The sequence below is a fragment of the Populus trichocarpa genome, chromosome 8, assembly GCF_000002775.5.
Source record: "Populus trichocarpa isolate Nisqually-1 chromosome 8, P.trichocarpa_v4.1, whole genome shotgun sequence".
NCBI lineage: Eukaryota > Viridiplantae > Streptophyta > Magnoliopsida > Malpighiales > Salicaceae > Populus > Populus trichocarpa.
The window spans coordinates 4,126,469-4,178,934 of NC_037292.2; the positions used below are offsets into that span (position 1 = coordinate 4,126,469).

General features: G+C 35.6%; 8 protein-coding genes and 2 long non-coding RNA genes across 17 annotated transcripts; 7 read left to right on the forward strand and 3 right to left on the reverse strand.

Moving 5' to 3' along the window:
* Positions 1–5,199: 5,199 nt before the first annotated feature.
* On the forward strand, positions 5,200–5,851 carry LOC7494492 (protein EARLY FLOWERING 4). Its single transcript, XM_002311185.4, has one exon. The coding sequence runs from the start codon at positions 5,317–5,319 to the stop codon at positions 5,683–5,685; it is 369 nt and encodes a 122-aa protein (XP_002311221.1). The 5' UTR covers positions 5,200–5,316; the 3' UTR covers positions 5,686–5,851.
* A 3,517-nt stretch (positions 5,852–9,368) lies between these two features.
* LOC7494493 (phosphoinositide phospholipase C 6) lies at positions 9,369–14,301 on the forward strand. Of its 2 annotated transcripts, XM_002311186.4 has the most exons (9): positions 9,372–10,100; positions 10,785–10,981; positions 11,537–11,672; positions 11,760–12,005; positions 12,086–12,306; positions 12,415–12,532; positions 12,777–12,929; positions 13,010–13,096; positions 13,558–14,301. In XM_002311186.4, the coding sequence occupies exons 1-9, from the start codon at positions 9,708–9,710 to the stop codon at positions 13,849–13,851; spliced, it is 1,845 nt and encodes a 614-aa protein (XP_002311222.2). In that variant the 5' UTR covers positions 9,372–9,707; the 3' UTR covers positions 13,852–14,301. The 2 variants fall into 2 exon arrangements, with proteins under 2 accessions (XP_024462519.1, XP_002311222.2); XM_024606751.2 differs by lacking the exons at positions 12,777–12,929; positions 13,010–13,096 and having other exon boundaries at positions 9,369–10,100.
* Positions 14,302–15,649: 1,348 nt separating this feature from the next.
* On the forward strand, positions 15,650–20,317 carry LOC7494494 (phosphoinositide phospholipase C 2). The gene is made up of 9 exons (XM_002311187.4): positions 15,650–16,204; positions 16,814–17,010; positions 17,382–17,517; positions 17,594–17,839; positions 17,916–18,148; positions 18,537–18,654; positions 18,984–19,136; positions 19,271–19,357; positions 19,731–20,317. Exons 1-9 carry the CDS (start codon positions 15,896–15,898, stop codon positions 20,022–20,024), a joined length of 1,773 nt encoding a protein of 590 aa, XP_002311223.1. The 5' UTR covers positions 15,650–15,895; the 3' UTR covers positions 20,025–20,317.
* A 41-nt stretch (positions 20,318–20,358) lies between these two features.
* On the forward strand, positions 20,359–21,330 carry LOC112328385 (NF-X1-type zinc finger protein NFXL2). The gene has a single exon (XM_024606640.2). The coding sequence runs from the start codon at positions 20,503–20,505 to the stop codon at positions 21,328–21,330; it is 828 nt and encodes a 275-aa protein (XP_024462408.1). The 5' UTR covers positions 20,359–20,502.
* A 111-nt stretch (positions 21,331–21,441) lies between these two features.
* LOC7494495 (NF-X1-type zinc finger protein NFXL2) lies at positions 21,442–26,665 on the forward strand. 6 transcript variants are annotated; one of them, XR_008059822.1, is made up of 9 exons: positions 21,442–21,591; positions 21,825–21,922; positions 22,006–22,061; positions 22,372–22,438; positions 23,838–23,917; positions 24,042–24,249; positions 24,996–25,084; positions 25,158–25,598; positions 25,711–25,859. XR_008059822.1 is itself a non-coding variant. In XM_024606641.2 (8 exons), exons 2-8 carry the CDS (start codon positions 21,864–21,866, stop codon positions 25,938–25,940), a joined length of 789 nt encoding a protein of 262 aa, XP_024462409.1. In that variant the 5' UTR covers positions 21,442–21,591; positions 21,825–21,863; the 3' UTR covers positions 25,941–26,665. The 6 variants fall into 6 exon arrangements, 5 of the variants coding, with proteins under 5 accessions (XP_024462409.1, XP_024462411.1, XP_024462412.1 ...); XM_024606641.2 differs by lacking the exon at positions 25,158–25,598 and having other exon boundaries at positions 25,711–26,665; XM_024606643.2 differs by lacking the exon at positions 25,158–25,598 and having other exon boundaries at positions 25,002–25,084; positions 25,711–26,665.
* A 3,534-nt stretch (positions 26,666–30,199) lies between these two features.
* Positions 30,200–33,049, reverse strand: LOC7494497 (putative serine/threonine-protein kinase-like protein CCR3). The gene has a single exon (XM_024606500.2). The coding sequence runs from the start codon at positions 32,858–32,860 to the stop codon at positions 30,422–30,424; it is 2,439 nt and encodes an 812-aa protein (XP_024462268.1). The 5' UTR covers positions 32,861–33,049; the 3' UTR covers positions 30,200–30,421.
* Positions 33,050–38,962: 5,913 nt separating this feature from the next.
* LOC7488022 (uncharacterized) lies at positions 38,963–43,016 on the reverse strand. The gene is made up of 6 exons (XM_024607837.2): positions 42,442–43,016; positions 41,315–41,443; positions 41,118–41,238; positions 40,917–40,998; positions 39,543–39,696; positions 38,963–39,445 (listed from the first exon to the last, which is right to left on the reverse strand). The coding sequence occupies exons 1-6, from the start codon at positions 42,709–42,711 to the stop codon at positions 39,314–39,316; spliced, it is 888 nt and encodes a 295-aa protein (XP_024463605.2). The 5' UTR covers positions 42,712–43,016; the 3' UTR covers positions 38,963–39,313.
* A 599-nt stretch (positions 43,017–43,615) lies between these two features.
* Positions 43,616–44,738, forward strand: LOC18101416 (uncharacterized). The gene is made up of 3 exons (XR_002983264.2): positions 43,616–43,929; positions 44,202–44,274; positions 44,406–44,738. It is a non-coding gene; the product is annotated as an uncharacterized LOC18101416 (long non-coding RNA).
* Positions 44,592–50,477, reverse strand: LOC7488023 (serine/threonine-protein kinase ppk15). Of its 2 annotated transcripts, none has more exons than XM_024606733.2 (7): positions 49,922–50,477; positions 47,936–48,782; positions 47,251–47,530; positions 46,967–47,074; positions 46,508–46,786; positions 46,229–46,372; positions 44,592–45,051 (listed from the first exon to the last, which is right to left on the reverse strand). In XM_024606733.2, the coding sequence occupies exons 1-7, from the start codon at positions 50,244–50,246 to the stop codon at positions 44,878–44,880; spliced, it is 2,157 nt and encodes a 718-aa protein (XP_024462501.2). In that variant the 5' UTR covers positions 50,247–50,477; the 3' UTR covers positions 44,592–44,877. The 2 variants fall into 2 exon arrangements, with proteins under 2 accessions (XP_024462501.2, XP_024462503.2); XM_024606735.2 differs by lacking the exon at positions 49,922–50,477 and adding an exon at positions 48,986–49,131.
* On the forward strand, positions 47,979–49,359 carry LOC127905633 (uncharacterized). The gene is made up of 2 exons (XR_008059849.1): positions 47,979–48,124; positions 48,513–49,359. It is a non-coding gene; the product is annotated as an uncharacterized LOC127905633 (long non-coding RNA).
* Positions 50,478–52,466: the final 1,989 nt, after the last annotated feature.

The window sequence follows — 52,466 nt, forward strand, 5'->3', positions numbered from 1 at the left end:
AAATGAGGCCTTGATCAATAAATATCCCCACAGAGCATGATAGGAGAGTCCTCTTTGTTCATCCCATCTGCGCTGGATGGCTTGTGAAAATGGAATTAGGATGAAAGTCACGCCTAAGAACTATTCAAGCTGGAAAGGATTTGAGCACTTTTTTTTTCTTGTCAATAACAGGACGTGTTATCTTACATAACCATGGTGATTTCAACACAAGCTCAAGTTGATGAAATAGTGATTGCATATTTATGTCTCCCAGCATTAAGAATAATCAAAGCCTGTTGGCGTTCATAAGAACTCCAAGGGCGACACTTCCATTCCATGGGCTGGCATACCACAATACATGGCAACCATGAAACCGCCTATGATCTTGGCGAAGTCCCAGAATCATGAGAGACCACTAGCATTGACAAACAGATCTCTCATGAGCACAAAAAAGGAAGTATGACCCCTGTGGCAAAGTCTTCGAGTTTCTCCAGTCCTCACTCCAAGCTCTCCATCAGGTAATGAATCCACAAACTACCACTTCAGCAAGAGTGGATAAATAAGAGAGGATTTTTTTAAAAAAGAAGTTTTTTAAACAAGGCAGTTCTGTCTATATGATTGTTGTTAGTTGCTCTTTCTCTATAAAAAATGCTATCTGCTGCAATTAGGGCTTAATATAGATGATTAGTCATAACCATAAAATTACAGTTAATGTAACGACTCAAGAACACAACAGATAACACACAAAAAAACAAGCTCAGCTCTTATGATGTTAGAAGTCAAATTTGGTATCTGTTCACCTGGCTAATTGAATTAAGGCTTCTTTGAGCTTGTTGGAGACATTTTGTCTGTGCCTTTATGACGGCTGAGCTTATGGGACCACAGTTCTCTAAATCCATTGACCCAGCCACTGTAACAGTAAAATTCTTGAACAAATTCTATTGCATCTTCAACTCAAACAAATCCATTTAATCAATTAAATTCCAAGTGAAAAACCCATTTTAAATTTAAATTGTTGGATGAGACCTGCTATTCATTTTATATTCATTACCTGCAATATATATCGTAGTTTTTTCATAATTATTTCTAACTAAAAATGACAAAATGATGAATTGAAAGTTCTAACTAAAAATCTGAGGAAAATCCACTGTAAACTTCGTGTCCAACTCAGAAATTCCTCTCTTTTTTTCCACCTTTTTGTTGGCCGATGACCAAAGAATTTAAATTACTAGAATCTCTAACCCATAACTTTGTTGCTATCAATGGGATCAGGATCCCGTTGTTTGAGTTTAATCAGCAATGATAATACAGCATCGTTCAACATGATCCTGATCCCTGAATAGATTATCTCTCTCGCCTCTTATTATTTGAGAACTTGGTTGTTGATTGGCAAGGAAAGAAATGGTAGCACGTGATGTTTAGAGTATCAGGTGAAGGATAAGTATCTGAAAGAAACTATCTGATGCATACATAATTTAATAAATAAATAAAAGAGAAAAAGTAGGTGATCTTTTGCTGTCGTGGCAAAACTGGGAACCTGTTACGATCTTTCTTCTGATCCAATCCCGGTGCAGTAATAATTAATATTCGAAAAAGAAATCACAGACAAGATATTTCTGCAACTTCTCTCGTGTGTTACTTTATGTGTTTTGTAATAGGAGGTCCAGAGATTTTTAAGAGTAGTTTTTAATTAAAAATATATTAAAATAATTTCTTTATTTCTTTATTTTTAATAGTAGTATATCAAAATTATTTAAAATACTTAAAAAAAATTAATTTGCTTGACGCGTGTTAACCACCCAAATTGCATCTAGCAACTTGTATCCTGTTAGTTTGAGTTTTGTAATTAGATGTATAGTGTTTTTTTTATAAGTGTTTCTTAATTAAAAATATATTAGAGTTATGTTTTTTATTATTTATTTTTAACATCAGTATATTAAAATAATTCAAAATATTCTTTAATTTAATATTTTTTAAATAAAAAATAATTTAAAAAAACATAAGCTGTAACATGCATCCCTTTTCTATAATAACAAGATTTTTATTTGGTTTCACCATATTCGTTCAAACACAAAATATATTATCTTAGTAAAATTCAAATCATTAATCTTTTAAATATCTAAAAAAATAATTGTCAATTTTAAAATTTTAATTTCATTAATATAGCTATTGCGATGTAATAGAGTTTGAATTTTTTTAACCAAAAGTGAAAAATTAAGGAAAAATTACTTCTAGTATCTTATAATTTTATTAAAACTACACTTGCTTACTCATTTTTTAAAAATTACAGATTATATTATTAATGAGTATAAAATAAATTAAACTACATAATAATATTTATGATATAACTAATATGCAAACAACAAAGTTCATGTTATAAAATATAAATTTTAAAAAAATTGATTGGCAAGTACAATACTACCAAACCATATAATGACGGAGTAATTTTTTCCAAATTGAAAGATGAAAAGAGTGTTCGCTGCCTACTCAATGAAGAGAGAATTACAAATTCCTTGAGTTTTTAATAATTGTTTTTGTGGTGAATTGAATCTAAAACTGGAATTTGGATAGCACCAAGCACATATCCATTCATCGCAATATATTTTTGTGTAAAATAACAAAAGACCATTCGAATGATTATTCATTCGAGGGAGGGACTGGAAACAAAATTTCCTGGACTAATTCGAATACAAAGCAGAGGTCTTTGACTTATTTGAGCTCAATAAATTAAATTAATTTAATAATATAATTAAAAAATATTAATAGTAAATAAAACAAATAATAAAAAATTGACGATAATTAATTTTAAAAAATAAGTTGTCAATACTATACTCTAAAAATACTATACTATGAAGGAGAATAAATAAAATCCGGTAGAAGAGTCACCATATCTCTACCATGAACATTGTCTTACAAAAAAAAAAAAAAAAAAGCTCACCGAGATAGTTTCAACACCACCATCAAAGGTTGCACGACGACATTGAAAGAAACCGCATGCGACATTAGAGCAATGACCCGAAAAAAAAATCAAACAAAATATCATGATATGAGCATCTCTTACTTATATTTAATCAATTGAAAAACAAAATTTATTTGAAAATGCTAAATTTAACAAAAGAAAAACAATTAAAAAGACTCAAAATTACCGAGTTATTTTAAAAACCAGTGAAAAACCTATAGAAAGAAAATAAAAAACTATTGAAGGAAGAAACTGAAAAACACACGAGCTTAAAAAAAATAACTAAATCAGGTGAATCTCTTGGATCTAGGTTAATATTCCAAACTCCCAACTCATGAAATTCTAAACTCGAACTCAATCGAGAAGCTCAATTCCTAACCAATTGAGGATGAGAAAGAAAAGAGAGAAAGAGAAATAAGATCGCCGACATCAAACCAGAAGTCTATTGGCCGTATGCATCTTCCAAGAATGGAGAGGTTGTTGAGACAATTCGAATATCATCGTAGAAGTTGTTGTTTGGATGTCATGTCATGCTGCACATGCCACATGAAGAGCGCGAGTATCTCATACGTGCTAGCCACTTTTGGCTTATAAATAATATTTTATATTTATTGAAATATCAAATTACCCCTTAAACAATTTGGTTATAAATAAAAATACAAAAAAAACCTGGATGTTAGTTTGATTTTGTGTGTGTCTAAAATAGTAATTTAATTATGTTACCATGCTTTAAAAAATAAAAATTAGAAAAAGCTCCTTGTCAGTTAAATAACCTTTTCTTCTAAGATTAATTTAAGTATTTTATCATATTTAAAAAATATTAAAAGGTCAAGCTGCTCGTGATCATTCTAGCAATGATTAATGGACGTTACGAAAAGACTGTATTATCTTTATTAATTAGATTATTATTTTTATTTTTATTTTTAGAAAAATACAAAATAATTATTACACTATTTTAATCTATAATATTTTATATTTGGATTCATAGTGAAACAATAAGTTGTTTTAGGTTTTTGTTAATCGGAGCTCATGTTTACTGGATGAAGACATTTTTCAATTGAAAGATATTTTCTAGCCTTTTAATATCCAAGTTGCATAAAATAAAGGTAAAACAAAACAAAAGAACGTGTTCTTTTTCTATGACTTCTTGTTGTCCTAAACCATTGACTTCTCCGATATTTTCTCTTCCCATCCAAATACGGCCTAGGATGAAGCGGAAAAAATACAGTAAAAGATTCTTCTAAAAAGAAAATAAAATAAAATAACCGCTTAAGATATTTCAAAAAATCTGCACCCCTTTTCGCACTTATAGCGCGTGGTTCACCAATATTTTGGGATGTGTTTCCGTCAAAAGATTTAGATTTTTGCCTTTTAGCATTACCTGATACCGTTAAAAATACAAAAAAATAAAAATGAAATATTTTTCTTGTTGTAAGAAAAAAATTTATTTTCTTAATCACAAATTTAAGTATCTATGTTATGTCAAATTTTAATTTGAGTTATTATACAATTAAAATTTGATCAATCATGTATATTTATATTATTTTTAAAAAAGTATATTAATAAAAAAATAATATATATATATAAAAATCTCTTTAATGATTTAAATGTAATTACAATGAAGAGAGAAAAGTTTAGGATGTGATATTTTTATTATTTTTAGTAGGTTTTAGATTTGATTTTTCTTTTCTTCTCTATGAATTTTTTTAAATAAATAAAATAAAATAACAAATAAGATATCGCTAGTTATCCAATTTATAACATAAAATATTATGGATAATTCAGGTAATTATCTCGATTTTTTTAACATACCAATAAAAATATTTGAGTTACTACATTATGTTTTTTGTATTAATTTATATATATATATATATATATTTTTTTTTTTTTAAATTAACAAAAATTTAATTTTTTTAGACCTAATTTTGACTTATTAAAAAATTTCTCTGAGTTTAAATTTAGCTAGTTAATTATATATATATATATAATATTTAAGTCAAAAAAATCAATTATGATGTAAATTTTTTTGGATTACTGGAATTATTAGGATAAATAAAAAATTCTCATGATTTAAATAATTACCGAAATGGTAATTTTCATTCGAAATTCCCTCTTATTTTCTCTCAAAAGTAGTCGAAGACTTGGAAGTTACAGTAACAATTAAAAGTTACACCTCTCTCTCTCTCTCTGTCATCTCTGTATTGTATGCATCACACTCTCTCTCAAATCGCGTAGACTCATAAAATCCATATATCATCACCATCACCCACATCCACTGTCTCCTTTTCTTTCTCTCTCCTTAAAGATCAAAAGGCTCAAAGCCAACAGGTAATTTTCTTAATTCTTATAATGTCTCGTCAAAACAATTTTATTCACACATGAACACCACCCTCGATTCATTCTCCGCTGCCGAATCGAGCATGGAAGACACCTCCAATCCCTCAATCACTACCAACCAAAACGCCAACAAAGAAGATGAAGTTGATGCAGAGGTTTGGGCAACATTCAACAATAGTTTTCGACAAGTTCAGTCGGTTCTGGACAGAAACAGAGTTTTGATTCAACAAGTGAATGAGAATCACCAGTCTAGAACTCCTGACAACATGGTCAAAAACGTCTCTCTGATTCAAGAACTTAACGGCAATATCTCCAAGGTTGTTGGGCTTTACTCTGATTTGAATTCCAATTTCTCCACTGCTTATCATCAGCGAAACCACAACGGTAAAAATAACGGCAAGAAGGCCTGAATCGGTTTCTTAGTTGTATCTTATTTATTCAGTGTGTGTAATTTGGGGGTTCGGGTTTTTATTGAGGGTAGAATTTATGTTGTGTCTGTCGTGGTTTATGTTATATAAAGGAAAGACCGCTGTGCTCTTGAGTTTGGATTAATGGAGTATTTAGTATTTTCTACTATGTTATTTTTGCTGATAAAAAATTATGGAAAATGATTTACTAGAAAAGCTGAATGGTGAATATTTGTTTAAGGTGAATTCTGGAGGTATTTGGATAAGCAAATTTAGTTGTCTAGAGTTTCAGGTGAGAGCAAGTTGGGTATTTTTGTGTGGCAAACAAGAACTAGAGTTGGAGTTTTTTTTTAATTAAATTTTAGGTGCAAGATCATTTTGGTTCTTTTAGGGTTTTCAGAAGGTAGAATTGGCACTGGATCTATGTTCATTTAATTGAGATTTACCCCAACTTGCTCAGGTCCACTTTGAGTTCCTTCAAGTTTGGTACTCGTGTTCAATTGCAAGCTGTTGGGTCATTGCCAGTGAACTTCTGTCTAACAATTATTGCTGGGAGAGTGATATGACTGCATGTTGTTTACTTTATTCTATGTTTTCTTTCTATTGATTGAACTACAGGATAAAGGTCTGTTCTCGATCTAGTTTGGTTGTTTGCTGTTGGACTCTGGGATGCCTTAAAATCTGCTACATCCATGATTGTCTACCATAGGTCATGATTCACGAATTGAAGGAAATGTTACTTTTTTTGTGAACCTGAAGTATTACCGTGTTACTGTAGATTTTCCGTTCAAATTGGCTGACAACCATGTCACAGATACAAGTTTAGAAGTTTCACATGTCTTGCAATTTTGACCCTTTTACCACCCTTAGGCTTCATTATATATAGTTTTTCTTTCGTTTTAATTCTGTTCGAGCCAATAATTGCCTGGCTTGCCTAAGTAAAGTCCTGCTCTGTAATTCCTCTTCTTCTGAAATTGCACAGATGACTTGCAAATTGGATACGACTTCTTGGAAATTTCTAGTTTCCTTTGATTATTACTGTTACCTTTTCTCTTTGAGTTTTTGCCTGTGAGTAGTTTTTTTTTTCTTTCGATTGTTTCCTACTACCAAGATCGTTTGTTGTTTTTCATTTCTCGCTCTCACCTCGATTACCAAGCTGGCGAGACGGGAAAGTTTTCATGTTGGCAGATCCATGCATCATTGATCCGGAAATGCATAGTAGATAACCCCAGCTTCCTTTCTAGTATATGCCACTCAAGGCTGATGATTAATTTGGACTGCTCCGAGCATAAGGGTCTGTTTAGCATTGTGTTTGTAACTGTGTTTCGTTAAATTTTGAATTTTTTTTTTTTGCTAAAATTGAGTGCGGTTTGTACTTTTTGGATCGTTTTGATGTGTTGATGTCAAAAATAATTTTTAAAAAATGAAAAAACATCATTAGCATGTATTTCGGCACAAAAAACTATTTGAAAAGCACTCGCAACCACAATGCCAAACACGCTCTAAAAGCAGGAGTTGCAATGTAAGCTTTCCAGGGCCCAGTCTTGATATATCCCTCGGGTCAGGAGGTGAAGTCTGATAAAAAAAAAAAAAAAACGCACTTCAGAGTGCTCTACGAAAATAATTAAAAGGTGATTGAGTATAAACTGTTTTTTTCTAATATATTAAAATAATATATTTTTTTTATTTTTTTAAAATTATTTTTAATATTATCACATCAAAATAATATAAAAAATTAATTCAAAATACAAGAAAAGCCTAAACGGCCCTAAATAAGCATTTTGAAAGGGATGAAGCGAACCCGAATATGGAAAGAAATGGAATGCACGCTTTGATCAATCAACCATTTGCGTGACGATGTCCCTCCGCTCCATCAAATAAATATATATATGAATATTAAAATAAAGTGGATTAACTTTAATATATAGTGAAATATATATGTGTGTATATACACAAGTATATTAAGATTAAAATAGTATTTGTGAACATGGTAGAAATAATATTTTTTTAAAATTAATTTTTTACATTTTTAAATCATTTTAATATGATAAAATAAAAATATTTTTTTTATTTTTTAAAAAATATTTTAATACATTTATATATAAAAAAAAACCTTTAAACAACAGTTACTAAAACACTCACAAACACACCTCTAATTAGAATGAAGTGCTATTATAAATTGAAATTGATGGAGTGCGATCATCAACGTGTCCGTGTGACTCTTATAAGAAAAGAATTTGAATCGTGAAACAACGTCCAAGTCACAAATGGAGCTCTTAACGTGTCTTATAAGTGATGTTCTCAGTCTTCTGACAACACGAGGAAAAACTTAAAAAGTTCGGAGTTCATTTCATTGTCTTTCTTCCCTGCATGTGCGTTAGGACAGAAGCCCAAATTCCTGGTGTTTCCGTGTCCCTGCTTTTCCAAAGCAAAAGGGGGAGAAATCTGTTGATACCTGTTAGCTGGGCAGTATTTGAATATCCAGTTGCTTCTAACTGAAACTGCATTGGATCAGCGCAGCACCTTCGATGAAAATATGATTGACTCAGGAACCCACCGATTAATAGTATACTAATTGCCTAAATATATCAATGTGTTCAGTGACAAAAAGTAAAAATAAGATTTGGAAACGTGTGGGGATACGATTGCTAACAGAGTTGTATGCGTTGAAACACAAAAACTGGAAATTAAGACATAGCAGAGGGTACAAAATCTATCTACATTGGTATTGATGAGTTTGCAGGGAGATAGACAGCTGATCAACAACAAAGAGGGCAGTCACAAAGGCATTTTACCACTGTGTAAAACCACAATTTGATGTTTTGGCACTCCATTCTGTCTTCCTTCAGCTTCAATCTTGTACACTATATCCATGCCAGAAAGCACCTTGCCAAACACATGGTTAGATGTTCAAACCAAATCAAATGGTTAAGCTTTATTAGCTAAAAATTGATCATGGTCGGCTTATGATTTATAACTACAGGATTGGTTTCAATTATAGTTAATCTTATTTTAATTATTGTAAAATTATAATATTTATACCATTAATCATAAATAATTACGAGCTCATCTTATGCTCTAAGAATGCTTAATAAATTTAATTTTCTATCAAGATCTTTAGACTTGCTTCAGACAACGTCTTTGGTTGCTATTTAATTGTTATTATGAAAGGATGTTTATGTGTGTGTGTTTTTTTAGAAATAATATTTTGATGGTTTGAAAATGTTTATACGAGTAAACTTGCTTTGTTACTGAACTTATTTTATTTTTATCGTTAATATTTTTGTTGACAAGTGATTAAAATTATAGGACATTGAGTGGTTCTCTTGGGAATTAAAGTAATGTTTAGTGATTTCAAAGTATTTTTTTTAAATATATTAAAATAATATATATTTTTAAAATTTATTTTTAATATTAGCATATCAAAATAAAAAAAGAAATAATTTTAAATAAAAAATTAAAATTTTTACTAAACAACATTTTAAACACGTTATCAAGCACTGCTAAATAAGTAACTATTGCTAATGAATTCCATGAATATAGTAATTAAGAGATTTTAAACATGGATGGGTTAATTACTCTTGGTGGAAGTCAACGCATGAATCTCACCCCATCAATAACAGATAATGTTTAATAGATTAATTGGCATAAATATTTCGAAATTTAACATTACGCTATTCTTAGAATAAATTCCTAAGAACATCGCTGTTCTAATCTGATTTTACTCGAAATTGCTTTGTTTCAGAAAAATGTCACCTCACATGATTGGCTTGCAGCGAAGGCATCCTAGTACGAGAGCAGGATAATTATGACATTTGATATTAGTCAACAAGAAGAAGAAGAAGCCAGATATCAAGCTGGTACTTTTGCTTTTATAGTCTCCTACGATAGATAGAGCTACAAATTCTCCTGTTTTATAGGCTCTCCTCAGTCTCTCTCCCTCCCTGTCTTCCAAATCTTCAAGCCAAAAAGGTTCTGGAAAATAAAACAAAAAAAACCAGATAGCGTGGCAGAGAAACTCAACGATGGGGAGCTACAAGAAAGACAAGCATAGACCATCTCCACTACCAGAATCTAGCAATAGCAACAAAGATGAAATGGGGAGTTATAATTACAAGATGTTTAATCTTTTTAACAGAAAGTTCAAGATCACGGAAGCTGAGCCACCCAAAGACGTGAAACAACTTTTTTCCAAGTTCTCGAATGGTGGGTCCCACATGACGGCTGATCAGCTCCGGCGCTTCCTGGTTTTGCACCAGGACGAGCTTGACTGCACGCTGGCGGATGCACAGAAGATCGTGGAGGAGGTCATTAACAGGAGGCATCATTTGACGAGATACAGCAGACATTCACTTAATCTTGATGACTTTTTCCATTTCTTGCTTTATGATGATCTCAATGGACCCATCACCTCTCAGGTTACCCCTCTCCCTAACTCTGTCGCTAAATGTATTTGGCACGTTTACGAAATTTAGAGTATCACAATTGTGATTTACGCTTTTAAATCATGTTTTTTTTTTTAATCATGGATAGGGTAAAGAAAGCAAAATCTTGTGCAGTTGATGCCAAACCATTTCTTTCTCAATTATTTCTTGTTGTAATTTGAACTTTAGAGAAGCTCGGAAAATGGGGTTGGATAAAGTTTGTAATTTTTTACAGCAAATGATGGGTCTAAATATTTCTTGCATTTTAGTTGGGATTCCAAAGGTGGGGTTCTCTCTCTCTCTTTTTTCTCTACATTTTTTTTCCTGGCAATTTTGTATTGTGCAGGAAGCGGGGCATTTACATTGTGGACTAGGTGAAAGTAGCACTGCCCCCTTTTGTTGATTTTGTTAGCGATTAGAATTATACATTGATTAAGGTGTGTGGGCCTAGAAATTGATTGATTAGCAGAAAGGATTATTTTTTTTTGTTATGATCAAGAACCAAAACAATAACTTCTCTTTTAGAAATTACGAAAAGATTTTTACTTACAAGTCTTACGAACAGGGATCTTTGGAGCATTACTTATCTGCATCTTTGCCATGTTTTTCTGGGTATGCTTTGAACAATTTGTAAGGGGACCGTGTTGAGTATGCCCTTGACAAATTATGTCATTCCAGGTACACAATGATATGACTGCTCCATTGGCACAGTATTTCATATATACAGGGCATAATTCCTACCTAACTGGGAATCAACTGAGTAGTGATTGTAGCGAGGTGCCAATTGTAAAAGCTTTGCAGAGAGGTGTAAGAGTAATTGAACTAGATTTGTGGCCAGGTTCCGCAAAAGATGAGATTCTTGTTCTTCATGGAAGGTATATACTGATTGCAATTTTACCATTTTTGCGAATGTCAGTACTTTCTTTTGCCTTTATGTATTTGTGGATATGCATATCCACTACTTTATACATGGATGGTAGTATTTCTGAAGCAGAAGCCTTTCTTTAAATTGAAAGCAACATTTAGCGAAATGTTTAGTGCTATTACAAATCAGAATGAAGAAGCTTTTAGAGGCACAATATATCACTGTTCTGTATAACTCATCTTTCCCTTTCCTGAAGCATGAAGGACAGGGCGTCTTTAACTTTTATTTTATTTTATTTTTTGTTAACAAAAATAATATAATGAATAGAATTCACTGAATGGATTTCATGCAAAAGAAATTGGAGTTGCTAAATAGTGAGAGAGTGAGAAAAATCTATGTAGGGATAGCATGGATTACATTTTGGAAAGCAGAAGCTAATGAAGTGTTATTGAATCGAGTTATTAGTGAGTTAAAGAAAAACACATTCATTGTAGGAAAGACATACATGGATGTTATGATTCTGAATCATTGTTCTCTTACTAAGTTGTATCCTGATTAATCGTAGGACCCTGACCACTCCAGTGCCACTCATAAAATGTCTGAAGTCCATAAGAGACTATGCTTTCGCTAGTTCTCCTTATCCAGTCATCATAACTTTAGAAGATCACCTCACACCAGAACTTCAGGCTAAAGTTGCAGAGGTTAGCTTTCAATTCATTTTCAAGGATTTGAATTTTCAGCTTCTCTGTTTCCTATTTATCTATAACCTCCAATACCTTTGCACGTAGATGGTTACTCAAACATTTGGCGGAATGCTGTACTATCCTGAGTCAGATTCCTTATTACAGTTCCCTTCTCCGGAGTCATTGAAACATCGAATAATCATTTCAACCAAACCACCAAAAGAGTATCTTGAATCTAGTGGCATCAAGCGAAAGGGACCTTTATCACCAGGTGGAAGGAATTCATCCGAAGAAGATGACGAAGCATCAGGGATACCATGCCATACAGCTGAACTAGAAGCGGATGATAGGGTGAGCATAGAGGCGAATCTTGCCTAGCTAGTCTAAGTAAGATTTTTAAGGTGTTTCGTTAACTTTTTCACAAATGGCAGAGCGACAGTGATCAAGATGATGTAGACCTAACCGATTGTGACAATAAATCAGGCCAGTTAGGGGCACCTGCATATAAACGTCTAATCACAATACACGCTGGGAAGCCAAAGGGTTGTTTAAAGGATGCTTTGAAAGTTGCAGCTGATAAAGTTAGACGTCTTAGTTTGAGTGAACAGGAACTTGAAAAGGCTGCGGCAACAAATGGAACTGATGTAGTGAGGTATCTATCGAACATTACTGATTACCGATGCTTCAAAGAAGTTTCTATTGCTATTGTCCATCTTAAAACCAGATCGATAGTGCTAATATATGCTGTTGTTCTTCCCAGATTTACACAAAATAATATTCTGAGAATTTACCCTAAGGGAACTCGGATCACCTCCTCTAATTACAAACCACTTGTTGGATGGATGCATGGAGCTCAGATGATTGCGTTTAATATGCAGGTTTGTTTCCGAAACCATATGATGTCAAGCAACTTTCTTTCATGAAGGAGGCATTCATAAGTTAAAAGACTATATCCTTTATGAACCATGAGTGACTTGGATATCACGGGACTTGATTTTTTTTTAGGCTACCTGGATGTTCCAATTAGATAAGCAATCCAAAGCTTCATGTTCTTGCATATATGATGATCACAGAATGTCAGCCATATAAAGTCCTCGTAACATGTGAGCTTTCCTTTAACAGGGATATGGAAAATCACTTTGGCTGATGCATGGGATGTTTAGGGCCAATGGAGGTTGTGGTTACCTTAAGAAACCAGATTTTCTATTGGAGAAAGGTCCAAATAACGAGGTGTTTGATCCTAAAACAAAATTACCAGTAACAAAGACATTAAATGTGAGTGTACTAGTCTTGCTTGAAATTGAATTTCATTTGTCTGAAGCTCTCTTCCCGAACTCTATTTTATCTATTAACAGGTGAAAGTATACTTGGGTGATGGATGGCGCCTTGATTTTAGCCACACACACTTTGATTCATACTCACCACCAGACTTCTACACAAAGGTTGGTTGGATTAAGTATCCTACTCACATGTAAATGTGAAATTTGTCATTAAACCTCGTAATACTTGAGCATCATCATTCCAACCTACGAATGGGAAAAGGACTTTTCAACTTGTTTTGGTTAACCTGCCTTATCCACAATTGGTCGAAACACAATTCACTCTGAAGTGATTAAAAGCCATTAATGAGCAAACCATATCTATTTTCTTTCACATTCTAGCTTAAGAAAACGATGTGTGATGACAAGTAAATGAACATTTGATTTGTTATCCTCAAGGTAATCTCTAGATTTTGCAAATAAGTTTGAATCACCAGACTTGGAGATTGGTATCTGTGATTGGTGAGGGTTTTGAGGTTCTAATCCTGCCTTATTCTGTTACATTGCTGGCATCTGTATCATGTTCCTGAAGTATCTATCTCACGCATGCTTTCCTGCTAATGAACTAATAATCCACACTGCAGGTTTACATAGTTGGGGTACCAGCTGATGCAGCAAAGAGAAAAACAAAGATAATCGAGGATAACTGGTCTCCAGCTTGGAATGAGGAATTCACATTCCCCCTAACCGTTCCCGAACTGGCTTTGCTTCGGGTTGAAGTGCAAGAGTATGATATGTCAGACAAGGATGACTTTGGTGGTCAAACATGCTTGCCTGTCTTGGATCTAAGACCAGGAATCCGATCAGTCCCTCTCCATGATAAGAAAGGAGAGAAACTCAAGAATGTAAGGCTTCTAATGGGGTTTCAGTTTGTATAACCTCTACAGTATTATTTTTCATTGATGGCATAAGCTAGCTCCAGCCCTTGTTCCTAGAACAACAGATTGTCCAACAGTAGGTGTATAATTAAATAGGCTTTATAATTAGTTAAAGAAGATTGAACCTGGCCCGAATGCTTATGCTTTTGTTTTGCTTCAGACCGACGATAGGGTATGAAAAGTTACAAGCAAAGTTTTTTTCCCTTGACAATTAACATGGACAGCCTTAGCTGTTGCTGTAAGGTCCTTTCTTCGCTGTTGAGATGTCACAGATGTAATCTTTCGTTTTTTAGGTGCTTTCACATTACACTTGGTGATTAGTTGTGGTCACGCGCGTATTAAGAAGCTTGCCTGGAAGCATCTTTAAAAGATTATTTAGCGAACGACTTTTGACCTAAGATGATTTGTTCTTCAGTTATGGTTAATTTTGTCCAAAAAGTTGGAATAACATATCATCTGTCTTGATGTATCCCAAAGTAAAACTGTTATTTCCCCCCCCTTTAAATGTAACCCAATCGAGATACAAACCGTAAAAAAACAAATAATATTCCTAAAATCCACTGAATCTAATCTCGTTTTGGATGGAAAAACTCCGGTAGGACCAATCACTTGTATAGTTATATGAGGCTCCGAGCCTCTTCCTTCATGTGTTTTTACAAGAAAAATCCTGATCTGGACTGAACGGTATATATCAAAACCTTGTCGGAAAAGTCAAGGTGCAAATCAGGAACCGACCAACAAGCAGTAATCATGGGGCACGTTTGATCATCCTTCCCACATAAAATTTTATCATCATTTTAATGGCGGCTCTGAAAGTGCGCAATATATAATAAAATATGATGGGATGGCTTGATGGTTAAAGGCGTGCTTTTTAATTATCAGCTACCCTTCAAATCTCAAGTCAGGCTATCGAAGTTAACTTCCATGAGTTATTTAAACTTGTTACAAAAAACAAAAATCTCCAGTAAGTGAAAGCTGGCCCGAAAGTCGTAGACTGCAAGGAAGTTCTCGGAATGCCCTTGCAGAACAGAAGGTAGATATGACAATGGCCCAAGCTATAATTAGGTCCGAATATGAGAGATCCTAACCCCTTGTAATCCGATGTGGAACCCGTTCAGCTGATTGCTTTTTTCGATCTGTGTGTTTCATCAGATAACTTGTGAGAGAAAACCTTGATGCTGTGGTCCCATACTGCTTCAAAGGAGTATCTTTTTTTAGCAGAAAGATATTCCGTTTTCTTTTGGTCCAGGTAACTAATTTTTTTTCTTCTTAAGTTAAGAATTATCCTCTAATTGGTAACTGAAAAGAAGGATATTGAAGTCATCAACTTATTTAACGTGTTAACAGTTCCTGATTTCATGGCATGCGTGTCACTTTAACCTCGTACTTCTAGTTGTTTAATGTAAGAAACAAGAAACAAAATTACAGTAATAGCCACAAACGATCAAGTGTGAATAATAAAAGAAGCTTATCCTCTCAAATTTACGAGTTTCAAGTGCAAATAATTTACCATAAACTCAATGGATAAAGAATTTGTTAGTGTTAGTCAGCACATAAAGACTGATATCGAATAGAGGGGGGGAAAAAGAACAACATCTGAAATTTCAAACACCTCTTCACCAAATTGTTCATTTCCTTCCCTAGCACTCCATTAATTTATCGCGAGCAGTAAATTAGCTTTATTCTTTCCCTCACTACGCAAGCATTATCACTGTTTGATTTAGCGTATGGTCAAAGCTACCTGTCAGCCTGTCACCAGCCATGCGTATAATTTAGCAAATGGATCAGTGTGTAGAGTATTGGATTCCTGTCACTGCCACTACGCCCATGCCAACCGTCCAAGAGAAACTAAAGGTCAATCTGGCCGCACGCAATTGTCACCCAAATTTCTCTGGAAACCATCATCTTTTATTGCCGACACACACCATCCTCAAAAATACAGCACTCTCTCTTCTTACATGCAAAATGACAACAATCTTGTAATCCTCAAAGACTCAAATAAAAACAACAGCCATCTTTCTGCATCTCTCTCTAAAATTCTCCAATGTCCAAACAGACATACAGAGTTTGCTTCTGCTTTCGCAGGAGGTTCAAGCTAGCAGTGGCCGAGGTACCGGATGAGATCAAGGCCTTGTTTGATTTGTACTCGGAGAATGGCATCATGACCGCTGATCATATCCACAGGTTCTTGATCGAGGTTCAAAAACAAGAAAAGGCCACTTTCGAGGAAGCACAATCTATTGTTGAAAGTCTCAAACATTTGTCTCTTTTTCACCGTAAAGGACTCCATCTTGAGGCCTTCTTTAAGTATCTTTTTGGCGATACTAACCCTCCTCTTGATCTTAAACTTGGGGTAATTTTCCTCTCTCTTTTTTACCCTTCTTTGTTGTGGCTAAATTTTGATTCTTCAATGACTTATGCTAATCGGGTCTTTCTTTCTGGTTAAATTTGGTACTTATCATACACATAGTTAGATGGATTTTTTTTTGGTTTCAATATATATATATTGCTTTGGTAGCTAAAATAGGAAGTGGGCGGGTTTTTGTGTTCCATGTCTGTAAAGAAAGTGAAAAACTCAAGCTTATGACTTTTGACTGAATGGTTACTAATAAGCTGCATTGATTTAAGTATTTCATGATTATAATAACTTGTCAATTAATGCTATTGGATTGTGTATTGCTAATTATCTTTGAAACGTATGATTAGATGTAGAGAGTCTCATGGGATGCTTGAACTTGTCCATGTCGCTAATTAACTTTTGTTATTTACGTTTCTTTAAAAGTGGAATGCCTTTCATTTTCTACCAGGAATGTAAAAATGAAAGCTTTCAACTATTGTCTCTTTGTCATGGTTTATTTTTCTAATTGATTTTTTTTGGAATTACTGTTCTGTTTCAATTTCGTACGGATATCTGCATTTTTCTTTTTTGTTTTTGCTTATATATTTTATTCTTTGGTTTCAGGTGCATCATGATATGACAGCACCCCTTTCACACTATTTCATATATACTGGCCACAATTCATATCTAACTGGGAATCAGCTTAGTAGTGAATGCAGCGATGTTCCCATCATAAATGCTCTGAAAAAAGGTGTGAGGGTAATTGAATTGGATATATGGCCAAATTCTGACAATGATGATGTGGAGGTACTTCATGGGAGGTATGCTGTTATTGTGCTAATAATGGTATCTCTAAATAACTATAGGATGTGCAATTGTTACTGCGAAAGGAAACGAAGCAGGAACCAATAATTGTACTACGGTGATCTTTTTTTTTCATTAAGTTTTGATTTTGTTCTTGCTTCGGTGATTTGAATCATAAAGAAGCTTAGTGGCTTCCTCTTTTTTAATAGGGGATCCATATGTGCTAATCTGTAAAAAAAATAAAATTTGCACAACTTATATCCTTTAATACTTTGCCTTGAGTGACCTTTCAATCGTGAGTTATGAGAAATCATTTCTGTTAACTTCAAAATACTTTTGAACCATCCTTCCCTGGTTTTTAACCTGTGGTACTTTGTACTTTGTTTAGGACTTTGACAACTCCGGTGCAACTTATCAAATGTTTGAGGTCAATTAATGAGCACGCTTTTACTGCATCTGAATTCCCTGTTGTTATAACTCTAGAAGACCACCTTACTCCAGATCTTCAGGCTAAAGTGGCTCAGGTGAGTCTTTGCTATTCTGTAGGGATGGGAAGGACTTACGGGCTAATGATTTAATATTCTTTCAAATGGTTTCTAGATGGTCACTCAAACATTTGGAGACATCCTGTTTACTCCTGGCTCAGAACGCTTGAAGGAATTCCCTTCCCCTGATTCTCTGAAGAGACGGATTATCATATCAACAAAACCACCAAAGGAATACCTTGAGGCTAAGGAAATTAAGGATAAAGAGAGTCATTACCAGAAGGGGAATGCTGCTTCCGATGAAGAAGCTTGGGGGAAAGAAATCCCAATTCTTAATGGCCATATTCTTGCTGATGACAAGGTATTTGAAGACACTTACTAGTATTTAGTTTGCCAGGTTTTTCTAATTTCTTTCCAGACTAACCTTCTTGGAGCAGAATGAATCGGACAAAGATGATGATGATGCAGAGGAAGATCTTGATGAAGGAGATCACAAGTTGCAGCATGATATAGCACCAGAATACAAACGTTTGATTGCTATTCATGCTGGGAAGCCTAAAGGTGGATTAGATGAATGTCTGAAAGTAGATCCTGATAAAGTGAGGCGTCTTAGCTTAAGTGAGCAACAGCTTGAAAAGGCTGCGGAAACCCATGGAAAAGAAATTGTCAGGTATAAACAAGCCCTAAAGCATGTTGAAAGAACTCATCTGCAGTAGTACATGTGCCTTTATTTGCTGCTTGAAACCTTACTGTCACAGGTACTATTTGTTCGATTGTGCATTTAATAGTTCAATGCTCATGGTTGAGAATGTATTTATTGGTGGAGTTGGAAGGATTTGAATGACTTGAAACATTGGCTTTTAATATTCTATGTGGTGGTGTTTATCCAATCCTGGCTTCTAAATTTTGACTCCTTTTCTGGCATTATCATTCCATTAATATACTAGTAATTAGCTTATGTGCTTCATAACCATATCCTATGCCATTATTATACCCTTCGTACTTGGATCATTAGAAAACCAAGTTCCAGTATGTCTGATAAATGGCTTGCTGTACAGGTTTACCCAGCGGAATATACTCAGGGTGTATCCAAAGGGTACTCGTGTGAACTCATCCAACTACAACCCACTAATTGGATGGATGCATGGTGCTCAAATGGTTGCTTTTAACATGCAGGTTTGTGTTTCAAAATCTAATGATTGAGTTCACAAGCATAAACTTTGAGGGTAGAAAGTAAGGGTGGGAGGATTTGGTGTTAATCATTCTAGTTTTTTAAGAGTTTTGGCCTTTTGTTTGTAAATGGATTGCTTAACTGAATAATTTTATTCAAACTTGTGTTGAAAAAGTACTAGATCGATAGAAGAGAAAATCATGATGAAGTCTTTTTTTAATTTTGTTATCTTATATGATACTGGCTGAGCAATGCATTACATTTATCATTGTTCTTTTAAATTTATACAAGTACGTGTCTCAGCCAAATACTAAAAGTAGGTCTTTCATTGAAGGGATATGGAAGATCACTCTGGTTGATGCAAGGAATGTTCAGAGCCAATGGTGGGTGTGGCTTTGTGAAGAAACCAAGTTTTCTACTGAAGTCTGGTCCACATGGCGAGGTATTTGATACCAAAGCTAAGTTACCTATGCAAAAAACTTTGAAGGTGAGTGCTTTATTGTCAATGCCTTTGGCTGGAATGGACTTTTTTCAGGATCCATTTAAAATGTCCATGTAATGTTTTCTTGTGCAGTTAATTTTGCGTAGATGAATAATTGCAATTTTCTTGTTGCTGAATAGGTGAAAATATACATGGGTGAAGGATGGTTTTATGATTTCCAGCACACACATTTTGATGCATATTCCCCACCAGATTTCTATGCGAGGGTAAGTAGATACAATCTTATGGCCTCGTTGTCTCCTCTTCTTAAGTGATTACGTTCAAGCCACTGCACAATTTTCCTGCTACACAACTATAGTCTAATCCTAGTTCGGCTTTCCATCAAAATTCTCATGTTCTTGTCATGGCTAAGGCATTGTTGAGATCTGTAGTAATGCAAGACTTTACCGTAACAGTTTTTATCCTCGCTGTTATTTGTTCGCTAGATTTTTGCAGTTTACTTTTGATTCTGTATTGCTTAGTTCTTCTTTTTGGGCCCTCCTTCCCCTTTGTTCCCAATAGGTATCTGAATCAGTGGCTACTGCCTAGATCATGAAAAATAATGGATGATCAAGTGCAGTTTAACTTTATTTTGTGCAGGTTGGGATTGCCGGGGTCCCTGCAGATACTGTAATGAAGAAAACGAAGACTCTGGAGGACAGTTGGATACCTTTTTGGAATGAGGAGTTTGAGTTTCCATTAACTGTTCCAGAACTAGCTCTGCTTCGGATTGAAGTTCATGAATATGACATGTCAGAGAAGGATGACTTTGGAGGTCAAACATGCCTTCCTGTATGGGAGCTAAGAGAAGGGATTCGAGCAGTTCCACTCCATGACCGCAAGGGAGAGAGATACAAATGTGTAAAGCTCCTTGTGCGCCTTGAATTTGTTTGATACCAGTAGAAGTTCCACGCTAAGTAGAAAACTACGAAAGAGAGATGTACAAATCTGTGAAGTCCATTTTGATTTCTTTGTTGTTGTTGTGAGCTGGTGTGATTATGTGATTTTTTATTGCCGTGTGAACATAACAACATTCTGCCCGGTGCTTTTGTCTTGCAGTTCGTTGTGTTACACGATAATATTGTAAAGAAAATGATGGAAGATTATCATATGTTATTAATCTCTGATGAGAAGGTATTTTGCAGTTGACTCAAAGCAATAAGAAAATGATATAATCTTTTCTCTTTGATATGTTGTGTGATAAGGGAAGCAAAAATCAGAAATATTCAGGCGTTCGTCAATTCGGAAAAATTAACTAGGTGGTGGTTATGATAACTATCCCTGTCTCGTGGATCTCAATTCTAATTGCTGCTGCTAGTGGGCAAGCAAACAATCCACCACCAGCCCTGAGCACATCACTCCATTTTTCCAAATGCTCACGTGGATAACACGTGACTTCATTACCCCGCCCCTTGTTCGTTCTTCAATGCCAGCCGAACCAAACCCCACTCCAGTTCCACTGCTCCAGAGTCCAGCTCCCCAAATTCTGAAATGTCCTCTGCCCACAGCCACCATCAACACCGACAGCTGTTCTCCGAATCCGTCACCACCACTCTGCAGATCTCACAAACTCAATTTTCAAATCCTATCATGTCTCATTTCTCTCGAAGCATCAAACCATCCGATCCAACCTGGTCTTCCACTTCTCTATGCTGCGCCGTTTTCGACCTTATCTGGTATCGAATCCTGGACCCGCCAATCCTCCGATCTCTCCGCTCTTCGAGCCTCCACGCGCCTCCCTGCCTCCCCCGATAAAGCCGCCGAATCATCCACCTGCATCTGCCCTAAATGCCGCTCTGAATATTCCATATCTCAAATTCCAAGAAGTTACCTCTGTTTCTGTGGCAAAGTGGAAAATCCACCACATGATAATCCCCGGATTTTAACTCACTCTTGCTGCGAAATCTGTTACCGACCGTTGAAGAATAACTGTGGTTATTTCTGTTTGTTGCTATGCCATCCCGTTCCTTCCCATCTTGCCCGAAACTTGTCAAAACGACATGTTTTTGTGGCAAAACGATGGATGTTAAGCTGCAGTTACAAATTGTTTTCCTGTAACAATGTCTGTAATAAATCATTGGATTGTGGGATTCATAATTGTAAGCAAATCTGCCATGATGGAACTTGCCTACTGTGTAATGGCCGCGGGGTTTATAAATGTTTATGTGGAAGGGAAGTCGAGGAGAGGGGAGTGTTGTGAGAGAGAATTTAGATGTGAGAATCCGTGTGGAAAATTGTTAGCCTGCAGAAAACATGTGTCAGAGAGGTTGCCGTTTTGGGGATGAGAGTTTATGAAGGATTGGCTTGTGATGTTGTTGTGCCGCTTTGTGGTGGTACTTGTGATAAAATGCCGAGTTGGGGTTTGCATAGGTTCCATGAGAGATGTCATGGAAGGCATTGCATTGAGACTTGTCGAATTGTTGTCATCAAGTTGTGTCAGTGTGGGAAGATGAAGATAGAGGTAAAAACTTTATTTTTTCCTGCTTTCTGATCCAATTCAGTGTTTTATGAACTGTTGCTATTAGATTGTATTCGTTGTTGCAATGAAGATGATTGGTTATAATGCAATAAACATTAGTATGTTCATTTGTAGTGAATCAAAATTTTGACTTTTGTTTTTTCATATTTATTCACCGTGTGAGTTCAAAATTGGGAAGATTTAACTGAATTTAGATTGGGTTCCTTGCTATCAAGATTTGGCGTGTGAGAGGAAGAGTCAAAGATTGAGAAATTATGGACGGCATGCTTGTAAATGTAGGTGCTGTGATGGGGACTGTCCACCATGTGGAGAGGTGCATTTCATAGTGCTTGGTTGCTTATTACGCCTCATATCTATCATTTTATCCTGAAATTCAATACATGTTTGAAATTCCAGATTTGTGGCAAGAGGCTTCAGTGTGAGAATCATAAGTGTCCTGACCCATGCTAGCGGTATGCTTGTGCTCATCCTGCCTCACTTGCATTTCTTCTATTCACAAGAATGACCATGAGTTAAATAGGTATATATATAAAAAAGAGATGAGAGCCAAAGTAGTTATACAATGCCACTGCATTTTAGAATGCTTCACGCACATACTCATTTGTTCGAAATGTCTTTGATTGAGTTTCTGAAACTTTGGATCAGTCTGACAATATACTTCATAATGGGGTGTTGTTCTTAGTTATCTAATTAGATCTTATGCATTATGGATATTTTTATATTGAGGCAATGTCTTGATGGTTGGTTTGTACTTGTATGTAGAGGTGCCTGTGCTCCTTGTACTGTCATGTTTACAATTTCATGTGCATGTGGAGATACTCACTTTGAGGTGAGCGTTTTGCTTATTCTGGATATCTTTTTAATTTCATGCAGCCATTATTTCAATGATTTCTAGAGTAGCCATTAATTTTATTGAAAGCCATAGTTAATTACTCGTTTAAATAAATAACTATTAAATGTTGACTCAAGGTTCAAAATCAGAAAGTCAATGAATGGAGTCCACCAAATCTATCTCTCATGATTTTAAGACTCTTTAGCTCTAATAGGTAGAGGAACCAACAAAAATGTTGACAAGAAAAGAGAAATGTTTCCAAATGGTTTGATGATTTGGATTGTGCCAACAGTGCTGTAACATGAGAAGTTTTGCTTTGTTGGCCTAATTGTACACAAATGCCTCTGGCTTATTATTATATTTGTTGACTTAAAGACACCGTCATAATTAAAAGCGTGTGCATCTGAAGCGTATAAATTGTGATGAATGGGGAATTGATGCACAGGACTAGTCATTCTTCAGAATTATTTTGAAATAGCTTCTTACTGTCTATAGATAAGGTAATTCATGCTTTAGCTTAGGAAACATTATCAGAGATGCAATTGCAATTTTATTATTTTTTTTGCATCGCATTCTATTATATGGTATTTGGATCTTGCATATTTGTTAGAGAAATGATCCACGCTATTTTCTGTTTCCATATATATATATACAATGAAAGAGTTCAGACTAAGAAAACAAAAGACTAAAAATAGACAAAGCTGTCCCAACCATAATAGCTAATAAAATTGATGAAAAAATAACAGGGAAAAGCCAGAGGTCACCAAATAAAGTTAAAAATTTCAGTCAACATTGAACACAACTTGAAAACGTAATAAGGAGAAGCAAGCAACACCGCTAGCTATAACTCACAGTAAAGAAAAACACACAAACACAAAGTCCAAACTTCACTCGGACTAAAATAGCAGACCAAGCTAGATGAGTGAAACAGAGAAGAACCCAGAGTTAGGAACTTGAAGAGAGACATGAGAAGAAAAGAAAAAGGTGTGGAGAGAGAAGAAAAGGAAAAAATAAAGGAGAAATATTGAAGAGTGAGTAAAAAGATGAAAGGATTTGGCTTCAACTTGGATTTAAAGATTGAAAAATGATAACTGAATTTTGAAATAATGGTTTAAATTTTGACAATGGTTCTGCATTGATAAAAAAGAAAAGAAAAGCTGCTAAATCATCCACCTGGAACTGCTCTAAATTTTGACAATGGTTCTGCATGGAAATTTTTGGAGAATTGATTTCTAGAGCAGCCATTATGTGCTACAGGCTGAAATCTGAAACTTTTGAAGTTTTGAAATTTTTAGAATAATTTTGGTGATATTCGGGGACTCATAATGGCATAACCTCTTAATGATTTGCCACCTTGAATTGCTGTGAGAAACTTCAGAATTGATATGATGTGCAGGGAACTGCATGATTGTCCACATTTATGTCACGAGACATGTTGTCCAGGTCAATGCCCATCACCTGACAAGTGCACCAAAGGTACTAATTTCTCACCTCATCATAAAACGATTAGTGAAAAGGAACATTTTGTTAATGTACAAAACGTTAATGTTATTTCAGCTTCCAGTTATTAACTTGATTTGTCATACCAACTCTTAACAACGTCTCTATTCATTATCAATGCCAAGCCTTGAAAAAGGAGATGCCATGTCAAGAGGGTTTAAGCAGTATACTGCAAAGCAGGCTCTGATCCCAAAGATATATCTGAAAACCATTTTGGACCTGAACTTCTTCCTTGGAATTATGCTTGCAAGAGTAAAGCACAGGTCGTGGATCAGGAATTGCATTTGTGTAAATCCAAAGATTTGGAGGTACTATTTATTCCAACTTGAACTGTAGAATTCATGCTCCAGAACTCTTTATGCTTGAGCTTATGGTTCCAGATAGTAATATCAATAGCTTTCTCTATAAAAAATTTGAAGTGTCTATTGATTTAATTGCTATCAGAATAAGCTTTAGCTTGGTTGGCAGCTTGGTCAACTAAAGCAATAGTAGCCTGATTGTTTATGTTATCAGGACTCAGATGTGGAACTAGTTCTCGCTTCCGTTTCTACCAAGGGGTTATCTTGGAAAATGCTCCTCTTCGTAAACTAGTTGGTGCATTTTTACTTTCTAAAATGTGTGGCAATTAAAAGACACTGTTATTGAAGTACGCTTACTCTAGTGGTTTAACTTATGGTTACTTCACTATAGGTTATGTGATGAAACAGCCAACTGGAGATATTTCCATTACAATAAGGAAAGTTATTTCATTAAATGATACATTAGGTAATGCTCAGATGTGGAACTAATTCTCCCTCCAGTTTCTACTACAAGGTTATCTTGGAAAATGCTCCTCGTCATAAACTAGTTGGTGCCTTTTACGTTCTAAAATGTGTGGCCATTAAAGACATGGCTTCGCCTTTCCATTATGGAACGCTTAATAAAACCACCACCATGGATATATATTAATTACATAAATGAATCCACTTTTCTGATGCACAAGCACAATGCTCTTTTTCGGTGCATGGGGGCTCCTGACCTGAAATCTTATAGCATTTTATGATATTTAATGAAGGAAAAGGTTCCAGCTACTAAAAATCATGTACCTAAGCACCAAAATCGGCGTGAACGACTGCAAGAGCAAAGAAGACCTCACAAATGCGGGTATGTTACTCTTCTGAAGCAAAGACCAAGTTTTTTAACTGCTTTTTTGTCATGATGGCTTGTTTTGAAGCAGAAGATGCTGCCACTATGAGGTGGCTTTTTCTAATGGTCACCCTTGTGGTGACTCTGGTGGCAGCAGCATATTTTGGTTACAAAGGTCTCATGTGGCTCTCTGATTGGATGGATGAAGTTGAAGAGCAACGAGACAGAGAACCATGAATCTAATCATTGTCAAAGTCGTCATCAAGTTACATTGCTTGAACTCTGATAGGCGTTTACTGGTTACCATTTTTTTTTTACAACAAATGGCTGTCTGGTGAATGTACTGGGGGGTTTGTTTTCCTTGTTAGTAGTAGTCTTTCTGCCTCACATACAAAAGCGGCGAGCATCACCTGATTTGGGCAAAAAAACATGCGATTGATTTTGACATGAATTTGGAACATGGATGTGAGCATGGACACAACCGGTAATTCTGTCAATACATATTTGATTTATGAAGCGAGACATGATTCTGGTATTGTTGGAACTTGATAAGATGGATTGTTTAAAGTTATTTGTACATATTAGGTCGATTTCATGTGCTGTTGCAACCCAATTTCCTGAATGATTTAATTGATGTGATGCAGATCTTTCTCTATTCGGTGCATCCAAGAAAAAGAGCTTTTTAGCATCGGCCAAACTACTTGAAGAATCAGCCATTTGGCTCTCTCATGTTTTTCCAACAAGAAGCTGGATTGGTCTAAAGTTTTGTTCTGGACAAAATTTACCATTGAAACAAGACTGCAGGGACCAGAACGTGTCTGACTTGCTCTGTTTCTTCACTTTTTTCAGCCTTTCTTTCCTCCTATCCAGGTAAAACGTCAGCAAATGCATGAATATAACAGAAGTTGTGCTTGGATTACGGTCAACAGCAGGGATATATTGGATTGGATCACGCCCAGAAGATTCGAGTGGTGGTTGAAAGGTAGAAAAGGGAACTCCAAGGTGGTGTTTTTGCCTACGTGTGCGAGAGAGCGGGGATGACAAGGCGAGATGTTATGGTTTGTAACAAAATCAAATCAAATCAATTACTCCTCGCTCGTGTTTTCAATAGATAGAATCAGGGTGAGCTGCTGTTAAACCCTATCGGATCTCAAAATTAATTCCAAAATTCACAATTGCAAATTTAATTAGAGAAGGGCCTTGTCACCACAATATCGATGGGTGGTTTTACACAAGCTATAAATCACTGCATGGACGTGAAATGCAAGAGTACTTGTATGCATCATTAGGCACATGTGATATGTTTGCAGCTCATTCTTGCCAGCCCATGAACTGTTAATGCATCCCTTTGGCCTGTAGTCGTCTCCCGTGACTGTTTTCCGGTACCATGAAGTTGTTTGGTCTAATCAAGCAGCTAAATGTTGTTTAAATACATATGGGGGAAAAAAACAAATGGTGTTGTTGGGAGGCTGTACATAAATAAGGGCAGAATTTTTTCACCTTGGATTGAGTACTCCCAATCTGTATGTCCTCTTACCACAAAACGATTCATTGACAACGAATTTCAAGAACATCTGCTTGTCTTTTTTTTGTTTTTCCTTTCTCCTGTGAGAATATGCTATTAAATTACAAGTTAGAGCTACTATAAAAAGTTAATGATGGTGATTGATAGTTTTCTTTATGTACCTTTGTCCAACGAATTGGATAAATAGTGTAACTAGCACATAAAAAAAAAGAAGAAGGCGAGGTGACATAATTTTTTTTTTGATAAAATAATATAGTTTGATAAATATAACTGTGATATTAATTATAATTTTATATTTTTTTTATTTGGGTTTAAATTTTAATTTATATCTCTTTTTAAAAATATGACAATATCAAAGTGTATTATTTTACCGAATCTTTTTAAACGATGATTTACCGTCAAAATTCTACATTTATTATGCTAATTATGTAATTTATCCCGATGAATTAATGTTGTTTTCCGGTTACAATCATATTTATAAAACAGATGCTGAATAAAAATACAGCTTCAGCACCGCATATTTTCAGCCACTGCTGAAACATCTAAAATCTAAAACCTTAGGGAGCCATATTGTCAACCAATGCTAAAACATCTAAAATCAAAGTAAATAAACACCAATGTATGAGGACTGAGGAGAGAGTGGTTCACGGACCACCACCGATAAGAACCCACATCTGCCCCGGGAACATTTAATCTCACTTAATGCATAATTAATTAGGGTATTAACCGCAGCGTTCACATTAATGTGTACAAGCCTTCACATTGATGTTTACATTTGGATGCCAATAAGAGGAGTAAATACAACCCAATTGGGCATTAAATTCGCGAGGCACCGCATAATTCGTCGGAATATTTTCTTTTTTATTCATCAAACGTGTATCCATTACACACGATCTTCCATGGACGTCGTGTCTCTTTTGGGACTAAATCTCTTATAATTCATATGTTAAATCAGTAATTTTACATCTAAACCATGCATTTATAAAGATTTCATTCAGCAATCTTTATTCAAATTACTAAATAACACTTTTCAATGTATACTTGTAAGGTAGGTAGATGTCGATCGTATGGATTTTGTATTTGTAAAGTACACTGCATATTTGGTCCAAACACGTGCCAAGCAAATAATGATTCATCACCACCAGAACAAAGGATAAATTAGGCGATTAGTATACAAAATAAAAAGAAATTGTGAGCCGCCATTTTGAGCCGTGATATTTAATTTGCGATAACAAACAAAATTTTAATTGATTTTAGAAAATTTGCTTGGTGGAGTATGTTCATATTTTTCTTGTGGAATTTTGAGCCTTCTTGCATCAATGTGTGTTTAGTACTAGTTTGTTCCGACTGTGAATTTCTGTCTAACCCTGCTATTAGGGTTTCTAACCAGAGCGTGCAAAGCATAAATCTGACACATGATCTCTTTTTAATGGTTCCATTTACTTAATTTCTCTGTATTGTTAGGTTGAAAAGTCTTTGCAAAGTATGGAAGAAGAAGCTGGGCGTATTTACAAGGATGAGCGTGGAATGCTTCTTGACGATGAAGCGGCATCGACTAGAGATGCAATGTGATCAGAACTCGGTCTTTGCTTTCCTTTTGCATTCTCATAGTTTGCCTTTTGTAGGCCCGATCTACCCTTCATATTCTGACATTCTCACCTGCTTCAAAGTTTAATCTCCCTCTTATCTCCATTCCATCACTGTCTTCTAACACCTCCTCTCCTCACCTACACAAGAATAGTACCCATCATCATCGTCGTCATCATCGGTGTCATTGTTGTGATAATCATTGTCGTCCAAAAAAGTGACCCGGAATCAGAATAACAAGGGATGGGTCGGAGGTGAGAGAGAAGGCAAGGATAAATTGAGTTGAGGATTTGTACAGGAAACGAAACAGAAAGAGACGGTGCAAGGGACAAAGATAAAGTCGGGGATTTGTAGAAGAAAGCAAAGATACTGCATCAAAGAAAATGAAAGAAACAATATAATTGATGTTGCGGATATGAACTTAGATCTTAATTAAAATTTTATTATACTTTTTAACTGTGATATCAATATCACAGTTGTTAAATATGATATTATTTAAAGGCTGTCTGGTAATGAGGTTGTGTTTGTGTTTTAAATAAAATGTAAATGCAACCTGTTTGGTAAAGAAAAAAACATTTTATTGTTCATAGATCTCACAATGTTTTTATGTTCGAAACGCAGGGAAAAGAAAAACAAGTGAATGCCGCTTCTTGCGCCCTATTCATGCTAATTAATTAGCATGAACAGTGGAGCTGGCTACACTGTTCACGTGAATAGTGTAGCCAGCTCCACTGTTCCGGTCGGACCGGTTCCGGTTCAAAACTCAAAATTCATTGAACCATGTCTGACCTAGTAAAATAAAAAATAAAAATTATTTTTTAATTTTTAATTGTGTTTTATTCGAAAAACTAGTGTTAAATATTATTCAATGACTACATAAATTAGACGGAGATCGCTTGATGACGCCGCATTTATAGAATTTGATCGCAATCTCAATTTTGTTCCTGATTATATTTTACCTGATGTTGTTGCGCTCTTAAAAATTTGTGAAAACTGTAGTCTTTGTCGAATGTATTTCATACGTGATGAAATTTTAAATAGTTTAATGAAACAATAAAAAATATTTTTTAAAATTATTTTACAACCTCAATTAGCATTATTAACCAAATACATTAAACTACTTTTTACTCAATCTCAATTTTAACCATAGTTTTAACCAAACATATATTTTTTCAAACCAACCTCAACTAAAAGTATTTTTTATAAAATAATTTTTTTAAATCACAACCACAACCGCAGCCGCAATACCATTAACAACAATATAAAAAAAAAATTATTTCATCCAAAAAAATTTCAAAATATATTATTCTTTAAAAAATTTAAAATTACTATGATAATTTTACAAAAAGTCGCAGAACAAAGCCCTATCCTATTGACTCCTTTTGTTAATTGAATTTTCAAAGTCAAATTCATGGAGTACCAAACGATAACTCGAAGCAATGTGCCAAGGTCCAGAAATAGGACCACATTTTGCTTCTGCTTCTTGCCCTTTTCAGGGATGGACCCATACCAGAAATTCTGCTTCGGAAAGAGTTCTGATAGCGGTGGTCGGTGTAGGCAAGTACACAGTGAAAAGCATCGTCGCCTATTTTGGTGCCACATGTACAGGCCCATATGCCTAATTTTGTCAACTTTATGTCCTTTCCTAACATCACATCGCAAATAGACAAATTGTCATCTGCAACTTTTTTTAAGAGAAAGGGTGATCAGTCCATTTTGTCAACGAGAAAACTGGGTGAACTCTTCCGACTACACCGTGTTTGTTAGTGTTTAAAATACTGTTTCTTAAAAATTTAATTTTTTTATTTAAAATTATATTTTTATGTTTTTTAAATTGTCTTAAGGTATTAATATAAAAAATAAAATTTTAAAAAAATATTATTTTAATTTATTTTTAAATAAAAAACACTTGAAACTATTGCTGTAATGCCAGACATACATGCATCCTACTTCGACAAAAGGAAAAATAAGCAAAGGGGCTTCTGTTTAACAATCTTAAACTATTAAGAAGAAAAGGAATATTCTCCATAAAAATAAATCATGTAATCATTCTCCTTGCGGTCAGTGTTCACAAAACCCTACATTACAGCTCGATTGTTGATAAATACTCCTAATTCCTCTGCAATTGAAAAGGAAAAAAAAAAAAGGAAAGGAAAAATCCTATTCTTTACAGTAGCCCAAATGTATACCCAATTAAATTATCCAAAAAAATATTTGTTCTTCTGGGTTTGAAAATTGAAATTTCAATCTGAAACAATTGATATTCTACCACTAGAGATGCTGCCATGGCTACTACCATCACAGAGGGACAAGGCTCGCTCCAAGTTAGCAACAATGTCTGTCATAGTTGGCCTATCTTTCCCTTCCAAATTCACACAATGCATTGCAGTGTATCCCACCAGCTCCACTGCTTCTGCTTCATTAAGCTCCGGCGGTCCAACCCTGGGATCCAAAATCTTACCCAATTCATTAACCATAAGTTTAGGCACCGCAAAATCCACTATACTTGTTGGTGTGCCTCCATTATCATCACCCTTGAAAATGGCTCTTTTTCCAGTCAGGAGTTCTAATAATACCACACCAAGGCCATAGACATCACTCTTTGCAGTTAATACATTTAGGCCATAGTACTCAGGATCAATGTACCCAACTGTTCCTGCTGCCTTTGTTGGTCTGTAATTGTAATCCTGTTCTGATTCAGGACCCATCAATGACAACCCAAAATCAGAAACTCTTGCTGTCCAATTCGCATCGAGTAATATATTTGACGACTTGATGTCTCTGTGAATTATTGGTGGGACCGCATAGTTGTGAAGATATTCAATTCCTCTAGCAGCATCAAGTGCAATCTTGATCCTCATTTTCCATGAATTTATCACACTGCTACTCTTTTCAATGTTGTTCTTGTCATGTAAATGGTCATAAAGAGCTCCATTCTTCATGTAATCATAAACTAGAAGCCTCTCATCTCCATCTTCACAATACCCAGCAAGCCTTACCAGATGTTTGTGGTGAAGCCTTGACAAGAACGCCAATTCTGATTCAAAAGCACTCTCTTTCTCTTGAAACTTCTTCATCTTCTGGCCTGTTTCCCCTCTCTTAATCGCCACTTCGCGGCCATCTTTCAATTTCCCTCCATAAACAACACCAAAGCTCCCTGCACCAATCTTGTTCTCTACTGAAAAATTGTTGGTAGCAGCAGCAAGTTCAGCCAGACTAAACTCCTCAGCTCTATCCCCATGCTTTGATGACGTTCCACTCCTCTGACGCCTCATCACCCTTGAGCTCTGGCGTCTTATAGTTGATGATCTCGAATTTAAACCACTATTATTTGATGTCACGCCAGCAATGGAAACAGCTCTAGTAATTGTAGGCTGAACTGAATTATGCACTTTCTTCTTACCAAAGCAAACTCCAGTCCACAAGCAATAAATAATCGTGCAAATTCCGGCAAACCCCCCTACTGATCCAACAATAGCAAATGCCAATAACCCTGTTGTCAATTTATTGGACGGAGATGACTTTGGCACTATCGACGGGGGTGGTGCTGATGGCAATGACGTCGGAGCCAACGGTGTTAATATCGAAGCATTGGGACCACAAGGCTTGCAAATGTTCCCTGAACCAGAACACAACTTCTCAGATCGCGGATACAAACCGCATTCACTACAAGAAGATTGCACACATGGCCCTGGTAAAACCTCGCCCAACGGAAGCCGAGTCCCTGAAGCATTAGGCCACCCTGGTCCCCAACACATAATCGAAAAATCACGCGAAACCAATCCACAGCTAAAATTAGAACCTGAAACAATAGACTCAAAGAAAACACCCTGAATCTCACTCACATTATATTCACCACCACCTCCCCAACAAACAACAGATCCATTATTCCTTCGAATCGCACAGCTATGACTAGCCCCAAGAGCCAACTGCGAATATTCCAATGCATTATTTGAAGGGACATTCAATTGACCAAATCTATTATCCCCTTTGCACACCAAAACGCCACTAGAATTGACACCACAAACATGTAAACCACCCACTTCAAGATTCCAAATTATCATATCGGCAAAACCAAGTTCAATCTCTCTTGCAATTGCATTATTACCCCAACACTTAATTCTGTTATTTTCCATTAAAATCCCACATGAGAAGCCAGACCCACTTGAAATTGACTTAAATTTATCGCCTTCGCTTGGTGATTGTTTACTTGCATTACCATCTCCCCTCCAACACCTAACGGTCCCAGTTTTGTTGACACTCGATGTGTCATTAACAATTGCACACACTTGATTATCACCAACAGAGAGGTTTTGTAGAAGGGCGGTGTTGTTAACATAGACTCTTCGAGATTCAAAAAAGGAATTCGTTGTGTCCCAGCATAAGAAAGCATAGCCCCCAGAACGTAGACCGCAGAAGAAGGTGGAGCCGCCGGAGATGGCGGAGAAGGAGACGTTAGGTTGGACGGTAATGATTTCGGCGATGGGGGTTCGTCTATAGCAGGTAATACTTTGGGATGGTTGGGAGGCGGCGACGCCACAGACGGTGGAGGTGGCGGAGATGACCGCGAGGGTGGAGCCGGAGCCCAAGGCATGGGTTAGAAATGGAGATGATAAGATGAAGGAGAGAAGTGACAGGGTGGTGACGGAGAGGACAGCGGAGGAGAGGTGTAGTTTCGTCATGTACAGAAGTGGAGATTTCCGGTGGTGGTAGAGGATGTGGGTGACGGGTGACGGGTAGGCTTCATTGGTAGAGAGAGAGCGGAGATTTTAAGGTACTGAATGTCTATCAGTTTTTATTGTTTTTATTGCGTTTGAAATTAATAAGAGAATGAAAAGCTCGTAGAAGTTCTAATAAACAGTCTTGTGTGGCTCATAGAGAGGGGGAGAGAGTTGGGGGGGTTTAAGTTCTAATAAACAGTCTTGTGTGCAGGAGGTTACATGGCTTTTTCAGCTCGTTTGAGTTTTTTATTTTCTTGACTGTTAAGAGTTTTTGTTTCTAAGGATGTGTTTGGAAAGTTTTTTTTAAAAAAGGTAAATGATAATTTTTCTTTAGAGTGGACAGTTTGATTTGGGGGTTCGACTAACCTCATATGTGTTTATTTTAAAAACGAGTCATTAAATGTTTTTAATTCCATCATGCTATCTGTTACTATTTCAAGCATAGTATTGGACTTAAAACGTGTTCCGATTTCTTTATTCATGTTATCATTCTTCCATCCAGATTTTTTTATTATTATTAAAATAGATGTCCAAATCATCTTGCACGTATCTCGATTAATTCCAAAGTTAACAACTATGTAAGTCTCCAGTAACCATCATATTAGCAATTACAGAGATCGAACCTAAAACCATAGAGGAAGCAAACCCCTTGGTCCAAAACTCTTATCATTGAACCACCCACTATATAGTTTCATCCCAAACATTTTATTTTTATAACCAAACAACACCTTAGTACTAGCATCTTGAAAAAATTATTAATTTTCATTAAAATCACTTTGAAAAAAAATATAGTTTTAATTAATGTGCAAGTTAATAAAAAAATACCCCTTATAGTTGAGTTAATAAAAAAATCATATCATTTTGATGAGATAATTTTCCTCAATCTACAAAATTGAAACGAAAATCAAAATGGTTTCTTCTTTGAATGCATATTGGTTATCAAATTCGATTGTTTGATTGAATAGATTTCTTAATATCATTTAAATTTAAAGAGAGAGATATTCTTGATCTAGTGGGTAAATAAGAAGCTAGGGGTAATCATTTTTTGTTCGGTTCGGTTCGGTGTGGTTTTTATCAAAAAAAATATAATCAAATTGAATTTTTTTTATATAAAAAAAACCGAAACTGGTTCAACCGACCGGTTTTGATTCAGTTTTTTAGGAAAAAAACCGGTTCAAACCGGTTTGACTCGATTTTTTCCAGTTTTGCTTTTTTTAGCGGTTTTTTTTGTTTGGGTTCGGTTCGGTTTTTTCAGTTTCAGGCTTATAAAACCGAAACCGAACCGGTTAGTTTTTTTTAAATTTTAATTGGTGTTTTTTTACGATTATTTTTTTTTCGGTTTTCTCAGTTTAATCGGTATTTTAGTTTTTTTCTCACTCCTGTAAGCAACTCTTTAATTCCATATCAATATCTAGATCCAATCTCAATATTAGGCTAGAATATGTGTTTTCCTATGAAGTTTTTAAAATCAAGAATTAATTGTTATGTATTTAACTTAGTCGATGAGATGAATTGATTTTAAAATGTTATGTATTAATTGCTATCTCAATTTCATAACTATTTTAAAATCCATATCAGAGTATTGTATTTTTTTCAGTTTTTGAGGGCAAGTTAAGTTCAAATCCTGCAATTTCCCAACACTTAAAGCCACAAAGATGCTTTGTTATCTATCCATTAAATGAAAAAAAATTACAAGGGCACTTTTTTCCAAGGAAACGCAGGACCACACTTATAATTATGATGATATGATCGTTCTCGTTTGTTTCGTGTTTGTTTTTATATTTTAAAAATATTTTTAAAAAAATTTAAATGTTTTTTAATTTTTTTCTTTACTTTAAATTAATATTTTTTTTTCGTGTTTTCAGATCATTTTGATGCAAAGATATCAAAAATAATTTTTAAAATAAAAAAATATTATTTTGATACATTTTCAAGTAAAAAATACTTTAAAAAACAATCATAAGGAATAGGTGAAGTACAATTTGCCATCTTTTTTTATTATTATTATTAATATAAGTGTCCGGGCCAGCTTGCACGCACCTCGACTAATCCCACGGGTCTTGAAGTTAACGACCATGTAAGCCTCTAGTGACCATCATATGAGCAACTACAAGGCTCGAACCTGAAATCACAAAAAAAACAAACCCCTTAATCACAACCTCTTATCATTAGACCACCATCTAAATAGTTATAATTATCTTTGATGGCCCAAGAACTTGTTGTTCGCTTTAGAGAGCGAAGCACATGCACCATGCTCGAATGAAAAAAAAAAAAGGGAAATAAATAAATAAAGAAACACGTAAGCAATGCAAAGGCAAAGTGTTTTACGAAACATACAGATGGCAATTCTTGACCACGAAGGCTGCAAATCAAATATGGAATCTATTCAAAAAGTAGACGTATCATTTCGAGTTTTATTTTACATGGAAATTATTATTTTTGAAGAGGTTAATCGTCACTGATTAGAAGGAATAATCCGTAAATCTTATATTCAAGATTTGATGTAATCTAACTGGGTCATATAGCATGAGTTTCACGACTGGCTTGCTTGATTTGAGAGAGAGAGAAGGGAAGAAAATGAAAGCAAAGAGTGAAATATGGATGGGTTTTTTTGTTCTTCGGTAAATTTGTTAACTTGCCTCTCTAGGTTTCTTTTTTCCTTTTTATTGCAGATCCAAACACGTCTGACAGAGACTCATGAGAATTAGGAGTTGCATAGATGATCTTGCATGCGCAGTTCTTCATTTTTAAATGCTGTCTACAAAATATAACATCTTCCGAGCAAATCCTTGACATGGTCAACTCAATCTGTGGATTAGCCCGCTGAAAACTACTTCAATCTGACATGCTTGACTGTTCTCTTAAAAAGGTGATGTCTGTTTCGTATAAACAGATAAAATATTGATGCAATGTAAAAATAAGATTCAAGCGATGAACCAGGCAAATTTGAACCACGGAATACTACTCAACGTTTTCAATCTAGTCATGATACTATGTGCAAAGCTCTACCATATATTTAATTTGGGGTTGGTGGTCTTTGAAAACGTAACACCTTGATAAATAATATTCCTGAATCCTTACTTTCCAGAACTTGTATTGATTTCACACTCTAATCATTGCAACTTTGCAACAAATTTAAGGTTCGAGACTTGACCGATTTAGGTTAAATTAGGTAGGTCAACTTATTCGAGGGGTGGAAGATTCTGTCTTTGTTTTTGTGATAAATGCTGTGTTTTGACCACAGCAAAAGCCCGGCATTAGTAAAAAAAAAAAAAGTTCAATGTAGTCATTCTTCTCTCTACTGTTACAACTTTTCAGGTGACCGTAGTTAATTATATAATAATGGGTAGTGTGGTTATGATTATTTTTTAAAGTATTTTTATTTGAAAATTTATTGAAATAATATATTTTTTATTTTTTAAAATTAATTTTTTATATCAAATAATATGAAAATATTAAAAAAATAAAATAAAATAAACACTACCTTGTTTTTGCCCTGTGGGGCAGTTAAAACATTCAATTACCTTCCGTGTTCAGACAACCAATTGAATTGTTGGTTTGTATAATTTGCTATCTCAAAATGTAAAATTATCATAATTAAATAAACCTGAAATAATCACTTACCATCCCTCTCTAATTAGTAATGTTTTCTTACTGAGAAACTCTCCAATTAGCGATACTGTTCTCTCGTGATGTTTTGCTGGTATAAAATAGGGGTGATTATTTTTTATTCGGTTTGGTTTTTATCAAAAAAAAATAATCAAACCAAAAATTGTTTTTTTAAAAAAAACCGAAACCGAACCAAAACCGGTTCAAACCAACCGGTTTCGGTTCGGTTCGGTTTTTTAGGACAAAAACCGATTTGGCTTGATTTTTTCGGTTTGACTCGGTTTTTTTCTGGTTTGGCTTGGTTTTTTCCCGGTTTTTTTTTGTTTGGGTTCGGTTCGGTTTTTTCGGTTTCAGGCTTATAAAACCGAAACCAAACCGGTCGTTTTTTTAAAATTTTAATCGGTTTTTTTCACGAATCAGTTTTTTTGGTTATTTTTTTTTATTTTCTCGATTTTTTAATTTTTTACTCAACCCCTAATATAAAATAGAGAAGCTTTCGCTCACATAATTACGTTTCCATGGAAGCCTTTGACCAAGTATTATTGTCCATGATGTTACGATCTGCCCTTCCCAATCTCATAATATCATCAACAAGGATTTAATTCAGAAATGCTTGATCCTTTTCTTTTCTTTTCTTGAAAAGTTAAACACATGATTCCAATACATAATAACTTCCACCTCTAAACAAAATCAAAGTCAAAACGCAAAATCTCTTCCCCGTATACGATGCATGTAGGATTCAATTTGTATCAGGAAAATCTGGAGGATAGCGCTGTAATCATTCCATAGATTCTGGAATCAAATCCAATTAAATGAGCAAAAGGCACTGATTAACCTGGCATGTGATCCTTACTTCCATTTTATAATGCGTTACTGGCTCCTGCTAAGGGAATCTGAAGAACAGCTCGTATTGATAAACACATGTCAGCAACTCCGAGTGACACATAAATTAGGTAAAGGCACATGGTCAAACCAGGGTGTTGTACATGTAAAGAAAGCCATGATTGAAGAATGATTCTTTAGGTAAAGTAAACGCTTGAAGCATCCTTTACAATCAAAGCTTGATTGTTATGGCGTATAATAATTTACAGGAAAATAATTCTTTAGGGAAAGTAAACGCTTGAAGCATCCTTTACAATCAAAAGCTTAATTGTTATTGCGTATAATAATTTACAGGTTTTTACAATTATGTAGTTCTGTCTTTCTTGCAATTAACGCCCATGTTTGATAATTAAGTCATTCTTTTTAGAATGATTACCAGGTATACTGACTGGAACTGGACTGAACATAACATTTTCAGGATGACTCAACATTATGCACCTTCCTATTTATATAGCCGCCAAGCTAGTGAAAGCTGTCCTGTATTCATCATAAGGTGGCAAAAATAAACCGAGAAGAATCGTAAAGTGAAGAATACCCTTTTAACTAGCTTATTTGAATGATTAATCTGATCCTGAAATATGACGGAATCAAGCACGTCACTGCTGAAGTTAGCATTGCTGCCTAAACTCCAGGTCGTCAAGATTCTTGAACTTGAGCAATTATTTAAAATATCAATCAGTATAATTAAAATATCCAACACATTATCTGTTGGATTTCAATATATATATATATATATGGGAAAGAAAAGGTGGAAAGATGGTCACCCTTGAGAATGAAAAAGTGAGTGCTCTCTATAACCGTATATAGAAGTTGTAGGTTGGTTTTGCTAATCCATATATAAACTTGAGGAACATGCAAACCTGTGAAAGCGGTCAAGTTCCTAACATCATGTCGGAGTGCTACTTGATCCATAATTATTATATCAAAGCTAAGTCATCGGCCAGGCAAAGTCGCCGCCGCCCATGTGCCAATGCGGGGTCTTCCTTCTATGCTGCGTTACTGCACTGCCAGACAATTTCTAGTGGTACACGAGATCACTCTATCAAACCTGGCAAAGGGAATATGGCACAAGTTCATATTGATATCCCATTAAAGAATTGTTGGGAAATTTACCTTCTTAGGACTGCTGGAGAGTACAAGGCAAATTTTAGGCAAGAAATTCTTCTACCAAATTAGCCCCCGTAAGAACTACGTAAACCAGGTCCACAAGATCCAAAACAAAGGAGCAGGAGGGGATAGCCATGCTTCTTGACGGTCTGAAAGGGTTGATCCACGGCCAGTAGGGTAGAAAAATGGAAGCATCTCGGCACCGAAAAAAAAAAGGAGGACCAGTACAAAATAGCATTATCTGCTTAATTAGTTTGGCCAGTGCAATTAATGTGCAGACGTCAAACAAGACCGGTCTTTCTTCTCTTTTGATATTTTTCATTCCAGGAAAATGTCCAGCAATTTAATTTCTCCGAAGCTCATCATAACTATCCTCCTATTATTAATTAAAAGCACAAATCCACGTGACATGGAACATTCAAGCAATAAACACTCCTTATAAACCAGCCACACTGCCACTGAGACTAACGAGTAAACTAACAACCTTTGTTAACGAGGAGCAGATATACAGAAGTCTAAAAGATACATAAACAATCAAGCAGACTGCAAGGTGCAAACATATAAACACAGTTACAACAAGAATCGGAGTATAAACAAATCTACAGACATAAATGTTGTACCTATTTGACCAATAAAAGCAGCAGATAAATCCTTTTTCTGAAGCTGTGTTACTTCAGCTTTCATCAATGCCTCTGCAGGAGAAATTAATGCTATACAAAATCCATTGCTCCTACAATAAGTTGCTGCCTTTGAATGAAGTAACTGTGGATGGTACAAAGGAGGGCTGCTTCCAGTTGCAGATGATCTTTTATCCTGCTACGTCCAACCAGAAGCAGGGATTCCCTGCTTCTGAAACCATTCAAGCATGTGGAATCTTTCAGAGAGTACAGGTCTCACATCGTTCTGCTGAGAGAGGTGCTTGAGGAGTGGAAGAAGCACATCCAGAAGCTGAACAGCCCATAAATATGGATAGAGAGGTGGTTGAGTAAATGAACAAACAAGATTGGGGAATAATTATGAATTTAAGTAATTTAGATATTCCTACCTGTGTATCATGTGGTTGTCCTGCAGAAAATGGAACGCATGGAATTCCATTCAGTGGTTGCAACAAGAAACTGAATGGATTGTTGTCAACAATAACAACCCGGCATGGATCATTTGATATGCAGGAGAGATCTTTCACATGCTCCTGATACTCCCTGTTCAGTGGTCACATACAGCATGAAAGGTTTTCAAAACTAAAAAATGAATCTTAAGCGTAAGGATACAAGAGAAGTTAATTCCTTCATTTAGAAATAAATCAACTATACAAAGTATCTGCATTTGCTTAACTTAATCACAGAAGCATACTGCGTCATTATCAGGAATTGACATCTTTATCATCAAAATTTCACATCCACTCAAAACTAGAAAGATGAGTTTGAAGCACTAAAAGTGAGTGGCATAAAGCACTCATGAAGAATTGGAACACATTATTAAAACCAAGCAAATCCATTGCAGTTAATAAATAAATACAGTCATTATGATGGGGGTGGGGGTGGTTTAAATATGAAATCATTAGCACCATTACACAGGCAATTATCGGGAGCATAAACAATCTAGTTTCTGTAAAAAGAAAAACGAACTAAACTCAAAATTCAACATAGTGATAGCCCCAGTCTAATCAAGATTGTCTAGAATGTGTCTTCTGAAGCGAGCATGAACTTAATTTCTATAGAATATGTAAAACCTTGTTTTGAACGTTGAGAAAAATTCCAGCATTAAATATGTAACTCTTTAGCTTGCGTGAGGTAAATGATATTTAATCTTGTAAGAAATTTTCAAGAATTAGCTTTACCATGTATAACTCTTATTCACAGACAGATACATCAAATGATTGCATAGAATTTACTTAACATGAAATCATAGTAACTTAAGTCGACCTGCTAAATGTAAAATCTGCACGATCATACCTAATTCATTTCATAATATCAGTTTTTTCTGTAAAGTATAGAGACCATTCACACCATATATTGTTACTCTAGCATAATAAGCATCCAGAAAAAAACATATAGAGAAACTCTAATATCCAAGACTGTCAGAAAAAAGATTTCTTCCAAAATATTATAAGAGTTTTAACTGTTTCCAATAAAATCACTTAAGCAATGTGTGATGGTCATAACTTATGTCCAATTCAAAAGATGTGCGCATACTTCATGGTAGAATATTGTTAACTGGTGTATATATGCTTGTGTATTCGGCAAACTAAAAGGACAAGAACACAAGTTCCACTTGTCCTTTTGAGAAGCCTTTTTATCTAGAGAAGTAAATATCCTAAATTTCAAATAACTAGTGTGCTATCAGCAGTTACAAACTCAAGGAAGGAAAGACATAATGTAAGAAAGACCAGAAAAATATGAATACAACAACTCGTGCTTACGTGCTAGTTGTTGAAGGCCGATAAAGACGTAGACTAAATCGATTTTCTGTATCTATTCTGTCAACAAGTGGTCTGGCATAACCTGCAAATATTCAAAGGTGGTATTTCGAACTCGCTAAGAAAATAATAATAAAGGTGGAAGAGCTAATAGCCGATACAGTAAGTATAGCAGCCAGATGTATGGTGAAGTAAATATCAGACCTTCAAGGCCAGCTGTAAATAGCACAAGCTCTGCAAATTCACTGAGTTGTTTTAGGAATTCATCCAACCCTGGACGCTCAAATACCGTAACATAATTGATCTTAAGTTTCCCTTCGCATTCCTTCAAATCCCAACATACTCAAGTCAAAATAGTCTAACTTAAATAATTTTACTTAAAATGACTTGCATATAAGAACCTTGTCTGAAGATACACATTCCAGCTCAAACCACTTCAATCCAGCTTCCATTGCTTGATTGCACAGAAGCGCTGGCAAACTAGATGTCTCATAAGCACATACTAGAGTTTCATCCAAGTCAAGAACCACCTGCAGTACATATTCTGGAGTCAATGTCATGTTGAATTACTGTTTTTAAAGAAGCAGCAAGAGAGAAGATAGAGAAAAACCCTGCTAAACACCTTTCGCACAATGATTTTACAGATTATAAAGTTAAATACCCAAGACCAACAACACATATCAATGCATAACCTCAGAATTTTAAACCCTCTCGGCACATTACCATACAAAAAATCAATAGTGGGATTTCACAGCAGTAATTAACTAACTCACGTACCGAGTGACAAAATCAAAGCTTGGAACCCAAAAAAGTAATCCTTTTATAACTTCAAATGTTCAAGATTTAATGGAAGATGTAAGAAAACCATAAATAAATATCAGAAACATAACCTACATAAAATATCCAAAATACAAGAAAGCTTAGAGTATTACGAGCACGAAAACATATCATTTACAATGGGAAAACATAAGACACAAAAATAATCTAAAGCATCTTTAAAGCGCACTTTATCCAGGGGAATTTATTAAATTCCTGATGTATCAGGTTGATGTATTGGGTCCCGAGGAGGGGACTTGGTCTCGGTTAGCATGCAAGCTGACCTGAAGATACCCCTTATCATTGAATAAAAACAAGAAAGCACACTTTATTATCACATAGAAAATTTTTTTAAAAAAATTTTATAGATTTAGCTCGTAAATATGATTTCTCAAATTGTTAAATCCACACCAACGTGCAACACTCCTCTAAATAGTACTAGTAATAGTTCATGAAAGCTAAAACTAGAATTTCCCAATCTATTACTATTGACTACTAATTCTAGTAACTAACATCTTAATTTGGCCTTAACTCTCCATATCTATCTACGTCATAAAATACATAACCTGGCAAACACAAAAATCATAAACCTCTTGAAAAAATAACTCATCCTTTTATTATTATTATTATTATTATTATATGCATAAATCAGAACACATACAGAACCTTCTTTGAGAGCAACTATCATAACCAGAGAAAATCGATATCATACGGTGAGTTTCTGGATAGGCTCGTTGGCGGAAATGGCGTCGGTGCCGGCGGGGATCTCGACTGTTGCGGGAGGAGGATCGGTGGTCTCAGGCAACTCGCCAAGAGGCAAGGGCTTGAAAGTATGAGAAGGAGTAGAGAGAGATCGAGGTCCAACGGCTCTAAGGATCTGTAAAAAGATCTGGAAGAAGAAAGCAAGCCAGTTCCACAGTGCCCTCCATAACTGAATTGACCGTGGTGAGTAAACCACCTCGGGATGAGTCAGCTCAGCCATATAGTATGATCAAGAACTGGTTCGATGGCGGTGATGGTTTATAACTTAACTTATCAAGAGCGAGAGAGAGCGAGGCAGTGAGATTGTTTCCTTAAAAAAAAACTTGATTTGCTGAGTGTTATGTTTGTTTTATTATAAAATTCCGTGCTTTTAGGACGGGCGACGGTGAAGAGGAGAGATGACATGGCTGTTGTGGTCATCGAGGTGAGTGTGTGATTATTCTTCGATTTGATCAAAGTATAGAAAGAGGAAGGATGTAAATCACATCACAACTAAATCGGTGATTTTTCAAACATGCATTCGGTGCCCCCTCTTACTTCCGTGTTGATTTGAAATCCTTGTAAGATTCTGAGCTTTTATTCCTAATAAAGAAAAGTAAATTCGGTGCGTGACATGGACATGACTTTTTTTGTTTTCCACTATTTAATTTCTTTTTTAAAATCAATCAAGATAAATAAATAAATAAAAAACCAAGATAATAGATGCAGTAAGAATGCCAAATGTAAAATTATCGAGGATAAAAGGTACAAAAAAAAAAGTCAGAATGAAAAAAGAAGGGAAGAATACACAAAAGACAAAAAGGGATATTTTTTTAACAATTAATAATTAAAATAATATCAATTTGCTTCTTGATTCGTGAGTCCGGTCAGAAAAAAGAGCATGCCCGCATTATCATTTTAGATTTATGTGGAATGGATATGCGGATGATGCAAAAATGTGGGTCCCGGTAACAGGGGCCCAGAACAACCCAGCCATCACACGTCTCTCACGTGGAATGGATAAGCGGATGATTGCAAAACGTTGACCTGGAATATGATATAATATCGTTAGAAATGTTATTTGGATCCCGGTAAAAGAGTTAGCACAAAACAAATATATATTATCGTGAAATGCAACGTGATTGGTCAGATGGGGTTGCACGCGTAGGCAGTTAGCGTGTGTGTGTACCAAAATAGAGAGAATTTGAGAAAAGGAAAGATAGAGAGCAAGAGGAGTTTTTTATTATTATTATTTCTACCACCAGCAGCTGCTGCTGATCATTCTTAAAATTAGGGCCAGATTGGGTGAACTCACGCCTACCCAAAACCAGATACAATCCACTTTCCTTTTTGAGCTGTGGATTGAGCAACCTCAGCTGGGATCTGATCACCTGCGGTGGCTAAATTGCTGGCGATGGCAGCCTATCCTATGTCTTCGAAGGATAGACACTGGACAGTGGTACAGCTGAAATTTTATAATTTAAGATTTCAATACCCTTTTAATATATATTTGATACTGCAGCAGTACATGTGAATAAAAATTGGTATGATTCACGAAGATGTTGATCTTCCTTCGGGTAGTGGATATGAAAATTTGTTTTTACCCTTTTCATGCAAGCTTCATTTCTGAGAAATTGCTGAACTTTTACACGTGTTTTCTTGTTCTGTTGTTTCATAATTTCTAATTCAGTCGCAATGCGTGTTGATTAAGTTATTCAACTTCTTGGCCAGATTGGATGATCAATCAAGATTTGGTTAGGTAGGAGTGCTTACGACATCTTGCAATCCCTCCAAACACTACAAGGTATCCATGACCTCAACTCCAAATAGTTTTGATGCCTGCATGGGAAAGACAAGCGATCAGGTCTAGGGTTTTCCTTTTCTGTAGGAAAAATACACTAATCACTTGCCATTAATTTCTATGTTGACACCCAGATAACAACAACAGCTTCTTGGATTCTTGTTCGTAATTTCATGCTGTTTGTCACTGGTTATAAATCCACAAACAGCCCACCTTCCTGTACTCGATGCAGCCCGCATCGACTTTTGCCTGTGTTCGGGACTGGAATATAGTGGATTTATGTGGCGTATTGAAGGCGCTCCGCATTCATTGACAACAAGTATCCAAATCATTGTGTTGGTGATTTTATTACTGTCCTTCTGTTCCCAATCAAATGATACTTACAAAGCCCCACCAAGTGAAGGAAGAAAAGAAAATGCAAGAAAACTTCCTGTACAAAATAAATATGAGTTCAACAAAAAAAAGAATGCGTGTATATATCTGATGTGGTTGCATATACTGAACCAAAACTGGTACTGGAAGCATGCACTCCAGAGACAAGAAAGAGACACAAATACGTAGCCACGAGTATTGACTCCCGATCCACAACTTCAGTCAGAATCGGACTCAGTATGAATGTGAAAGCCATGGGTGCTCTAGGGCCTCCCTTGCAGTTGGACGCCTCAGGGGGTTGAGCTCAAGCAAGTCTCTCACGAAATCAATGAACCCAACGTCGGAAACTTGTAGATGATGTTCCAGTGAGGATTCCTCAGGAATAAGGTATTCTACTTGATTTGTCTCCTGGACATTGCAAGCCAGGTATGAGTAAATTGGGGCTGGTGAAATCAGTCATCTACTAGTCATGATTGGTAAAAATATATTACATCATCCTTGAATACAACAAAACTTACCTAACAAAAAAAAGTCAATGGTTTGATAGCCGGGTTTTGATGGGTCAGGCTCGGGTATGCGGATCAACCCAAGTTTTTGACCGGGTCGGTCAAGTTTTTTTTATTATTATTTTTTTTTCAACCCGAACCAGTTCAAATCCCGGATCAGCCAAGTCCTAGGTTGACCGCTAAACGAGTCCGACTTTTGAAACTATAGTGTGCCCACCTTGTTAAATACTCAAAGCATAGATATGGAGTAACACACCTCTTGGTCCTTTCTCAAGATAATGCATAAAAAAACACCTAAGTTGAACTCTATTATAACTAAGGGTGTTCATGGATTTAGTTGGATTAAGTTTGAGCTTAAAATTATACCCAACTCAACTTCTAATATTTTATAAATTGTAAACCCAACCCAACCCATTCATCTCTTCTTTTTTTTACCTAGGGGTTAGATATATCAGGTTAAGCTAATTAATTTTTTTATGGTATTGCAGACATTCACGGATTGGACTTATATTGCTAATTTCAATGGATTTAGCTTAATTAGAACCAAGATTTGGGCTCAATAAACTAACTCAAGAATTGTTATAAGTTGTAACAAACAATTTAAGCTTAATATATCAATGAATAAATTGACTAAAATATAAGAACCAATTTAGCTATGATAACCAACAGGGTTGTATTGGATATATGGATTGACCGGGTTTCAAAAATCTCAACCTGTAATATCCATTTCTTATATTTTTTGATCCATTATCATCTATAATATCTATATTATCTGATTTTGACAAATTGAGTTTGGTGATGAACCAGTTTTTTCTTAACACCCCTAATTGTGACTGTTGTGTGGAACTTTCAGAAAGCACCTTTTCCCTCCTTAACTATCATGTGCCTAGAGCAATGTATTTAAAATGAATAACCACAAGTTGATGAATGCAGAGTTTATGAGAATGCAATCTTTCCCTCCCTCCTGAATATTTCTATGCATCTTATGTTCCAAAAACATATTCTGAATGCATAAAGGTAAAAAGTTCAACAGTCTGCTAGTCCTCATCTATTCTCAAACTGAAAGAAATTTGACAAACCTCATTTAAATGATAGAGATCATATTCTTCTGTAAAGTACTTGTGCGTTTCCTGTCCTGTCTCCAGCATCTCTGGATCAAGAGGACCCAGCATGCCAATCATGCGCGTGAGGATCATTACAACTGCATCATTTGGAAAGAGCACCTGACAACCCAGAGCAAATGATATAGGTTACCAGAAAAAATAATCATTGAATGCTCAAGCCATCCACGGGAAGGAATAACTAACAGCAATATCCACTTTAATTTTACTGAATTAAGCAAAGCAAAGCAGACATACTTCCCCAGAGCACAGTTCAGCCAAGATGCAGCCGAGAGACCATAAGTCAATCTTTTGGTCATAGGGGAGACCTAGAATGACTTCAGGGGCTCTATAGGAACGAGATTGTACATATAGGCATAAGTTGTCCGACTTAAAGCAACTGCTTCCAAGATCAATAACCTTTATCTCGCATTTCCTATAACTCTTTATAAGAATGTTTTCGGGCTTTAAATCACAGTGAATAATTCCCAAGTCATGCAAGTATTCTAGTGCCTCCACACACTGACGGGTTATGACCTGTGAGACAAACAACCGATAGCTGACCGTTAATACATATTTCAAACTGTCTGTTGTAGGTCAGTTTATTCGAAGACATTATACTAATTTCTATAACAACTGTGGACCTGGTAAAAGCAAGAGGTCGCACCAATGAATCAGAAGGAATGCCAAAATGGCTCAAGGCTTAACCTAACTAACCTGCAATCTGCTGAGAGTGAAGTAAGCTTCACCACCTGATTCTTGATTAAATTTCTGAAATTCATACAAGTTCGCCTTAAGGAGTTCACAAACGATGAAGAGATGCTCCTGTAAATGTTTATTAATTAGAAAAGGTTAGCAGAGGTTCAAGAATTTGACCAGTAATAGGATGGCATAAAATTCTTGTAACATGCACAAAATAGCATCTATAAAAGGAGAGCAGTTAACGAAACCATGTCAATTTGTTGCAGAAAAATTTAACAATCCATCTTTTTCAGACATACTTGGTGATAGAAGTAGTCATAAAGGCGCAGAATGTGACGTTCATCAGCCGGATCAAGCTTGTTCACTATTTTCAGAAGCTTAATTTCATCTAGACTCTGATCGAAAAAATCTTTGTCATTTTTAATAATCTTCAGGCAAACATCTATTCCTGTATGAAGATCATGTGCCTGAATGACCTTACTGAAAGCAGCTGAACCTAGGTATTCAGTGACATAATATCTGCCTGCAATGACAGTATTTAGCACAATAGGCAGATCCTTGTTTTCCTCGAATCCAGTCCTGCAGATGGCATAAAAAAATGATTACAGTGTTCTAACCATTTAACCTGCATTGCACAAGCATCAGATCTCCATGAAAACAAAGTACTATCAGCAGGATCAATTCCATGACCACAAGACCTACAATAATAGGAGGGAGAATTCTCTATGGAGGCAAGTCTGTGCCTTCTGGTTAAGAATGGGTGGATAAGTTGCTAGCATTGAGAAACTGGTAGGTATTTTTCTCAAGCCATATCAAATCCTACTGATTTAAGACCAGCTGGCTAGGCATTGACACAAAAAGTTGAGCTAATTTGATTATTTCATGCGAGCTCAAACCCAATTTTAAACTATCTTGCTTGATATCCAAGCAAAATTGGAGGCGCAATGTAAGAAAACAGTATAGTTAATGACTGTCTCCAAGAACCTGTTTTTCCTGTGTATAACTCGCAGATTGAAAACTTCATATTCATCCTCCTGGTTATAGTACATCAAAAGTTCGTTAGCATTAACATCTTCTCCACCAATAGCAGCTGCAAGCTCATGGGCTTCTCCATTTACTCCTCCACCATCTCCAACTTCAAAGTCATCAATTCCATTTTCTACAATGCCAGAGGTACTTTTAAACCCTTCAATCCAGTCACTTTTGGAACCTTTTATACCATAGTAGTTAGCATTCTTGTTTTCCATATGCACAGGAACTGTATCATAATCAGTAGGGCTTTCCCCAACTTTTAACTGAAAGTCACCTAAATCAGGTCCCTTGGAGCTCGTATAGATACAGTCAACAGAATTCTTGCCATAAATCCCTCCTGTTTCTGTGAAGAATTTGCAATTGTGGGCTGAACTACCGTCCCTATCAATGTCTCCTTCAAGCTGGTTTTTTTTATCAAAATCATGATGATAATTCATAGATTGAGCCTCGTTTTTATTATTCACAGATGTGACATTGTAAAGACACTGCTTATCCAAGTAATCGATGTTTCCTTGTGTTTCACCTTCAGATTTATCATACAAGCCCAAGGAATTCTCAAATTGCTTCCCAGTCTCAGATGTCATGACAAACTTATCCTCGCTTGGACAGCCAAAGTAGTCTGGGCCATTGAAGCAGGGACTCATGAAGTGCCCTTCCTCTTTCTCATCATACCAATAAGAGTCATTTTGCATATCGAAATCTGGGTAATCACGTGCTGTGCCAAACTGAGAGAGCCTGTCAGATGAAGTTTCTGAATTAGCCTGCGATGTGGAATGAAGTCCATATGGATTTGAGAATTCTGCAGAAATGAAAAGGCATCAGAATGTTCAATTGCCCCACCAGCTAAAATTAATACAACAGCAGCCCACCTACAAGCACAGAGCACAAAAGAATAACCATGGCAAGATACCAGAAACAATGCAGAAATAATTGGAGTATTTTAAAGAGTTTTGTAATTTTGCAAATACAACAAAAGGTATTAGTAATAGTGCAGTTGCTTACTAAGTATCTCGCTTCCATTCTGCATGCAGGCTTCTATAAAATGCATACACCAAAGGATGGTTATGCTATGCAGTGCATTCTCAAACTTGATTCCCAGTGATTAAATGAAGACAGAATCGGTGTCTTGAGTAACATGCTGATTTTCATATTCTGCAGATGAAGTGATGATGGACTATTGATGGGGTTGAAAACAGAGAATATATGATTAGAAATGATGAAGATGAGCCAGTGCGTTAATAAGAACAGTAGAATCTGCAATTTTGCTGAAATTGAGTGTCATTTTAGACATATAATATTTCCAAATTTGACAGAAAAACATTTAAGGAAAGTGAAATATAAGAAAAGGGCGGTTTTGGTGCTCGGAATATATGCTAGCAGAAATGTTACAGGCTATTTTCGAGCTTCAACTGCAATGATGCTCTAGTAAAAGAATCAAATGCATATCAATTTGAAAAAAGCAGCATCTTATACTACCATATATCATCTACCAATCTACCAAAAATAAAATTCCAATCTAACAACATCGCGTGTCCCCTCTGACACAGCTGATTAAATTGGACCAATTCAGAGAAAATAGATTGACCCCTAACCAAAGACGACACAAACAAAACAATAAATTCTTAATCCTAATTTTTTCACGATATATTACAAGATAAAAACGAAGAGTATGTGCCTCATCATAAGCAATATAATTGACCAACAGACTCAGGTCGAGCTTTTGAAATTTATATTAATAGCATAACATAAAACACGACTCGAGATTCTGATCTATTGCGCATTTCTTCATCTTCTACAGGATTTTGCTTTCATTTAAGGATTTCTTACATAATTCCTTGATCAAACAAGAGATTATAATTGAAGAAAAACCGACCAACCAAAAATCAAAATTCAATCAAAATCTACCGGAAAAAAAATCCATCTAGCATCAACCAGTACCTGAAGAGTACACTTCACTAGCACTGGTAGAAGACCCCAAGCTAACAAACTCATCGTCCGACGGAGACCCAGAACTCGATCTCAGCCTCTCAACGGCGCCACCACCTTCTTCCACATCCAGCGGCCGGACACTCGCCGGAACCCTCACGGGTGGCAATACAAACAAGAACTTCTCAAAGTCGAAGGAGCCCAGTTCATTACTTCTCTCGATCATGTCCTCTTTAAGAGCCAACTCTGCGTCCCTTAAACCATTTTTGCGTAGAAAATCCAGCACTGCTTCCACGTCCGGGACTGCTCGTCCTGTTTCTGCTTCTGGTCCCGCCATTAGAGAAAGTCAAAATATCTGAAGCTAAGAAGAAACTCGAGAGCAATGAAAGAGAGGTGCTCGCATGTGAATTAAGTAAATTTGGAGGGTCAAGAGTGGAAAAAAATAAAAACATGTTTTATGCCTTGCATGCCTCTTCTCTTTCTCTCTCTTCTCCGCTTCTTTGTCGCTCCCTGTCTGTTTTGCTGTAAAACTGAAGCTGGGGAGAGGTTGTCCTGTCTTTCTATTACCAACTTTGAAAAGAGGGGTTTTGGGGTTTTTGTAGGTCACGTGTACACGCGGAGAAATCTGGAGCATACACGTGGAGGGTTTTGTGATTTTGATTGTTTCTGGGTCTTTGTTGTTTTGGTAGAATGTCAAGATGGTCGTTCAAGGGGACCATTTCATACCTTTTTTTTTATCTATCTTCGGGAATGTGTGGGTTAATTTTCTTTTTTTCTTTTTTCTTTTTACTTTTTGGTAGGGTGGGGCAATAATTTCATTTTCAGTGTGGGGTGTGATTTGGACATTAATAGAATTTAAATTCTTGGTTTAATGTGATTTCTTCAAGGGTAAATTAAGATAGTAAGTTTTTTTTACCATGATTTCCATTGATCGTCTATGTCGGAGTATATTGTAAAATGATTTCTTTAATCCATGTTTTTTTATTATTAAGTTGACTTTCTATAATTCTATCTCATAAGCATCACTGTATCTTGAGAGCTTTTGAGAGGACTACTTGTCACGGTAGTATTATTTTGTTTGTGGATGTTTATTTAATTGCAATTGCATTTCATGTAATTATTTGGATAATTTCATTTGTTCTAGTACCAATAAAAAATGCATGGTGATATTTCTCAATCTTTTTGGTTTTTTATCAATGCACTCATGAGTGGTTTTTATTTGCCTCTATGTAGCATGTGTTGCGTAATATCAAAGTCCATGATATTTTTAAAGTGATTATATATATATATATATATATATATATATATATATATATATATATATATATATATATATTTTATTTTTAACATTAAAAACTTAAATTATTTAAAAATATATAAAAAAATATTAATATGATATTTTTTTTTATCTAAAACACATCCGAAAATATCAGCCACCACCTTTCAGGGTATTAGCTAGGGGTGAGTAAAAAAATTAAAAAACAGATTAAATTGAGAAAATAAAAAAAATAACTGAAAAAATCAAACCGTGAAAAAAAACTGATTAAAATATTTAAAAAACCGACCAATTCGGTTTGGTATCGATTTAATAAGCCTGAAACCGCAAAAACCGAACAAAACCGAGCCGAAAAAACCGAGTCAAACTAGAAAAAAACCGATCCAAACCGAAACCAAACCCATTGGAAATTACCAAAAAAAAAACCCAAAAAACAATATAATTTATGGTTTTTAATATAAAATAACCGAACTAAAACTGAAACCGAATCAAACCAAAAATAAGCTGATTGGGTTTTGGTTTTTGTCCTAAAATAACTAAATCGAAACCGGCCAGTTTAAACCGGTTTTGGTTTGATTTTAAAAAAAATTGATTTAGTTATTTTTTTAGATAAAAACTAAAGCAAACCAAAAATAATTACCCTAATATCAGCCTATTATTTTTTGGACTGGTAAAAAATAAAAACTTTGTTTCACTGGAGGATAAAAAATTCTCGAGAAAGCTGTTTTACCTTGAGCTCATGAAGATTCCCAGTATCGGCAACATTGCCCGAATTTACAATCCTTTACATGTGAGAAAATTAAAATGCATTCTTAGCTTTTGTGGCTCTGGCAGAAAAAAGTGTGAAGGTGGATACCAAACGCTTGATTGATTGCATCTTGTCACAGCAAAATCATGATAGCTAGGCCCTAATTTTATTTTTTTTAGTTTAACGTGGGTGTCCGGACCAGCTTGCGCGCACCTCGACTAATCCCACGGGCCCTGAAGTTAACGACCATGTAAGCCTCCAGTGGCCATCATATGAGCAACCACAGGGCTCGAACCTGAGACCACAGAGAGAGCAAACCTCTTGATCCCAAGCTTTTACCACTGGGTCACCACCTAGATGGTTTAGGGCCCTAATTTTTAATCCCAGTGGTGGGTTACTTTTCAAAATCCACAATAATGCTCCTTCTCATCTCTGACTTTATTCTCCAGAGGGTTTTAAGAAAATAAGCATCGCTAGACTAGTAGAGATGTTTGCCATGTTCTTGTGCTCATATTCCATAATTCCCATGAAAT

Bases quoted from the DNA above. Each gene is read 5' to 3' on its own strand.
- LOC112328385 (XM_024606640.2), top strand. From the start codon at position 20,503: ATGCTCACGTGGATAACACGTGACTTCATTACCCCGCCCCTTGTTCGT.
- LOC7494494 (XM_002311187.4), top strand. From the start codon at position 15,896: ATGTCCAAACAGACATACAGAGTTTGCTTCTGCTTTCGCAGGAGGTTC. The intron at 17,011-17,381 runs GTATGCTGTTAT...TACTTTGTTTAG, and splicing joins GTGGAGGTACTTCATGGGAG to GACTTTGACAACTCCGGTGC. The intron at 17,840-17,915 runs GTATTTGAAGAC...TTCTTGGAGCAG, and splicing joins ATATTCTTGCTGATGACAAG to AATGAATCGGACAAAGATGA.
- LOC7488022 (XM_024607837.2), bottom strand. From the start codon at position 42,711: ATGGCTGAGCTGACTCATCCCGAGGTGGTTTACTCACCACGGTCAATT. The intron at 40,999-41,117 runs GTCTGATATTTA...GAATATTTGCAG, and splicing joins ATTTACAGCTGGCCTTGAAG to GTTATGCCAGACCACTTGTT. The intron at 39,446-39,542 runs GTAGGAATATCT...TGGGCTGTTCAG, and splicing joins GACAACCACATGATACACAG to CTTCTGGATGTGCTTCTTCC.
- LOC7494495 (XM_024606641.2), top strand. From the start codon at position 21,864: ATGGACGGCATGCTTGTAAATGTAGGTGCTGTGATGGGGACTGTCCAC. The intron at 22,062-22,371 runs GTATGCTTGTGC...ACTTGTATGTAG, and splicing joins TGTCCTGACCCATGCTAGCG to AGGTGCCTGTGCTCCTTGTA. The intron at 24,250-24,995 runs GTACTATTTATT...TATTTAATGAAG, and splicing joins GTAAATCCAAAGATTTGGAG to GAAAAGGTTCCAGCTACTAA.
- LOC7488023 (XM_024606733.2), bottom strand. From the start codon at position 50,246: ATGGCGGGACCAGAAGCAGAAACAGGACGAGCAGTCCCGGACGTGGAA. The intron at 46,373-46,507 runs GTATGTCTGCTT...CTGGGTTGTCAG, and splicing joins CTGAACTGTGCTCTGGGGAA to GTGCTCTTTCCAAATGATGC. The intron at 45,052-46,228 runs GTTTGTCAAATT...TGCAATGTCCAG, and splicing joins ATCTCTATCATTTAAATGAG to GAGACAAATCAAGTAGAATA.
- LOC7494497 (XM_024606500.2), bottom strand. From the start codon at position 32,860: ATGACGAAACTACACCTCTCCTCCGCTGTCCTCTCCGTCACCACCCTG.
- LOC7494492 (XM_002311185.4), top strand. From the start codon at position 5,317: ATGAACACCACCCTCGATTCATTCTCCGCTGCCGAATCGAGCATGGAA.
- LOC7494493 (XM_002311186.4), top strand. From the start codon at position 9,708: ATGGGGAGCTACAAGAAAGACAAGCATAGACCATCTCCACTACCAGAA. The intron at 11,673-11,759 runs GTTAGCTTTCAA...CTTTGCACGTAG, and splicing joins TTCAGGCTAAAGTTGCAGAG to ATGGTTACTCAAACATTTGG. The intron at 12,307-12,414 runs GTATCTATCGAA...TGTTCTTCCCAG, and splicing joins AATGGAACTGATGTAGTGAG to ATTTACACAAAATAATATTC.